General features: G+C 41.8%; 3 protein-coding genes across 4 annotated transcripts in view; 2 read left to right on the top strand and 1 right to left on the bottom strand.

Annotated features, from left to right (window-relative positions):
- The window catches only part of pdlim1 (PDZ and LIM domain 1 (elfin)), an 11,360-nt gene extending 6,788 nt beyond the window's left edge, over positions 1-4,572 (top strand). For both annotated transcript variants that reach the window (XM_055901912.1, XM_055901911.1), the window contains exon 7: positions 3,789-4,572. In XM_055901912.1, coding sequence (XP_055757887.1) covers positions 3,789-3,975 — 187 coding nt within the window. In that variant the 3' untranslated portion in view covers positions 3,976-4,572. The remainder of the gene's footprint in view (positions 1-3,788) is intronic.
- A 13,914-nt stretch (positions 4,573-18,486) lies between these two features.
- LOC129836109 (sphingosine-1-phosphate lyase 1-like) lies at positions 18,487-56,016 on the top strand. The gene is made up of 14 exons (XM_055901909.1): positions 18,487-18,716; positions 34,061-34,226; positions 35,263-35,330; positions 35,866-36,013; positions 36,417-36,496; positions 36,652-36,780; positions 36,917-37,005; positions 45,196-45,304; positions 46,019-46,117; positions 46,281-46,427; positions 46,579-46,817; positions 47,690-47,836; positions 52,896-53,016; positions 53,255-56,016. The coding sequence occupies exons 1-14, from the start codon at positions 18,705-18,707 to the stop codon at positions 53,411-53,413; spliced, it is 1,713 nt and encodes a 570-aa protein (XP_055757884.1). The 5' UTR covers positions 18,487-18,704; the 3' UTR covers positions 53,414-56,016.
- Positions 56,017-56,478: 462 nt separating this feature from the next.
- Positions 56,479-62,796, bottom strand: pcbd1 (pterin-4 alpha-carbinolamine dehydratase/dimerization cofactor of hepatocyte nuclear factor 1 alpha). Its single transcript, XM_055901910.1, has 3 exons — positions 62,700-62,796; positions 61,718-61,846; positions 56,479-57,925 (listed from the first exon to the last, which is right to left on the bottom strand). Exons 1-3 carry the CDS (start codon positions 62,700-62,702, stop codon positions 57,833-57,835), a joined length of 225 nt encoding a protein of 74 aa, XP_055757885.1. The 5' UTR covers positions 62,703-62,796; the 3' UTR covers positions 56,479-57,832.
- Between the last annotated feature and the right edge of the window lie 1,615 nt (positions 62,797-64,411).

The following is a 64,411-nucleotide window of genomic DNA, read 5'->3' as shown; positions in this document are numbered from 1 at the left end:
AGGAGATCCACGCCTACTCTGAGACGATTTATGAATACAGGCCCAGTCTCGTAGGCTACGTTAACACAGGCAGAACAATTCCGATGGCATATTTGATACCTATAGTATTTTTTTCCCCCAGAATGTATAAACAGCAAAAAACACATGGAATCTGATCTTTTGAGTTCTGATGTATTCCACATTTATGTGGTTCTCAATCCTGATACAGTTACGATATGCGACCTCAATCTGGATGAGCAGATCAGATTTTATTTTGCTCTGAAGTGTTGTTTTGCACATGACCTGCCATTAACATGACAAGCATCCAAAAATGTAGAAGGTGGCTGAATTTTCTGGATGCCTCTTCAATAGCTAAACAATCTTACCTTCTGCGCATGTATGGGATTCTCTACTTCACGCACACACTTATTTACCTCGCTGCTGCTCCCTGCACTGCCGCTTTCCCCTCCCTCGCCGATGATCAGATGTCTTTGTCTACTAACTTCGACGGGTTGTATGAACAGCGTGATCGACGGGTTGTAGGAACAGCGTGATCGACGGGTTGTAGGAACAGCGTGATCGACGGGTTGTAGGAGCAGCGTGATCGACGGGTTGTAGGAGCAGCGTGATCGACGGGTTGTACCAGCAGCGTGATCGACGGGTTGTACCAGCAGCGTGATTGACGGGTTGTTTGACAAACTTCTTTGTCCATTGTAACAGTAGGCCATTACAAACATAAGCAGGACACCGAAAGGCAGTCGAAGTAGCAATTACGTTTTTTCAGGTTGAGAGTTATATGCAGCTCTCTAGGCAGCAAATCAAACATATGCAGGACACAGATGGGATACCCTGGTGAATTGTAATATGCTGTCCATCAAAAGATACGGTATTGCATGGTCATTGAGAAGCGAAAAAAGCCCATTTTTACTTTGCCCCAATGTAATGTGTAGAGATAAAGTATTGGGCCTATAGCTTACTGCACAAACCTCATTGCTACAGTACTGTTTTTAATTGGTTAATGTTGCATAGGCTTACATTTTTTAAGTCATGTTAATAAAAAAACAGCGGTAGATATCGGCTTGCATTTTGACTGAAAAGGTCGGTGACCACTGATCTAATACATCCAGTGTGATTTCAGCAGATTTGTCAAATGAACAAATTGTCTTTTGTTGAATTTAAGGACATTCCAACCTTGTGATCTATTCCATGATTCCACTATTTTGTATTATTTGCGTGACTTTCATTGAGAGACCTTTTTATTTTGAATGCAAAGCGCAAATTCCACTATTGTGACTAATCTTTATTGTGGCTAGCTTCACATAGGTGGGTACGACCACCTTTAATCAAACAAGAACTGTCTTATAAATTAGGGGTGTTTTAGGTGAGACTTAGCTAGGTATCTATAGCTACTGAAACAGATTGTTCTTCCCCAAAAACATAGCAAAATGACATTGTTTGCATCCATCAGCTAGCTAGCATTTTTACGACCAGCACTGTCTCTAAAGCTTGGGGAAGTTTGTCTGCGTTCGTGCGGTACAGGCACTTTCCCCAGCATCATAGCATGCGTATCGTTGTGACATATGACCGACGAGTGATAGTGTAATCGATGTGTAATAACTGTCAAATTAATGAACTGTTAAATTATTGTGACGTGCAGTCATATTCGCGTCCTGATTGGTCAACGAGCTTATTTGTCTTTTTTGACACGCAAAGGCCCAAACGGCGTTCCATAGTAATTATCTCTGGCCCTCTGTGTGGCCTTATCACATGTAAAATTGAATGACAAAGCTGAAAAACATTAGCCTAAATATAAGCAAACTTAGTGAATACCATTTGTTTAATATGAGGGTTTCAGCATGAAATATCATTTTTTTATATATTTTTTTATACTATACTTAGTAAAATATATTTTTTTTTCTGTCTTGAATTTGCTTTTTTCATTATTTAGGCTATTTTCTTTTGAACCAAATGGTCTATCAACTCGGAAATAATTGGCTACATTGACACGGATATAAACAAAGAATACTATATATGAATAGATTTTTTCAAGTTTTTCAAGTACAAATGACCAATGTTACTATAGATTGTCATGTTTTACCTGTTAATTACTGAAGATTCCGATTTAACTTTTGTAAATTAGCGGTACCTTTGCAACCCTAGTCGCATGAGAAACAGTGTGGACAGTGTGGACAGGCAGAAAAAAAGATTGTACATAAAAATGATTCTGCATTGGGTTCCTAGGATGGCTGTGTAAATGCAGCCTCAGTTGCTACGCTAAGATGAAATACTGCATCTTAGTATTTTACTTATTTCCTTATTTGTCTCAAGTTTTTTGTGTCACATGTCAATTAAATTGGCTGATATACAGCCATGCTGTGAGCATGCCGCCAACAGCTGTGTACTTCAGGGGTCGTTAACACTTGGTAATAAAGTGTTTTGACTTAAAGGGCAATTCCGCCACGTTTCATCCTCCTATTCATTAGCTACAGCACCAAACCAGTGTCTGTATATGTGAAAACAGCGTTTTTCCCCCCCTATTATCTGTGGTTGAAAAGATAAGGTCATGAAAAAGGCTTCTGTGACATCACAGGGTAGGATTAAAAGTAAGAAAATCTGCAATGAGTTTCTAGCAAGAGGGAGGGTGTTTTCTGTCACCGCAAATCTGTGTTTGAAAATCACTGTTTTTAAAATGTTAACTTTTGATTTCATCGGGTATAACTTTTTAACAACAATTTTTTTATTTTTCTACAAAACGTACAAATACGCCGTATTCGCATATGTCAGGGGAGGGCGGCTCATAATAATGGCTGAAATGGAGCGAATGTAATTTGAAACGCATGGAAACGCATGTGTTTGAAGTATTTGATACCATTCCGCTCCAGCCATTACCACAAGCCTGTCCTCCCCAATTAAGGTGGCACCAACCTCCTGTGGCATATGTAGACACTGGTATTGTCCTGGAGATAATTACAATTAGGTTGAAAAGTAGTGGAGTTGCCCTTTTTTTAAGACACGCTCTTAAGTGTGCTTGGACATACCTACTGTGTGACCTCCACGGTGGATTGGGTGGCAAGATGAGGTGTTTTGTCTATCATAAGAGAAGATGGAACCGTGTTGTGGATTTTCCACACACGCCTCTATCTCAGTTTCTAATTGTCTTACTATTTTTTGCAAAAATAAATAATTATGCTTCTAGGGACACTTGCAGTTTGACTTATACTTTACTATCTTCCTACAAAAAGGCAGAAATGGTTCTCTGTTTTTAGAATGTATTTGAGACCACTTTTGTCCAACAATTTACATGTATGTTATAAAGAGGGTATGAAATGTTATCTCCTTATGCTCTATACATTATAAGGCACTACATAGGCTTTAATGACTGCTTATAAACACCTATGACATTCATAGAGCATTATGACAAAGCCTGTATAATGAGTTATTATGCCTCATGTGCAAAGCTCATTAGGAAATATTATGTTCTTGTCGAGGGGTATATTCAAATTCCCCTGCGCACCCTCTAATACATGTAAGTCTGTCTTGCACACCAATCATGATTGTAGAACCCCTCATGACACAAATTCCCAATGAGCTTTTTATATTGGGATTTATAAGACTTTGCTACATGGGGTATTATGCTGCCTGCTCATAATGCTTTATGAATGTTGTTAGGTGCTCATAAATATCTACGTAATGCATTATAACTGGGCAAATAATGCATTCTGAAGAGGGTTTTCATAGGAAGTTTCACAGATGTTTGATTTATTTGACCTAACCATTTGAGTTTGTGATTTCTTCTTTCCCAAACTCAGAGGGATGGTTGTCAAGTTGCGGGACAAGTTTCGTCACCCCGAGTGCTACACCTGCTCCAATTGTGACGTCAACCTGAAACAGAAGGGACACTTCTTCGTGGAGGACCAGATCTACTGCGAGAAGCACGCACGCGAGCGAGTGACTCCACCCGAAGGCTATGACGTGGTCACAGTCTTCCCCAAGTAGAGCTGTCTCGTTTGGAACACTGCACATGACCACATTAGTGTCTCCAAGAGTCCGTGAGAACCATCCCCAAGACGTTCCAGCCTTTTTAAAGATGTCACATTCTAGACTGTAAAAATGGTATGTTTTATGCCTGGATAATGTTACTACCAGGCACGACATGTTAAGCTTCATTCAAGGTTTGCTATTCGTCAAATGATAATAATTTGCACATTATGCGTATACGTTTAGGAACCGAAGAAGGCTATGAATTGGTTGCTTACATGGTGTAGTCTGGGTTCAACCAATCTCTAAGAGGAATCCAAAACATTTGTATTTTTAATCAGTAGACTAATGTTTTGGGGTTTCTGTTTTTACCATAAATCTTTCACAAACATGCTGTGACCACGGATAGTTAAGGGACAGGCAGTAGCTACTTTACTTGGGTTTGATTTTATCATGGTGGTTAGATCCAGGCTTCTGGTGGCTCTGCTTCTGGGTGGATGTTCATAAACAGAAATGATTGCCGAGTGCCATCTTTTCGTCTTGAAAATGCTGTATTGGTGTTCCAAATTACTCTTGTCAATATAATTATTATGACTTAATAAATGTTTTCTCAAACCCGTGTTTCTTTTGTTTAGTTAGTTCATCAAGTTATCTGCAGAAAGGTTGGGTTTTAAGGACGATTTAACGTTCTTCGCGCCTGTCTTTTTCAGTATTGGTAAAAGTGCGCTCGCCGTTGTTTCAACAAGCAACGGAGCAACATGTCTTGCTGTAGTCTCTTCAGGCACCCAAAGAGCAAAAAGAAGACCATTGAGGACGGAGACAAGATGATGAATTGGATGACATAAAAGGATGGCGTAAGAGTCTGATCGAGGAGAAGTTGAGGGCTCATGGAGACCAAGCGAGACTTCTTGTCTTGGGGCGCCAGGGGTTGGGCACTGAGAGCAGTGTGGAGAGGAGACACTCCGAGCCCCTCCAGGACCTCTAGGCCAGGGAGCTCATTAGAGGCGTTTAGAAGGAGATTGCACTTCTACTGGATGGATAGGTGGGAGGCTTTCCACCACTGGGGCTACCTGCCCTTTGGACCCAGCAGGAGATGGCACTGCCCTGGTAATGCTTCAAACGTCAGTTTTGTTTTAATGCCGGTAAAGTACTGTACTGTAATTGACCATTTCGTCCCTGTCACTCTGCTGGTCAGGCGCCGTGTCTACTTCATGTTATTCTGTTTTGGGGCACCACCTGCTGTTTTGCATGGTGACCAGCAGAGTGGAGAGCTGGATGCTAGTGGTGACCACTGGTCACTTAGTGAACCTGCTGCTCTACGTCTTTAATCTACGCTCTCGCCGAGTAGTCTTTCTAGTTTCAAGCATTACCACCTTTCATGAGACCAGCTATTTTGTTGAATGTTATACAGTATTACAAGTGACACCCTGCCCTACGGGCGATTTAAAACATTGGATCTGATTAATTAGATTCAATACAATTTTGTTTGAGGAATACAACCAGTCTTCAACTCAATAACCCCTCCCCTGCAAAGCACACATTCATGCTACTAATAAGCTGTTCTCAACATCCCATCTATTTGAATTATTTTGGTTATTGTACTCACTGTCAATTTGCCTAAAATGTCACCACATGAGTGAATGTTTAATGTGCACCGACAAATAATTTGGTTGCAAATAAAATTGGGGTCGTGTAAATAATTGTAAGGCTACTCAAGGGTCCACCTTGTGTGACCATTAGTATGTGTGTGACTGGGCACAGTAAAATAATTTGGTTGCAGTTACTGCCTCCCTTACATCTATAGAAGACCCACTTTCACCATAGAAGTATAGTTACTATTGTGATGCATAGCCTAATTGCCATGGTAATTTTGAATGTTTAGTCAATTAGCATTATGAGTAATGTAGAGGTTCTACAGTTTCCAAATTGTCCTACAAATGCATAGGCCTACATCATATGCATTGTGACAGAACGGTATCCCAGGGATACACAGCGGAATAGAAAGTGGCCAATGGCACGACGCGCTTATTTTGAGAAAATAAGAAAATAATAAATCTGAAAATTGTAGGAGATTCCCCCACAGTTAAGTGGTTTGCGGTAAACAGCACTTTACCGGCGGTAAATCTTTGGAAATTAGTCATTTGATTAAATGCCATTCCCACTTCCTGCAAATCAAAAATGTGTATCTGTTTTGGTTTGTTGTTTTTATTGGGTAATATCAGTTATACCCGACACAACATTTCATTTGTCTCATTCTACGTGTCATGCCACTAAGAACTCATTTGTCTTTCAGGTCTATATCTTCATGGATTTCACACCTGGATGTGTGCACCTCTGCAGATGGACTCTGCTACATGCGTGGAAGACACAAGCCATAATCAGTTTTGCCATTTTCTGTGGCTTATAGGTATTTAGTTGAGGGGGGAAAAATTGTGTGTATGTGCTAATGCCAAAAGTGCTATGTTTGCATGACAGACCTTGTTCAAGTGGTATTACTGTAATCTGTTCATCACACAAGTATGTCTTCCAATATGTTGTTTGCTAGTTATTCGCATTCAGCTCAATTGCAAAGCCTTCCATCAACTACTATTAAAATGATCGTTGTAAAAAAAAAATGCCAGGCATCTTATCCCGACTGGTTTTCAGACCTGTCAATCACCTCTCTGTTTCAACCAATCAGTGCGCTGGGACGTACTCCAGGGGTCCAACCCGCACTCTTTAGTTAGAGCATGTTCACCTGCCGTTTCAAGAAGATTCACGTTATGTTTGAGGGACGCACAACACTTCAATATAGAAAACAGCATGTGGGAGTCCGTCATTACACAACGTGCATCTACTTGAGACTGCAGGTGAACACGCTCTAACTTAAGGTGTGTGGGTCGGAGCCCTGGAGTGTATCGAAACTAAAAGTCTATATTTCACATTCCTTATAATAATCAAACCAGACAACACGATTTTCTTGTTAAAAAAAATATATTTACTGATAGCCAGGGGCACATTCCAATACTCAAGACGTAATTTACAAATGAAGCGTTTCTATTCAGTTAGTCCGCCAGATCAGAAGTAGTAGGGATGAAGAGGGATGTTCTCTTGACAAGTGCATGAATTTAACTATTTTCCTGTCCTGCTAAGCGTTCAACATGTAACGAGTACTTTTGGGTGTCAGGGGAAAATGTATGGAGTAAAAATAACAATATTTTCTTTCGGAATGTAGTGGAGTAAAAGTTGTCAAAAATAGAAATGGTAAAGTACAGATACCTCAAACTACTTTAGTAATACTTGTAAGTATTTTTACTTGAGTACTTTACACCACTGCGTGTGACGAAAGCATGCAGAGTCAAGGGTACTGTATGTAGCCGCCCTGTGAGGAAGGTACACAAAGGTCACAGTATTTAACTGCCCCATGCAGGGCCACAGGTGTGCCGAATGTCGAATGCCCAGTTCGACATTAATTTCATTCAATGCATTTTTGAGGACTGAGGACTGACAGTCAATCACCAGAGAAACTACAACTTAATATCCCCTACAGCCATTAAAACGTGGTGTTTTCTCTTTTTGGTCTCTGGAAATGCTGCTGCTATTCTCAACTTCAGAGCATTGTGATTGTTATATTAATTAGAAACCTTGCTTTGTTTGAAAGGATGTAAGGGTTGGTTTAGGAGTTGGGAGAAACAGGGCAGCTTGCCATGAGATATGCAGTTATTATGGGATGCACACCATTTATCTCCAACAACTGTTTTGTAGAGCAATAGAGGTTTGTACCAAAAGTATTATTAAATATTTTTTATAACTATCTGTGGCATTATGATGCATGTACATGACACCACAATGGAAGCAGATATTATTGTGATGGGTATTCTATCCCCATGGCAATGATGATATATATCATCACCATTATGACGTTAACGCAAGCTTGCATGCCCAAGTCATTCACCATTAGGATCCACTCACTATGCTTTTATGACGTATAACTATGATTTGATGTCATATAAAGTTAGGCTGAACGTCAACAATACATCAACAGCTATCAATACTTTAATACTACCAATACAACGTGTTTTAAATATAAATAGACAGTGCTACTTCTGACCTCATTCTTAATGATCTTACTAAGGTACTTACCAAAGTTAGGCGCTTACATGCACTACAAAAAGCATTCTGCCACGATTAATTTCTAGACTAGCCTACTCGTATCGATACAACTATTTTACCTTTCCAAAGTGCGTGTGACTAACATGAACAAGTACAATAAAATTGTACGTGCTGATCAACATATTCAAATGAAATCAACATTTAAATATTACAACGAAATATGAAATCAAGCTTTGGTTTGATTCGATGCCATTGTCTTTCATCGATCATTGTTGATTGTGAGATAAAATGCAAAAGGAGAAGCGTTTCATTCCTCCTTTGTAAAAACCGTTTGACTCATCCCAATATTGCTTCTTATCTTCTCCGTGGTTGAAATCTACCCACGTGTCTGCTGAGTTCCCGTGCCAAGAGGATGAGGTGGATGTCGAGTCCCACTCAGGGGAGATCACACTTGTTGGACTCCCAATGCAACCCTGTGATGCGGGTAAGTAGTGTTGTTGAAGGTAGTCAGGAATTTGACCGAAGGTGTCAGCCATGCGCAAAGTCTCAGTCAGTAACCAAATGTAATTGTGCGCAAAGCGCAGCGTTTCAATCTTGGTCAGTTGGGCATCGTCGGGCAGAGCAGGAAGGACGCTTCTCAGAACATCCAATGCTGAGTTGAGATTGTGCATGCGATGCCTTTCCCTGTCGTTTGCCTTCGTCCTACCATTTTCTCTCTGTCTGGGCAGTTTTAACCCCGTTTTTGGTTTCATTCGATTGGTGTATTTGTCCCCATGATGTGTCGTTTTTTTTCTGTAATTGCTGATGTTGATCATAGTGAATTCTTCTCCTGGCTTGACACTGACCTCTGAAGTACTTATGTCAGCCATCACTGCGTCTTTGGTTACGCTCCGCTCAACAGAGGTGCACAGCAACGTGGGTGACATTCTGCAAAATAAAAATGAGGAAATGGCATTGAGACGAAATCATGAAAATAGTGAGATTACATTAAATTATTACCAAAATAAATGGATGTCTTCATGAACAATATCCAAAATAGCCGTTACCAACATACACGGAGGAAAAATGACTCTGTGCTCTGATGCACAACATCACTTACCTATGCCCGATGCAGCTTGGGTTGAGTGGGAAGGAGTTGCGAGTCTTTTTGCTCCACTTTGTTGATGCACTGCCTGGCTGCATTAATTGGTGACAGGCGGCTAGTCTCACGTCTCTCAGGGCTCTGTAGCCTATATAAGTGCTGCGAACAATGGAGAGTTGATGCGCACCTCTGCCATTTTATGTGCCCTTTATCTTATCTGTCTGTATGGAGTGCGCGTGGATCAACAGCACCTGCCAAGTGGCCAATCAGTGTTTAGGCAGCTCTTTTTGCCCTCTCCGCGCTCTCTTCGGTCACTTATTGGACTTGTGTTTATTATCAATCTATACCTGCACATAATTCCGTTCTATTGATCGAGGTTCACGAGTTCCCTATACAGTAAAACATATTTTTCTCTGTCCTGAAATTATTTGTGATTTTATTTATTGTGGAACGATAAAATGCAAAATCCAAATATAAGTGAGGAAATTAGTTGGCAAAATATGAACGTATTTTGCTGTCATGATGCGAGTTCTATTGGTTGGTTAAAGTAACTAGAGTAGACCTACTAATCGAAGGCCTCATTTGTTTTGCTTGGAGATTTATAAGCAATCCCCTAATAATACGTCTAAAAATAGTTCATACAGCTATATAACAACGTTTTCGGGTGGTTCTTAATTAATCTAAGACCAGTGAGTGATGTACGTTTCGACCCATCTACACCCAGTGTACATTGGCAAATGGTGAAACACACAAGTCCTTTGACCATGATTCTTGACCTTTACATAAGTGGTAGCAAATAACAACAACACAGAAGCTCTAGTATATATTTAATTCCATCACTTGGATAAAACCTGACGATAGGCATTTTTCCTCCAAATACACACATAACCAAAGCAAAATAAGAGTATTCACTCTGAAATGCCATCGTTTTTTGGTGTTTTTGTATGTGAGTTCAGATCAGAATTGTTATTCAAATGTAACCACCATCCCGTATCATTTCATTCAGTTTTGATAAATTAGACACAGATGGGGAGCCTACATAGGGACATTATTAATTATGATTTGTTTCAAAGTTAATATGGAGCCTTTCTCTAATACACGAAATTACAGTGAACATAATTCCCCCAAAATCTCAAACATAATTAAAACTTCATTATTTGAACATTGGAGTGCTTGGAGACTCTGTAGGGGCCATGCGCCAAACTATTTGGCACTTTAGTTGAACCGTGACAAATAACAACTTTCCTCTAGCAGTTAGGATTTATTTTTTTTAACAATTTGTCGCTTACCATTAATGCAAAAATACACATCCACAAAAATCCATATGACATGGTATACAAACGATTAATGCATACATTTGCATTCTAATATTTACTTTTTGAAGGAGATTGCGCTTGAAACAGGTGTTGTGGTGCGCGACATTACGCAGGGGCCCACCTCACAAACAATTAATGAAGAAGTGAAACGTTTGGTCTGTGGTGAAAAGACAAAGGGTCTAGCTCTTTGTCTAGTCCATAAAAGCTCTGTGTATGGTCTGACGTGGGAGTGATTCTGTGCGCTATGACATCTCCAAAAAAAACAGTAACACCAGGAAGTCAAGAGCGCATTACATTTTTTAAAATAAAATATTTAATTAAAACATACTTCAATTGTATCTTCATTATCAACATATATTGTTCCAAATTTTGTGAATAATGTCGAGAGAGCTTGTGGTACGCCTGTAAAACAAACAGTAGGCCTATAGGCTAACATTTTAGATTTCCTATAAGTGAACACAAAAGCACCCCTTAACCTTCTATCTAAATATGTATTTTGGGAGCCCTCTGATAACCATATGCTTTCAATAAAAAGGACAAATATGCCAAGCAGATAGGAGATGTTGCCTTGCTGTTATAAAAGGCACGAAAAGTCCAAAGTAAACTAAATATTACCCCTTTACAAATAATGCAAAATCCATATCCATATTCCATATTCGGATACCATGGACAGATGAGTTTAAAGCTGTCAGTCTTGTCCCTTGATTTTTACCAGTGGCGTGTAGTGTCTTGCTTGTTATGCAAAGTATAGGCAAACATAGACAGCCCAGTTGCTGTGGAAATGGGAGATATCGGGAAAGAGTTGGTACGAAAGTGATTGAACAATATTTAACAATAAACTCCGCTAGCTCGAGAGCAGGTGATACCTGCCCCAGTCTCGTGATTAACACTTCCTCTACTACTTCGCTTTACAATCTGTTGTAATTATTTATTAAACGAAATCTATGTATTATTATTTTAGCAAACAGAAGTACCAGGTGGGGCTTTATTTTCGTCTTAAGCTGTTGTTTGAAGGACTTTTGGAGAGGGCAATCAAAGTCTAAAAACTCGCTGACCAGATTGTTGCCGTCCATTTGTTACAAACTAGCGGCGAACCTATTGAATTTGTCCCCTCTTGTTCAGACACGAAAAAGGGCTGCATACAAAGAAAAAAGGGAAACATCTCTAAGAAAGAAAAACAACTTAAAAAAACATTTAATTACAGCCCGGAGGCCATATGTACAGCTTTTGTGTATATTTTAACAATGTCTCTCCTTTAGAAAGTAGTAGGTGCGCCTTTGGAGACGCGTGCGCTTTTGGAGAGGTGTGCGTATCTTGACCAGAATGACCCCTGAGCACACTTATCGCAAGAAGTAATTCGGTTTTGATGTGCTTTAGAGTTTTCTTTTCACATGCTATGTATTGTGTTCCAATACCTTAGCTTTTGATGAGAATATACACCAATTATAAAGGAATAGCAAACAGACTCGTGCTTGAACAATGTTCCTTGGGGTCTCAGGGTCTAATGAATACAGTTATTTTGTCCTCTTGTACAGGTTTGAGGCCCTGCGGTTTGAAATACAAATTGAACAGTATGACGATTGCTGCTCGATCTCGCTCAGCACTCAAGAAAACTGCACAGGTTCGTCAATCATTATTATAATGAAATTTGTGATTTCATCAAGTGTTTTTGTCCATCGTCGATGGACAAAAACATACAATTTGAATAAAACAACAATTTTGTTAGTCTTTCTGTACAACGAAAGTGTTTCATTACAGTGTTTTGGATATTTTATCTGATAAACATTATTCTTACCTGTCAGTATTGGATTCCTATACTAGGTACAGTGGAATTAATCATACTCTTTTTAATAATGAGCTTTAATAAAAGTCTCTATTTGATGTATACCTGAAATTTAGGGATTATGCTTGACATGCTTGAAAAAGACTGAGCTGTATGTAGGTCTACCAGTCCTTAAAAATAATCCATAATCCAACCATGAGTAAGGGTCACTGTGAATAGGACTTAATAACGATGACTGTCAAATACCAACTTTTGTTGCTTTTGTAACCAAATCTGGCTAAATTAAATAACCAGAAAGAAAATGAAAATATATGTGATGTAATTAAATGTATTGTTATTGCTAAGGATTTGGGATGGAATCAATAGCCTGTACTTCTCTGCATCTCTAACATGAAGGCTGGGCTTGGTTTACAGTCATGGGAGACTATTTACTGTCAAGTTGCTGTAATGCTGTTGGTAAGGCCAGTAGGTGGCATTATTGTTCTCCCTCATTAATCATGAGTCAAATAGGATGTCAACGTCCCAATGCAGCATTGGGATGGTACACATTGAACGGTCATGTATTGTGTCTTTTAAATGCTTATATCAGTCCAATAGGCCTACTATTCTGGGAATAGTATAAATAGTATAAAAATAAAAGAGAGCGTGAGAGAAGGGTTAAATGCGTGTGTCTCATGGACATGAACAAGGCGACACTCCATCTCGACTCCTCCTTCACATTTATTGGGATTGATTGAACAGCGCAGAAGAGAACCTCCCCCAAATGTTTTGCTGTTGTGCTCTTCATGACCAGTATGTATGGGATGTAGTTTCAAGTGTTTCTTTTAAGCCTGCTACGTTAGGTTAGTAGTACATCCTGACGATTTCTAGAATGAAAAATATTCTAGCCACTCTGATTGGTCCCAGAAACCAATGGGTTGGGCCAAAGCCAGAACACATGTGGGTAAAGCAGCAGTTTGACAATTCTTCATTGGCTTTGATACTCTGATTGGTTAGATATGATACAATCACTGATTGCTTTGTTTTGCACAATACCCCACATTTTGATATCACCACAAACGACTTCAATGATGGCAGTCTCAGACTGAAGTATGAAGCGAATGATCGAGCAACAGAAGAATTCAGTTTGAGTTGTCAGCCAAGTGAACGGGGGCATTGTCATCCTATGGGGGCATAACCATGGTAGCCAAAATAATTGCCTGTCCAGCATTTTTATACATGACCCTAAGAATGCCAGCAGCATACCACCCTGCATACCACTGCTGGCTTGCTTCTGAAGTTAAGCAGGGTTGGTCCTGGTCAGTCCCTGGATGGGAGACCAGATGCTGCTGGAAGTGGTGTTGGAGGGCCAGTAGGAGGCACTCTTTCCTCTGGTCTAAAAAATATCCCAATGCCCCAGGGCAGTGATTGGGGACACTGCCCTGTGTAGGGTGCCGTCTTTCGGATGGGACGTTAAACGGGTGTCCTGACTCTCTGAGGTCATTAAAGATCCCATGGCACTTATCGTAAGAGTAGGGGTGTTAACCCCGGTGTCCTGGCTAAATTCCCAATCTGGCCCTCAAACCATCATGGTCACCTAATAATCCCCAGTTTACAATTGGCTCATTCATCCCCCTCCTCTCCCCTGTAACTATTCCCCAGGTCGTTGCTGCAAATGAGAACGTGTTCTCAGTCAACTTACCTGGTAAAATAACGGTAAAAAAAAAAAAAAAAGGATGGGATGTTAATTGCTTAATTAAGTCAGGAACCACACCTGTGTGGAAGTACTTAATTTCAATATACTTTCTATCCATCATTTACTCAAGTGTTTCCATTATTTGGGCAGTTACCTGTAATTGAAAGTAACACCAGCTGTAGTAATAGTTGATGTGCTGTGAGCATCCCCACAAAGTCAATTGGACAACTGAAAGATTCCATGCAGTTCATGATTCATGTTGGACTTTTCAGGATGTGAACGTTTGAAAGCCTTATTCAGAAAGAGGATATGGTGAATATTGAATAGAAAAATACTCATCCTTACTCTCAATTCCCTCAGGAAAAAAAGATTGCGACAGAGTCCAGTATAGCTGCAGTACAACGCAGTATAGCTGCAGTTCAACAATTCAGAAATTACTGCGTCCAAAATACCACAGTCGACTGCAGCAGTTACTGCACTTTTACTGTCGTTTAAAAACGACAGTCTTTTTTGTAAAATGTTTGTTTTACGCACAACATTTCCCTCTCCATTGTGTTCGCTATTTGCTGTCGATTTGGCTCTCATAGTTTATTATATAAATTATGATTTACATTATGGTCCATGGCCTTGTGTTATTATTGGCTACTGTAATGTATTGAAGGAGTCATGGGATGGCGCACGTGGTCTGTAGCGCTCGAGGGCACTGTTCGCTCTCTGCTCCATCTGGTCAATGAAAACATCTAACGTCAGTACAATGAGTCAAAAGTACAAGTGCGTTTCCGTTTGAGGATGTCGAAACCTGCTACATTATGCCATTATACACGACATTTGGGTGATTCTGCAACTACGGGAACTTCTATGTCCTCAGGGTCAATTTTTAGGATTGTATTAAAAATGTTTTTATTCATTATATGTTAAGTTTACACTACAATCACCTTCGATGTTTGGGGCGGCAGGTAGCCTAGTGTTTAGAGCGTTGTGCAAATAACTGAAAGGCTGCTGGATCGAATCCCGGAGCTGACAAGGTAACAATCTGTCTTTCTGCCACTGAACAAGGCAGTTAACCCACTGTTCCCCAGTAGGCATCATTGTAAATACGAATTTGTTCTTAACTGACCTTCCTAGGTAAATAAAAATGTTATACCACAATTTCACTGTATTGTCCCAGACTTTTGAGCTTCTACTATGTTTTTCTATGAAAAAAAAAACATTAATAATTACACATTATATAATGTTATCTACTAGAGAAGGAGTCAATTAAATAAAATCTACATCAATATTTGTTGTGCATATAGCCTTTATATTGTTATTTACAAAAAATATACCTGTTCTTTGGTAGTGATGTCATTTCCACCACTGAGGGAAAATTCCTCATTAATAAAGTTTTAATAAAGTTTTGTCAAAATAAAGTTTTGTCAAAAGAAAGTATATTTAGTTACCAAGGACTATGTATATTTAGTTACCAAGGACGTATTTTGACACAGAAGAAGATGGCTGCAGCAGGCAGTTATTCCAGATGTGATGTCCAGAATTTAAAGAAAAATCTTGGTAACTATTGGAAATGACAGGAAGTGGTGGAAATGGCAAAAATCCATTATGTTATTACTTTTGACTTTTTTTTCTTCTTTAGGCTTATTTAATCATGTTTTAAGTCTCTTTAATCTAGAAAATACTCCAAGGTGTGCACAATTGGAAAACTTAAGTAGTATTTTCTTTGTTTTTAGAAGATGCCACATAAAACAGCACAGATGTCACAGACATAGAAACAAAAACAAAAAAATTATCCTATATGATACCAGGAATATCTGCAAAAAGACAAGGAGAGATATTGGAAGAAAAAAAGAAGGAAGAAGGGAAATCTATCTCTGAGTTTACAATGTGAGAACAAAGCAAATGAAGGGAACTCTGAAGAACTTGAGAAGGATTGTAATTGTTTTTGAAATTCCATCATTGCAGAGTCAAAGCAACAGTATAACAAAATGTGCAGTGCCAAGGACAAACACGTGGCTTCAAAGATCCTCAGAGGCAACATCCTGAAGAAAGTATGGCCTGGTCAAAGCCACAAACAGAGAATTTGGATTTTCAACAAAACCAATTAGGGCAAATGAAAACAGGCCAACGAGTCTTCAATACTCCAGGAAAAAGCAGTGTATAATGATTAGCACAGGCACAGAAGAGAAAATCACTCGATTCTATGAACGTGAGAACCTGAAGAAAGAGTGCATGTATAGAGAGTGCTCCCTTTGCCAAGCAAAAGAGCTTAAAACATCTGACTTTGATGATGGTGAGCAGACATGGTGGTTTGAGTGGAAAAACAAAGCTGAAGAGAGCGAGAGAGAAGAAAAAAACAAAGAGGGAAACATGGAGAAGTTCACAGTACATTTGATAGTAAAAGAAAAGGTGTGTGGCACACTGCAGATTCTACTGGAGGACTTCTCCAGTAACATTGGTCTACTTCCTTGAGCTCTGTACATTGGGTACTTTTCGAATGTTACTTTGTCTTAAATGAATTAAATGTTTAACAATGGTTGTTGTTCAAAATGTTTGCATTAAAATATGTAGGAGGAAACACCGTGCATGTCGGAGGAAACCCAGCCCGCCACAGGAGTCGCTGGAGCGCAATGAGACAAGGATATCCCTACTGGCCAAACCCTCCCTAACCACGCTAGGCCAATTGTGCGTCGCCCCACAGACCTCCCGGTCGCGACAGAGCCTGGGCGCGAACCCAGAGACTCTGGTGGCGCAGCTAGCGATGCAATGCAGTGCCCTAGACCACTGCGTCACCCGGGAGGCCCTACCTCCTATTTTTTTTAGAGTTCCCAGTTGACTTGAAAGTACCATTTAAGATGGAAAGGTTGCTTGCTGGGAGTGTTTTCGGGTTTGAGAGCAATGGCGGAAGCAGAAGTAATGCTTGATTCTGTTGGTGCGAGGGAAGATAGAGGAAATTAGTGTAATAGGCTAGTGTAACATCTAAGAATGGAGCTAAAGTTGTAAATCAAGATAAGCCTCGGTATGATAATGCGTAATTCCTTGTTGGAGTGCGATTTATGAGCAAGGATGTTTTTGGGGGAAACCTGTTTGTGGTCACAAAGATAGTGAAGAGTGCATTGGACTTGTGGAGTCAGTTAGAGTGACCAAGAGTGGTATGATATTGATTTCATGTGTGTCAAAAGAACAAAAAGTCAAAGCACTGGGGATGTACAGCACTATCAACACATGAAGTGGAATGCTATGATTATCGGAGTAGGGCACTGATAAAAAGTGTCCTATCTGGCATCTCGATGGATATTGAGGCTTGGTGTAAGGCTGAGATATGAGATATGCAGTGCAAGCTTATGTACAAAAGCCACTTCAGTGTCATAAATGTAAAACGTTTGACCACGTGACAAGTATTTGCAGACAGAATATTATTTTTGAATAGTCCACGATGGGAATCAAGTTCCAGAGTGAAGGAGGTCAAAGTAGGAAGGATCAGGGCTGTCGAGAAGGCCTCCTATGCAGATGCACTGAACATTGATGAAGTAGCGAGTAGAGTTCATGTAGCGATGTCAGTCAGTTGAAAGATTCTGAAACACTAACACGGAACCCAAACCGGCTGTGCGCATGCGCCATCGTGCATAAATGTATTTTGTCCCCCTACACCAAACGCAATCACAACACGCAGGTTAAAATATCAAAACAAACTCTGAACCAATGACATTAATTTGGGGACAGGTCGAAAAGCATTAAACTTGCATGGCAATTTAGCTAGCTTGCACTTGCTAGCTAATTTGTCCTATTTAGCTAGCTTGATGTTGCTAGCTAATCTGTCCTGGGATATAAACATTGAGTTGTTATTTTACCTGAAATGCACAAGGTCCTCTACTCCAACAATTAATCCACACATAAAACGGTCAACCGAATCGTTTCTAGTCATCTCTCCTCCTTCCATCTACACTTTTACCACGACAAATGGCAAAACATTTCATCTTTCAATCACCCATGCGGGTATAACCAATGAGGAGATGGCACGTGGGTACCTGCTTCTATAAACCAATGAGGAGATGGGAGAGGCAGGACTTGCAGTGCGATTTGCTTCAGAAATAGAAAGGAGTTATATTTTAGCCCTTGGCATCACAGACGCTCGTTGGCGCGCGTGAGCAGTGTGGGTGCAGTAATTGAATAACATGATTTCTAAATTTATTTTGCAACACTCGGGCACGCAACGTGTCTGGTTTGGTCAGCATGTAATCCTTAAGAATGTTGATTTTGTTGCGTTTATTAATTGTACAGGACACACTAACGAAACATCACTGTGAAAGCGGCTAAAGGTTCTTGGATCTGCAGGATTTCACTGCTGAAACATTGCAGGGAATACTGTCTGAAGATGCTTCCCCCTCTCAGGCCCCAGAGGCTGTGTACGGAGCTGACGACATTTGAATAAGTGAAGTAGTACATTGAATTTCGTTTTGACATTAATATGACTGTGTTTCATAAATGTTTAGTTAAAAAACAAAATCGTTAAAGTATCTCAGTTTTTACCCCACCCAATAGGTGGCGGCAATGCACTTTTTTGGATGTAGTCTGCCAATAAAACCTTGACGAAGAAGAAGAAGACGAAGAAGGTTGCTGGCTTTTTAGTTGCTTGTCACTTCCTGAATTTAGGATACGATTTTCTGTAATATAGTGGTATGTTTATCAGATCCTCGACCACAAAGCAAGCTATACAAAGATATTGACTTGACTTTCCCTACTATTGACTTTCCCTACTAAGAAAAAGTGAAGACAATCATTTGCTGAAGGCTTGCCTTGACACTAAACATGGACTATTGGGTAAGTGAATAATGGGCTTTTTTTAAATAGGATTTTCTTTCTTTCTCTGAATAAATGTAAGTATTGCTTGAGCCATTGTAACGTTAGGTAACTTCGTGTGTCAGAAAGCATACAAGCAGCAGGTCTCACTGATAAATTATTTACATTATAACAGTTAAGTTTACTGTGTTGCTGCAAGCGATAGTAAAGCGTCCAGACCAGTGGACCGAAGTTTGCCTACACAATCATGTTTCTTGCCCTGGAGCACTAACGTTACAGTGTTGACATAGTTCGCGCATTGTTAAAGTGATTATAGCACATTCTTAGTATTTGAATAACACCCCTGGCATTTATAATTATTTTGACGTCGAACCTTTTTCAAGTGCGCGGATCATTTTTTTCAGGGTAGTTTATTTTGTATGTATTCGGAGGGAATAATGTGGCATAAATACAGATCAAGAATCTGATATGGAAAGGTTAAGATTCTTCTAAGATACATTTTGTCTCAACTGCCTCAACAACCATTCACACTTGCAGGCATAGCCTTCTAGTTGTAGGTTTGATTTTCTTTTAGTTTGCAGTATAATACGGGTTTTATGACAGTTATTAGAGTGAGTTACTGACCAGATGCGTTCTAGAAATGTGGCAAACCTGTCAGAAATGTCAGTGTTCTGAGTATGGAGTAGAGTCACCTGTAGCTTGACAGGTTCTTTCTTCACATTCAAATGATCCAGGTTCTTTCTCATATTTGAATGATATGACAACGTTATGATCAAAAACGGTTTCTCATTTGCAGTGATTTAAGACATCGAAAGGGAGCTTTTACTGAGAAGTAGGGGTGCTGAGGGTGCAGCACCGGCCCCCCCTAGAAAAATCGGAATAAAAACTAAATATTTATACAATTAAAAATATATGTTAATAAATAATAATCTTTACAAATGTAGTGCACTGGGCCTTTACTAGTCTTGTATTAGCGGACATATATGGCTATAGACTTACACAGTATATAATACGGTATATACAGACATCAGCAGCCATACGTACTGTACGTCTTTGGACATCAGTACCTTCAACACTTTGTGCCATGGAAATGTGCTTTTTAATCACTTGCACTACAGATGTCGGATCTTAATTTGACCCGTTTAAATCGCAGGAGGAAAATAATCCTGCAGCAGGAGCATTTGAACATCTGAAGAAATATTTACAATCGCAGCCAGGGGGGTGTTTGTATACTAGTGCTGAGTGATTAAAACAACGAATGGAACGATACCGGTTAAATTATTTGAATTCCATTTCGCTCAGGGTTTTTTCTGTGAGCTCAATAAGCACATTTCGCAGTTTCTATAGAGATAAATCAGATCATGCTTGAACTGTGTAATGTAGTAGGGAGTTGTAATTTCCAACAGGCCAATATTCTACACAGTTTAATGCAGAAAACATGGTAATTAACTACAATGGCCATAATCCATTGCGCGCCTCCTTGTCCGGTCTGTCTGTGTGTTTCTTTTATGCCTGCTATGAGAAGAGACCGAAGAATGCGCGATCGAGAGGGATTGAAAGCAGTTGCATCGCGAGGTATCTCTACCTGAAAATACATAATCTAAGTGATTGATCGTTAGTATTCAGCAGTCATAAAAGTATGCCTTATTTACTTTAAAGAACTACTAAAATAGTGATTTTTGTCAGACAGCATAGGCAGCAGCTCTATATTGATTAGATTACTTGGAATTAAATAATTGTCATCAAATTAAACAAAACAAAAATATTTTATTAAATTAATTTAAATAGGTGATTATTAATAAGTGAAAAGTAGTAATGGGTAGTCACAAACATCATGGGACTTTTATTAATTTGACTTTTAGTGTTTTCAACCCACATAATGTATAGTGCGTTTAATGTTTAAAAAAAACGATTGAAATCGAAAATGTGATGATTTTTTAATAATCGAACCAAAACCGAACCGACCTCAAGCTGGCTTTAGTGCATAAGTCTAAGCTTTAAGGGCCTAACTATACGCATGGCAAATAGCCTATATGCCAATCGTCAAATGTTTTTGGGAACAGGCAGAAAAAGTTAACAGAGGCAAAAAGGACAATGTTAGAGTTTAACTCCAAAAAGAGAAAAGCTGCAAAATGGAGAGTTGAAAATGAAGAGAGGGGAAGGCTAGAAAAGTAATGTTTTGGAAAGATTTGGTGAAGTGGTAAAATACGAAGATTGTAAGGCGCTATACATATTCGACAGTCACAAAACGGGGACTTCAAATAGGACTGGCACGTCAAGGGAACTGTGGCCTAATGTTCAGGTGGGTTAAATGGAAACTGAATTCTGGACACTAAATGTAGGTCTATAACCTCTCATGGAAGCCTTCATTTGAACTCCTGCAGAATTAAGCATTTCTTGCAGTAAAAGTAGACAGCAAATGTTGGGTACATTTTCACTCCGGAACAGGAGTGGAAAAATATGATTTTCTTTCAGCATCTTGCGAGAATTGCGAATGCGCAGTTAGATACCATCTGTAGAGGTGCTATTTTTATCAGTGTAATGAAAGCTGATAGTATTTCAACCACATAAAATATGCATCCAAGCTGAACTGAAATCTTATGAGAAACATGTTGGGTCGTTTTCACAGCTTTCTATTTTCTTACAACTTGTCAAAATGATGTCATTTTGAACATTTTGCACAGAAAATCTTTACCGTTTTTCTTCGTTGAGTTATAGCCTTTTCTCCCCAGACCCTAAATGTCTTTGCTCCGCGAAAGAAGCAGAGATGACAGAGAGAACTTTACCAATGTCAACTAGATTGAATTCTATCGATTTATGACATTCTGGTGAGCAAGAGTCTATTTAGTCTTCTAGGGTAACATAGGCTAATGACAGTCACAGAAGAAAAGCTGCATGTGTTTAATTATAGACAAGTTGACTAACAAATGGAGAGAGAAAAATGTGCAGTTGTATGTTTTAGAATTAGCTTAAAAATTTTCAAAATTCTCTCAACCTCAATGTGTAGAATAGCGTGAGATTAGCTATAAAACTGCAAATTTTACTCTCTGCCCCATGACAATATGTGTAGAATCGCTGGAAATTAGCTTTAAAACGGCAACATTTTTTCTCGGCCTCATGGCAAAATGTGTAGAATAGTATCAGATTACCAATAAAACTGCACATTTTTCTCTTTGCCCCAAGGCAAAGATACCGTAGAATAGTATAGAATACACCATATACATATGAGATGAGTAATGCCAGATATGTAAACATTTCTAGTCTATGCCTATAGGCAGCAGCCTCTAATATGCTAGTGATGTCTGTTTAACAGTCTGATGGCCTTCAGATAGAAGCTGTTTTCTGGATGATACCGGGGTGAACAGGCAGTGGCTCGGGTGGTTGATGTCCTTGATGATCTTTTTGGCCTTCCTGTGACATCGGGTGCTGTAGGTGTCCTGGAGGGCAGGTAGTTTGCCCCCTGTAATGTGTTGGGCAGACCGCACCACCCTCTTGGGAGCCTTGCAGTTGCGGGTGGTGCAGTTGCCGTACCAGGCGGTGATACAGCTCGACAGGATGCTCTCGATTGTGCATCTGTAAAAGTTTGAGGGTTTTAGGTGACAAGCCAAATTTCTTTAGCCTCCTGAGGTTGAAGAGGTTCTGTTGCGCCTTCTTTCCCACGTTGTCTGTGTGGGTGGTCCATTTCAGTTTGTCAGTGATGTGTATGCCAAGGAACTTGAAGCTTTCCACCTTCTCCACTGCGGTCCCATCGATGTAGATAGGGGGGTACCCTCTGCTGTTTCCTGGAGTCCACAATCATCTCCTTTTTGTTGACGTTGAGTGAGAGGTTGTTTTTCAGGCACCACACTGCCAGAGCCCTCACCTCCTCCCTGTAGGCTGTCGTGTCATCGTTGGTAATCAAGCCTGCTACTGTTGTGCCGTCTGCAAACTTGATGATTGAGTTGGAGGCGTGCTTGGCCACGCAGTCATGGGTGAATAGGGAGTACAGGAGGGGGCTGAGAACGCACCCTTTTGGGGCCCCAGTGTTGAGAATCAGCGGAGTGGAGGTGATGTTTTCTACCTTCACCACCTGGGGGCGGCCCGTCAGGAAGTCCAGGACCCAGTTGCACAGGGCGGGGTTCAGACCCAAGGCCTCGAGCTTAATGATGAGCTTGGAGGGTACTATGGTGTTGCATGCTGAGCTATAGTCAATAAACAGCATTCTTACATAGTTATTCCTCTTGTCCAGATGGGATAGGGCAGTGTGCGAAGTGATGCCGATTGCATCGTCTGTGGATCTATTGCGGCGGTAAGAAAAAATTAAGTGGGTCTAGGGTGGCAGGAAAGGTAGAGGTGATATGATCCTTGACTCGTCTCTCAAAGCACTTCATGATGACAGAGGTGAGTGCTGCAGGGCGATAGTCATTAAGTTCAGTTACCTTTGCCTTCTTGGGTACAGGAACAATGGTGGCCATCTTGAAGCATGTGGGGACAGCAGCCTGGGATAGGGAGAGATTGAATATGCCCGTAAACACACCAGCAAGCTGTCCTGTGCATTCCCTGAGGATGCGGCTAGGGATGCCGTCTGGACTGGCAGCCTTGCGAGGGTTAACACGTTTAAATGTTTTACTCACGTCGGCCACAGAGAAGGAGAGCCCACAGTCCTTGGTAGTGGGTCGGGTTGGTGGTACTGTGTTGTCCTCAAAGAGTGCAAAGAATGTGTTTAGCCTGTCCGGAAGCAAGACGTCGGGCTCGGCGACGTGGCTGGTTTTCATTTTGTAGTCCGTGATTGTCTGTAGTCCCTGCCACATATATCTCGTGTCAGCCGTTGAATTGCGACTCCACTTTATCTCTATACTGACGTTTAGCTTGTTTGATTGCCTTGCGGAGTGAATAACTACACTGTTTATATTCTGCCATATTACCAGTCACCTTGCCATGGTTAAATGCGGTGGTTCGCGCTTTCAGTTTCACGCGAATGCTACCATCTATCCACAGTTTCTGGTTACAGTAATCCCTCGTTTATCGCGGGGGTTACGTTCCGAAAATGACCCGCGATAAGTGAAATCCGCGAAATAGAAAACTTTTTTTTTTTTTTTTACAATTAGCAACTATTACATGTATACAAATACAGTGACTCACGTGTAGGCCGTTTCACTGCTCTTCAGACTGGGCCGCTGCATCCTGACTGCGCTCTGCAGTGTTCTCTTCTTCTGAAGCCCGCGGTGCAGGTGTGTTTGTTCGGGAGAAGAACATAGTGATAGGCAGCTGTTGTCGCTCTTTTTTCTTCTTTGCAAAAAGATCCTTGTACACCGACATGCCACCATCGATTACGTTGGAGAACTGTAATGAACGGCTCATCAAAGGGTCCCATTCCTCAGCTACTCGCTTAAGTTCAGTGGCCATTCGCACCATGGTTGCTAAGCGACCAAGCGTTAGTCCTTCCTCCTCATCTCTCGTGTCCTCTTCTCCCTCTTCTCTTTCATCGTCGCTTTGTGGCTTTGTCATTTCTGCCAGCTCTGCATCGGTCAGCGGCTGTGCGTCTCCATCAATCAGGGCGTTTATGTCATCCGGACACATGTCATTAAAGCCGTCTCCTCCACTCTGTTTAGCCAGATTCACAGCTGTTTCTACGGCAGAGTGGTGGACCTCGTCAAGCGAGCCTCCGGTTGCGTTTTGCACTGCCTCTGGCCATAGTTTTTTCCAGCAGGCCTTCAGAGTTTCCGTTTTCATTTCCTGAATGGCCCTCTGAATGTTTTGGAGACACGATGCGATGGTGTATCCACGCCAGTAGTCCTTCAGTGAGAAATCTTGATCCGAGTCCATAGCGTCAACAAGATGTTGCAGGGTGTTGCGCGTATAGAGAGCCTTGAAAGCACGGATGACTCCTTGGTCCATGGGCTGAATCAGGGATGTAGTGTTTGGCGGCAGAAATTCGATTTGCACACCATCATATGCCAAATCATTACCGTGACCTCCGGCGTTGTCAAGGAGCAGAAGCACTTTAAAGTTCAGTCCCTTTCCTCTCAAATAACACTTGACCTCCGGGATGAAACAGTTTTTGAACCAATCCAGATTGAGCGCTTTTGTCATCCAAGCCTTTGCATTGTACATCCAGTAAACAGGCAAATCATCCTTATTTTTGTTTTTCAGCGCCCTGGGATTTTTAGACCTGTAAATCAGCCCCGGTTTAATCATGAAACCTGCGGCATTTCCGCACATAGCCAGGGTCAAACGGTCTTTGTGAACTTTAAATCCTGGGGCTTTGGCTTCTTCCTGCATGATGAAGGTGCGGGAGGGCATTCGTTTCCAAAATAAGGCAGTCTCATCCATGTTAAAAACTTGTTCGGGCTTATATCCCCCCTCCTCAATGATCGCCTTGAATTTATTGTTCACGAAGGCTTCTGCCTCAGCGGTATCCGCAGACGCCATCTCACCGTGCAGACAAACATTTTTAAGTCCAAAGCGTTTCTTAAACTTTTCAAACCAGCCCTTGCTTGCATTAAATGCGCTTGGCACTTTGTCAGCAGCACTTGCTGGGGGCCTGGCATCCTCTCCCACTGTGTCAGCAGCACTTGCTGAGGGCCCGGCATCCTCTCCCTCTTCCCCGTCACTGACAGCAAAGTTTTCATACAGCATTCTCGCTTTTGTGCAGATAACGTTTGTATCCAGGGTTATGTTTTTTTTCCTGCAGTCATTAAACCACAGAGCTAATGCCGTCTCCATCCGTACCATGGTCTTGTTGCGGACAGTTACAACCCTTTTTGCATTCGTATTAAAATTGACTGCTGCTGTCGTCCTTATGTTTTTTTCCTCCTTCTTTATGTAACGAACGGAAGATTCATTGATTCCGTAATGGCGAGCAACGGCTGCATAGCTTTTACCTTCCCTTAGCATGTCCAGAAGTTTAACTTTATCTGAGATAGGTAGCATCTTCCGCCGTTTGGGCCCATCCGCAGGTGCTTTTGTTGGTCCAGGCCGTTTCGTCGACATTATGGGTTTAGGAGATGTTCGAAATTACAAGATAATTTGGCCAACTTAATGTAAATTTGCCAAGCTGTTTTATGTACGTACACATAACTGCACGAGACGACAAAATGATAGCACAATTCGTAGCATGTTTTGATACAAGAAGCGGGAGTGAGTTTTTAGCGAATCAGAATGCAGAGCACAATGCACCAAAAAAAAAAAAAAAAATGCATTATGAAAATCCGCGAAATAGCGAATCCGCGATAAGTGAACCGCGAAGTGGCGAGGGATCACTGTATAGGTTTTAATAGTCGCAGTGGGTACTCCTATACACTTCCTTATAAACTCAGTCACCGTATCCGTGTATGTGTCTAGATTCTTTTTGCAAGCTACAAGGAATATATCCCAGTCCATGTGATCAAAACAATCCCGAAGCGAAGATAATTGCATTTATTTCAATGTTTTCAAAAAGTAAAATGAATAGTCTGATGATTTATAAATCACAGAAAAGTGTCTCAGCTCAACTAAATTGAATTTGGATAGGGTGGAATGCATACACATCTTGACAGTTTTTCAAAATGAAATAGTAGGGCCACACAATACAGGCTTTCAATCCACAACAAGGACGATTTAAAAATGCCAGCATCAAACTGAAAGTACAGTCGGTCTATGCTACTGTTGCTAGCGCATAACGGCTTAGCAATGGAAATCACACCTACTGTAAGAGCCATCCACTCAAAAGACCATAAGCATATTGATAAATGATACACAGCCTAACTATAAAACGTGGGCTAGCATCCACACTGGAGGAATCTTCATCGTTCTACAGTAGGCCTACACCTGTCAATCAACTTATGGCACAAATCAGCTCAACTCAGCCAGGGAAACACAAACAGTAGGCTATTATCGGTTTTCACACCTTTCGTTATGTGGCAATGGATAGGCTAACAAGTAGCCTACAGAATGTAGCATATTGGAATATAATCCAATAACAAGTGGCCTATTGCAACCATTGATGGCACTGTATTATTGTGAAGTAATGCCTCGTTAAACCATCAATAGGCTCAAAATTCACCCGCCCAGCTGATCTCAATTGCAACCATTATTGATTACCGCATTGCCGGTCCCTAAAATAGGATGTCAGGGTTACCTTAGTCCTGCTTGCAACCAAAGTCTTTCAAGATACTTATGTAAATATAGTGTGTGGACACCCCTTCAAATTAGTGGATTCGGCTATTTCAGCCACACCCGTTGTTGAGTGGTGTATAAAATCGAGCACACAGCCATGCAAACGCCATAGACAAACATTGGCAGTTGAATGGCCTTACTGAAGAGCACAGTGACTTTCAACCTGGCACTGTCATAGGATACCACCTTTCCAACAAGTCAGTCCGTCAGATTTCGGGCTTGCCAGAGCTGCCCCGGTCAACGGTAAGTGCTGTTATTGTGAAGTGGAAACGTCTAGGAGCAACAACGGCAATGCCGCAAAGTGGTAGGCCTTCAAGCTCAGAACTGGACCGCCGAATCGTCTGTGCTCGGTTGCAACACTCACTACCGAGTTGCTTCCAGAGACAGTTTGGAACATCAGCACAAGAACTGTTTATCAGGAGCTTCATGAAATTGGTTTCCATGACCGAGCAGCCGCACACAAGCCTAAGATCGCCATGTGTTTGCCAAGCATCGGCTGGAGTGGTGTAAAGTTCTCCGCCATTGGACTCTGGAGCAGTGGAAATGCGTTCTCTGGAGTGATGAACCACTCTTCATCATCTGGCAGTCTGACGGACGAATCTGGGTTTGGCGGATGCCAGGAGAACGCTACCTGCCCCAATGCATATTCCCAATGTAAAGTTTGGTGTAGGAGGAATAATGGTCTAGGTCTGTTTTTCATGGTTCGGGCTAAACCCCTTAGTTCCAGTGAAGGGAAATCGTAACACTACAGTATACAATGACACTAGACGATTATTTTCTTCCAACTTTGTGTCAACAGTTTGGGGAAGGCCCTTTCCTGTTTCAGCCTCACAATGCCCCGGGGTACAAAGCGAGGTCCATACAGAAATAGTTTGTTGAGATCATTGTGGAAGAACTTGACTGGCCTGCAGAGAGCCCTGACCTTAACCCCGTCGAAGACCTTTGGAATTAATTGAAAAGCCGACTGCGAACCAGGCCTAATCGCCCAACATCAGTGCCCGACCTCACTAATGCTCTTGTGACTGAATGGAAGCAAGTCCCCGCAGATGTTCCAACATCTAGTGGAAGGACTTCCTAGAAGAGTGGAGGCTGTTATAGAAGCAAAGGGGGGACCAACTCTATATTAATGCCCATGATTTTGGAATGAGATTTTCGACGACCAGGTGTCCACGTACTTTTAGCCATGTAGTGTATGTGCTCCTTCTGGTTGGTATTATCATCATCGAAACAACTCTGACCTTTTTTTAACAGACTAAGGGCGATTTATCTATTTGACAAGTATTCCGTACAATTGAAATAAAGTATTTATAATCAAATCAAACTTTATTTGTCACATGCGTCAAATGCAACAAGTGTAGACCTTACTGTGAAATGCTTATTTACAAGCCCTTAACCAACAGTGCAGTTCAAGAAGAGTTACTTTAGTTATTTGGTAAATAGAAATAACAAAAGAAAATAACAATAACGAGGCTATATACAGGGGGTACCGGTACCGAGTCAGTGTGCGTGGGTACAGGTTAGTTGAGGTAATTTGTACTTGTAGGTAGGGGTGAAGTGATTATGCATACATAATATACAGCGAGTTTCAGCAGTGTACAAAAAAAATAGAGGGGAGGCGGGGGGGTCAATGTAAATAGTCCGGTGGCCATTTGATTAATTGTTCAGCAGTCTTGGGCTTGGGAGTAGAAGCTGTTAAGGAGCCTTTTGTTCCTAGACTTGGCACTCCGCTACTGCTTGCTGTGCGGAAGCAGAGAAAACAGTCTATGACTTGGGTGACTGGAGTCTGACAATTTTATGGGCTTTCCTCTGACACCGCCTATTATATAGGTCCTGGATGGCAGGAAGCTTGGCCCCAGTGATGTACTGGGCCGTACACACTACCCTCTGTAGCGCCTTAAGGTCAGATGCCGAGCAGTTGCCATACCAGGCGGTGACGCAACCGGTCAGGATGTTCTCAATGGTGCAGATGTATGACTTTTTTTTTTAAATCTGAGGACCCATGCCTAATCTTTTCAGTCTCCTGAGATCTTTTCAGTCTCCTGGGGGGGAAAGGTTTTGTTGTGCCTTTCCTCATATACCACGGAAAATCTACTGTGGAAGTTTACCCGGACATTTTGTATGAATGGAAACTAATGTTGGTGTAGCTTACTGTTATTATTTCATTTGTTTCCTATTTATTTTATGCATCAAATACAATTGTCTTTTAAAATGAAGTGTCTGGTATAGTAATTTCCTATCCAGATCTGGGTCAATTATCCCTCGACTGTCCATATTTTAAATGTGTAACTAAATTATGTCAATCCCCCGATTTTAGTTATTTATGTCAGAAGGGCGTGTGCCGGAATCGAACCCACGGTAGGTCTATGTGCGCAATGAAGGCAGCGGGTCTAACAGCTAGACCACAAATTAAGTCAGTGTTGACAGTAGACGCTCAGATCATGGTATTTGACTTCATTATTTGAAGTATTTAAATTTTATTTTCCATGAGATACAGACCTTAGAACTCTAAGAATTCATGACATGTGTTTGCCAAGCCAGTGTTGATGCTAATGTGTATTATCACACTGTTTCCCCCTTGATGTCTCTCATAGCAGTGGCCTCCTCACACCCAGTACATTTCCATGAGAAATACGACCTCCCCTTAGAGACAACAAAGGTCTCCTTACAGAATACTGTTGGCCTGGGAAAACGGATGCATGGGCGTTTACACAACAATAGGGAGAACAAAATAAGCGTGAGCTTCAGGACTGCACTATTTCTCCTAATACAAAGACGGCCACGAAAAAAATGTTTTGTGACTGACAAAGTATGTTATTTGGAAAAAGGTCAGAAAGAAATGTGTCGGATAACAAAGAGTACGTACGTGGCAAAGGGTTTATATCTGTTGCACCAGGACGTTCCTTTTGCCCTGACGCAAGATAACACAATTTAATCTCTCCAGTTTATGGCATATGAACATGTAAATGTGGCACTGGATGCTCAGAGCTGCTGTCTGTGCTACAGAAGCACTGAACTCAAAGGGAACTACAGCTTTTGCATACATATGTAAAAAGTCCTGACAAAACATTCGTTTTTGTCACCTTTTTAGATGGAGAATGAAGCCTAATCCTATGATAATGCATTAAGATTAGCTGCCCATTTGATACATTGCCGCTGCTGGTCACATAGTATGTTTCTCCGGTTGAGCCCAACTCTGCGCTATTTAGCTAACCTTGGCAGACTCGTCGGAGATTAAACCTAACAACTGTCGTCAGGGGGTGTATTCTTGTGATTGAAAGGCAAAGCTTTCATTCAGGTTCATCCATTGTAGAATTTGGGTTTGTCATTACCACAGGCTACACTACTGTCAGTACTCTTTATTACGTAAACATTTTTTTTTAATGTCGTACTGTTTCTTTTTTTTTGCTGTGACTTTTACTAGACCTGGATTGACGTGATTCCATTGAAGCAAGTCGTCAATTTAAAGCCTACGTTTCTAACGAAGTAACTCAAAGTGGTTGCTTTGCAACCAAATACTCTGCGTTGAGCATGGTTGGTTTCATTGATGTCATTGTACTGCATCACCAGTACCTATTGTATTTTCCCCCCAAAGCTTTATGCGATGTTAGATTCAGTGGTTAGGAATAGTGGGTATTCAAGTTACTGTCTTGTGGACCTTAAGCTTTTCCCTATCTTATTGTTATCAAGCAGAAATGCATAGTGTTGTAAAAAAGTAGTGATCTAGAGATAAACACGTTTTACTGCACTCATGAAATTAATGAATTATTTACTATAACCGCTGCTTTGGAAATGGGCTCAATTTGTCAAATGCAGATACGGTATGAGCAGTTTTTCCATATTCCACACCTAAAATAGTGTGTTCCTTGTGTTATGTATTTGGAATACGTTAGTGATCCGTCTATCAGATAGTCATTTGTTTTTGAGTTGATTGATAATGAACACCTACCTGCACAACGTGATTTAATGAGCCATTCGCATGTTCACTGTACCGGCTGTGTGTACTTAGACTTGCATGGCTTAATCTTTGAGACAAGCATATGCTACTGGCAGGATCAACCAGGTAGCCACTCGCAACATAGCATGTTATTGCACTTCCTCTGCACTCAAATTAACACATCAGTTAATTTGACTACAGCTCAGCATTTAACACCATAGTACCCTCCAAACTCGTCATCAAGCTTGAGACCCTGGGTCTCGACCCCGCCCTGTGCAACTGGGTACTGGACTTCCTGATGGGCCGCCCCCAGGTGGTGACGGTAGGTAACAACATTTCCACCCCGCTGATCCTCAACACTGGGGCCCCACAAGGGTGCGTTCTGAGCACTCTCCTGTACTCCCTGTTCATCCACGACTGCGTGGCCATGCATGCCTCCAACTCAATCATCAAGTTTGCAGACGACACTACAGTGGTAGGCTTGATTACCAACAACGACGAGACGGCCTACAGGGAGGAGGTGAGGGCCCTCGGAGTGTGGTGTCAGGAAAATAACCTTACACTCAACGTCAACAAAACTTGTGGACTTCAGGAAACAGCAGCAGAGGGTAGTAAGTTTTAAGTTCCTCAGCGTACACATCACGAACAAACTGAATTGGTCCACCCGCACAGACAGCGTTGTGAAGAAGACGCAGCAGTGCCTCTTCAACCTCAGGAGGCTGGAGAAATTCGGCTTGTCACCAAAAGCACTCACACACTTCTACAGATGCACAATCGAGAGCATCCTGTCGGGCTGTATCACCGCCTGGTACGGTCACTGCTCCGCCCACAACCGTAAGGCTCTCCAAATAAAATTTGATTTGATTTGAGGGTAGTGAGGTCTGCACAACGCATCACCGGGGGCAAACTACCTGCCCTCCAGGACACCTACACCACCCGATGGCCATAAAGATCATCAAGGACAACAACCACCCGAGCCACTGCCTGTTCACCCCGCTATCATCCAGAAGGCGAGGTCAGTACAGGTGCATCAAAGCGGGGACCGGGAGACTGAAAAACAGCTTCTATCTCAAGGCCATCAGACTGTTAAACAGCCACCACTAACATTTAGTGGCTGCTGCCAACATACTGACTCAACTCCAGCCACTTTAATAATGGAAAAATTGATGTAAAAAATGTATCACTAGCCACTTTAAACAATGCCACTTAATATAATATTTACATACCCTACATTACTCATCTCATATATATATATATATAATATATATATATATATATATATATATACTGTACTCTATACCATCTACTGTATCTTGCCATCTTTATGTAATACATGTATCACTAGCCACTTTAAACAATGCCACTTTTATATGTTTACATACCCTACATTACTCATCTCATATGTATATACTGTACTCGATACCATCTACTGCATCTTGCCTATGCCATTCTGTACCATCACTCATTCATATATTTGTATGTACATATTCTTCATCCCTTTACACTTGTGTGTATAAGGTAGTTGTTGTGAAATTGTTAGGTTAGATTACTCGTTGGTTATTACTGCATTGTCGGAACTAGAAGCACAAGCATTTCGCTACACTTGCATTAACATCTGCTAATCATATGTATGTGACAAATAAAATTTGATTTGAAAATATCTTTTTTGTGGAGGAGAAGTGTCTATGATGTTTCTCTCCTCCATTGGCTACAAATGTTATGTCTAATGGATGACAGGGGCAGAGTGTAGTCAGCTGACTCCTAGTCTTCCACCTCACCTGGTCCTGGTTGTGGATTTTTTATTTTTTATTTCACCTTTATTTAACCAGGTAGGCCAGTTGAGAACAAGTTCTCATTAACAACTGCGACCAGGGCTACCTGTCAGTCTAAAGACTAGTTGAATTTTGAAGTAGCAGATTACCCTAGTCACTTTCTCTCTCTCTAATGTAATTTCCACAAATGCGTTTCTACAGAGCGAACGAAATTGAACCATTGCGTGACTCTTCTGGTGTAAGTACTTGTCATTAGTAGACTTATTAGTACTTGTTGGGTATTGTATTTTTACTTCCGCAAAGATTAAAGTTGACTGATGGTGTGTTGAACTGTATATGATGGAAAGTGTGACGTCAATTGATTACGAGGGAATTGCATTGTGACTTGTGTGTTTTAAGGATTTTTCATTTCGATTTTGTGCACGGGATGTAAATCTGCTATTGGGGACATGATTACTCGTGATTAAATGACGGTGATATGCGGTGACAGTCGGTGTCTGTAGCTAGATTTCCATCCAACTGGCAACAGATTTTTATGTGAATATTCTAAAGTCCATATTAAAACATTATGCACATTTTCCCACCAGAGATGTTTTCATCAAATGTACTTGTTGCGGATAAAAGGCTGTGCGTGATGACAGTGCACATAAAAATAACTAGTTTTTTTGACCAAATTGTGTACTGAACAAAAATGTTTCAAAGATTTTACTGAGTTCATTTTAGGAAATCAGTCAATTGAAATACATTAATTAGGCCCTAATCTAAGGATTTCATATGACTGGGCAGGGGTACAGCCTTTGGTGGGCCTTGGAGGGCAAAACTCACCCACTGGGGAGTTTTTCCCCACAAAAGGGCTTTATTACAGACAGAAATACTCCTCAGCTCCCCCCACCCTCCTCAGATGATCCTGCAGGTGACGAAGCTGGATGGCCTACACAGAGCCCTGACCTCCAAATTACATTGCAGGCGCCTTATGGTAGAGAAATTAACATTTTAATTATCTGGCAACGGATCTGGTGGACCTTCCTGCAGTCAACATGCCAATTGCACACTCCCTCAACTTGAGACATCTGGGGCATTGTGTTGTGTGACACAACTGCACATTTTACAGTGGCCTTTTATTGTTCCCAGCACAAGGTGCACCTGTGTAATGATCATGCTGTTTAATCAGCTTCTTGATATGCCAAACCTGTCAGGTGGATGGATTGTGGATTGCTCACTAACAGGGATATAATTTATTTGACCTTTTATTTAACTAGGCAAGCCAGTTAAGAACACATTCTTAATTACATGTCTGTGGAACTTGTTTGTCTTTGTTGAATCTTGTTTATGTTCATACAAATATTTACACGTGTTAAGTTTGCTGGAAATAAACATAGTTGACAGTGAGAGGATGTTTCTTTTTTTGCTGAGTTTATGTGCGTGTAGTCCCCAGGATCCTCCAGAAAATCCTCACACGTTGCATAGCAGTACAGACGGATCTACAATTGGAAATTAACAATGTCATCTCTCTATGTTCCTAGAGTGCCTTGGAGGTGTACAAGGAGATGCTATTGCTCTACCTGGAGGAAGGCAGGCGACTTGTGAACACCAACTGCGAGGAGCTGGAACCATGGCAGATCATTGGAGCTACTCTCATATCTACCCTAGGAGCAGTCTGGGTCAAAGGCTTCTTGTTTCAGCAAGAAAGTATGTTTTCCGATTTATGGAATAAAGCATGTGTGTATCGTATGCATGGAAAACGTGATGAATGGGTGTTCTACATTATGGAAAGTGGTTTTTTTTGTTTAATCAGACATGCTGCCTCATGATTCTTTACCCGTCTGAATGAGTATGCAATTATTCACTTCCCCTCATGGATTTAAAAGGAAAGGACTGATGTAATACTCTCTGTAGCTCATGCTTACGTCAATCCAATGTGCAGACTGGTAGAACGGTAAAGAATTGAGATGCAGGGTAGGTGTCAGCATTAAAGCACCTAGAGTTGGAACCGAAGTATGGCAGGGATTGACATTAAGGTCTGTAAGGCACTCACCCATTGGGCAAGTCAGGAGTATTTTGGGGTTGTCCGAGCCCCAAAATGTTTAGTAGATATTTTCACCTACACACAGTGGAGGAACCAGAGAGTCCAGACTACTGTAATTCTTTGTATTTTGGTTGTTGGCAGTTAAAATAAATTACCTGCCCAATGGTGCAACTGCTCAGGTCACTTGCCCCGGGCAAAATGGCAACCCTTAATCTCAATCCCCGTATGGACTTGAATACTTTTTCCTGACATAATTGATATATTGAAATATGTTTGAACTTGCAGTTTTTGTTCTTGTTCCACACTTCAGTTGATCTCTTTGTACATTTTCCAGCTGTTTTCTAGTTGTTACAAGTGACAACCATGTTCAGACATGTTAGTGTTCTCACTGATGTTTGTGCATTTTCTAGAATACTACAGATCAATAATATTTCTATTCCAAATCAGGGGAAATTACGATTCGTTTTTTTGTTGTTGATGGCAGTAACTTGCTGTACACAAAATCTCATTTGGCAGGAAACTTTGTTCCAGTATTAGCTTGTACGCCAGCTGTTGGTCTTTTTTGAATTGTCTGCCCTTTCCAAGCAGCTGTATTATTCATATAAAAATTCCCAATTGAATTCAGCTTGTGGTTTTGTACTGTGCTGCTCATCTACCATTTATTTCAACACAATCACCTCTTTCTTTGTCGCTTAACAGCCCTGACATCCCGACTCAAGAAGCAGTGCTTTCGACTCATCAGAAAAATACCTTTTGTTGGCGCGACAGTAAGTTTCAAGCGGTTATTGTGTTCCTCTATTCCACAGATGTGCTCTGACTCTTCCTTGTCTGGCGTGGTATGAGTCACTCACTGATGACTTGAGTGTCGGCATGCGGGAGGGGGGGGTGGTGGTGGTGGTGGTGGTGGTGAGACCTTTGACACAGTTTACATCATTGACTTGTGATAATGTTGGGTTACTGTTGGTCATTGGATTCAACTGAAGAGTGTGAATAGGCTGTACTTTAATCCGATGGTTACATCTAAATGTACATTATATAAGTTATGCAAAATAAGTTGACTGCCGTCTAGCCACAAACATAATTGGATAGCATGCCAGGAAGATCTGGGCTATCACCTATACTTTCACAACTAGCTAGTTTTGATTGCTTTCATATATTTTCTATATTTCCCCGAGAACACTTTTAGATAAGCTGCGAACGCCAGAGTGCTGTAGCCTAAACACTCTCCTCAATACCACTGCTCCTTGGAAATGGTTTGTGTTGTCTGAGCGGTGATGTGTGATCTGTGTCTCTTCGCAACAGATCCAGAACCAGCTGAAAAAGGCCCTGGCTGACATGTCTCTCAGTCTTTGCACACTGAAGGAGGGCATGAGCTACACCAAACAGCTGCCTGAACAAGGGCTTAGCCAAGTTCAAGTTCTAGACAGGATCAGAGAGTATCAAACACTGAGTAAGTGGCTGAGAGTTTCCGGTTTCTGGAGCTTATTTTTCTACATTCTGTCTTTGTAGCCCTATGGGGCTGTTGACTTACTGCCCTATATATATTGTATTGACTATATCCTAGAAAACAAAATGCTGTGTAAGATGCTTTGGTATGTTCCTGACTGCGTTTTTTTGTGGAGAAATAATATAATGCAATGTAACGGCATAATATAATGGCTTATTACGGAGCAAATTACCTACGTGCCTTTTTGTATTGGCTAAATGTGGCAAAATAAATGTGACATGTTTTGACAAGTGTGCCTGCTGCACAGGGTGTTTTTAGCATTGGTTTTATTTGTAGGGCAAGTTGTGAAATTCTAATATATACGGTAGTCATTTCCTGAGGTATGGCTGTTGTCTGCTCTTCACAGGTGAAGTGGATTGGGAGAAAGGCCGAGTTTCAGGCGCAGTGTACTGGGGAGATCAGACACTTACCAAACTTTTGGTGAAGGTATGTCTAGTCCACGAAACAACAGCCTTTGTCTTGAATTCTTTGAATGAACAATCAATACATTTTTTAATTTAAAGCTCATACTACAGTCTTGTTTATATTACAAATCTCATCGCCTAGTGATTCCCTTTTTATATTCTTCCTTTTGTGGCTAGGTGTATGGAGACTTTGCATGGAGCAACCCACTTCACCCAGACATCTTTCCTGGTGTGAGGAAGATGGAGGCAGAGATTGTGAGAATGGCGTGTACCCTCTTCAACGGTGGGCCCAACTCTTGTGGCACAGTGAGTTTACCTTCAGTACTCCCACAAGACTCACTGACCTAGGGTTTGGAAAATGTTCTTCTCAAGAGAATAATCAAAACGTATGCACCAGCATATTTTGAACACCGATTGCTGCTGCTGTTTCTGCTTTGTCCAGGTCACCTCCGGAGGAACTGAAAGCATATTGATGGCATGCAAGGCGTACAGAGACATGGCCTATGAGCGGGGTGTGAAACATCCTGAAATGTAAGTTCACTGTCAAAATCTAGTCCCAGATTATTTTTATTCTTGGCACACCAGATGGGTAAAATGGCGCCGGAGAGGATGGCAGATGTTTTACGTGCCCCCAGCCAATAGTTTTTTTTCTTCATTTATTTGCATTGTTTGTAACTTATTTTTTTACTTATTTTGTACATAATGTTGCCACTACCGTCCATCTCTTATGACCGAAAATAACTCCTCAGGACGCCGCTTACTCACCACGGACTAGCAGAAACCTCTTTTTCCTTTCACGACTGTGAAGAATACACTGCTTCTTCGGGAACAGGTCCCGATCCCCGTAATCTGCGTGAAGATGAGGCGGAGAAAGAGGGGGCGAAGGTCGGGCTGCCTTCTGAAAATTTGTAGGCGATCGAATAAACTCCCACTTCCCTCCATTCTGCTAGGAAACGTGCAATCTTTGGACAATAAAATCGACGAGTTACGCGGAAGACTAAACTACCAACGGGACATTAAAAACTGTACCATCTTATGCTTCACGGAGTCGTGGCTGAACAACGACACTATCAACATACAGCTGGCTGGTTATACGCTGTACCGGCAGGATAGAACAGCAGCGTCTGGTAAGACAAGGGGCGGCGGTCTATGTATTTTTGTAAACAACAGCTGGTGCACGATATCTAAGGAAGTCTCGCGCTATTGCTCGCCTGAGGTGGAGTATCTCATGATAAGCTGTAGACCACACTACCTACCGGGAGAGTTTGTAGCTGTTTACATACCACCACAGTCACCACAGTCACTGAGGCTGGCACTAAGACAGCTTTGAATGAGCTGTATTCCGCCATAAGCAAACAAGAACATGCTCACCGAAATGCGGCACTCTTAGTAGCCAGGGAATTTAATACAGGGAAACTTAAATCCGTTTTACCAAATTTCTATCAGCTTGTTAAATGTGCAGCCAGAGGAAAAATAACTCTGGATCACCTATACTCCACACACAGAAACGCATACAATGCTCTCCCTCGCCCTCCATTTGGCAAATCTGACCACAATTCTATTCTCCTGATTCCTGCTTACAAGCAAAAATTAAAGCAGGAAGCACCAGTGACTAGATCAATAAAAAAGTGGTCAGAGGAAGCAGATGCTAAGCTACAGGACTGTTTTGCTAGCACAGACTGGAATATGTTCCGCGATTCCTCCGATGGCATTGAGGAGTACACCATCAGTCATTGGCATAAGTATTATGTCATAAGTATAATGTATTATTTGTTACATTGTTACCCCAGGAAATCTTAAGTATTATTACATACAGCCGGGAATAACTATTGTGTATATAAGAGCAACGTCAACTTACCAACATTACGACCAGGAATACGACTTTCCCGAAGCGGATCCTCTGTTCGGACCACCACCCAGGCCAATGGACCTGATCCCAGTAGGCGACCCAAAACAACGGCGCCACAGAAGGGGCAGATGGAGCGGTCTTCTGGTCAGGCTCTGTAGACGGGCTCACCGCTCCCGAGTATACTACTCGACAATGTACAGTCTCTTGACAACAAGGTAGATGAAATTCGAGCAAGGGTTGCCTTCCAGAGAGACATCAGAGATTGTAACATTCTCCGTTTCACAGAAACATTGCTCACTCAGGATATGTTATCAGAGTCGGTACAGCCACCCGGTTTCTTCACGCATCGCGCCGACAGAAAGAAACATCTCTCTGGTAAGAAGGGCGGGGGTGTATGCCTTATGATTCAACTCATGGTGTGATCATTACAACAAACATACAGGAACTCAAGTCCTTTTTTTCACCTGACCTAGAATTCCTTACAATCAAATGCCGACCGCATTATCAACCAAGAGAATTGTCTTCGATAATAATCACAGCCAAGTATACCCCCCCCCCCTAAGCAGACACCTCGACGGCTCTGAAAGAACTTCGCGGGACTCTATGTAAACTGGAAACCATATAACCGGAGACTGCATTTATTGTAGCTGGGGTTTTTAACAAAGCTAATTTGAAATCAAGGCACCCTAAATTTTATCAGCATATCGAATGCGCGACTCGAGCTAGCAGCAATCTGGATCATTGCTACTCTAATTTCCGCGACGCATACAAAGCCCTCCCCCGCCCTCCTTTCGACAAATCTGACCACGACATTTTGTTGCTCCCAGCCTATAGACAGAAACTAAAACGGGAAACGCCCGTGCTCAGGTCTGTTCAACGATGGTCCGACCAATCGGATTCCACGCTTTAAGATTGCTTCGATCACGTGGACTGGGATATGTTCCGGATAGCCTCAGACAACAACATTGATGTATACGCTGACTCGGTGAGCAAGTTTATTAGCAAGTGCATCGGTGATGTTATACCCACGGTGACTATTAAAACCTTCCCTAACCAGAAACCGTGAATTCATGGCAGCATTCGTGCAAAACTGAAAGCGCGAACCACTGCTTTTAATCATTGAAAGGCGACCGGAAACATGTCAGAGTACAAACAGTGTAGCTATTCCCTCCGCAAGACAATCAAACAAGCTAAGCTTCAGTATCAAACATGAGACGTATGTGGCAGGGTCTACAGTGAATCACGGATTACTAAAAGAAAACCAGCCCCGTCGCAGACACCGACGTCTTGCTCCCAGACAAATTAAACAACTCCTTTGCTCGCTTTGAGAACAATACAGTGCCACTGACACGGCCCGCTACCAAAACCTGTGGGCTCTCCTTCACCGTGGTCAACGTGAGTAAAACATTTCAACGCGTTAACCCTCGCAAGGCTGCTGGCGCAGATGGCATCCCTAGCCCCGTCCTCAGAGCATGCGCTGGCTGGTGTGTTTACGGACATATTCAATCAATCCCTATCCCAGTCTGCTTGGCCCACATGCTTCAAGAGGGCCACCATTGTTCCTGTACCCAAGAAGGCAAAGGTAACTGAGCTAAACAACTTTCGCCCCATAGCACTCACTTCTGTCATCATGAAGTGCGTTGAGACTAGTCAAGCATCATATCACCTCCACCCTACCTGATACTCTAGACCCACTCCAATTTGCCTACCGCCCAGATAAGTCCACAGACGACGCAATCACACTGCCCTAACCCATCTGGACAAGAGGAATACCTATGTAAGAATGCTGTTCATTGACTACAGCTCCGCATTTAACACCATAGTACCCTCCAAACTCGTCGTTAAGCTCGAGACCCAGGGTCTCGACACCGCTCTGTGCAACCGGGTCCTGGACTTTCTGATGAGCCGCCCCCAGGGGTCTAGGGTAGGAAACAAAATCTCCACCCCGTTGATCCTCAACACTGGGGCCTGACAAGGGTCCGCTCTCAGCCCTCTCCTGTACTCCCTGTTCACCCTTGACTGCGTGGCCATGCACGCCTCCAAATCAATCATCATGTTTGCAGACGACACTACAGTGGTAGGCTTGATTACCAACAAGGACGAGACGGCCTACAGGGAGGAGGTGAGGGCCCTCGGAGTGTGGTGTCAGGAAAATAACCTCTCACTCAACATCATTAAAACAAAGGAGATGATCGGGGACTTCAGGAAACAGCAGAGGGAGCACCCCCCTATCCACATCGACGGGACAGTAGTGGAGAAGGTGGAAAGTTTTAAGTTCCCTGGTGTACACATCACGGACAAATTTAAATGGTCCACCCACACAGTGTGGGGAAGAAGGCTCAACAGAACCTCTTCAACCTCAGGAGGCTGGAAAAATTTGGCTTGTCACCAAAAAGCCTAAAATAATTTTACAGATGCACAGTTGAGAGCATCCTGTCGGGCTGTATCACCGCCTGGCACGGCAACTGCATCCGCCCCCAACCGTAAGGCTCTCCAGAGGGTAGTGCCGTCTGCACAATGCATCACCGGGGGCAAACTACCTGCCCTCCAGGACACCTACATCACCCGATGGCCATAAAGATCATCAAGGACAACAACCACCTGAGCCACTGCCTGTTCACCCCACTATCATCCAGAAGGCGAGGTCAGTACAGGTGCATCAAAGCTGGGACCGAGAGACTGAATAACAGCTTCTATCTCAAGGCCATCAGACTGTTAAACAGCCATCACTAACATTGAGTGGCTGCTGCCAACATACTTACTCAAATCTCTAGCCACTTTAATAATTTGATGTAATAAATGTATCACTAGTCACTTTAAACAATAGCACTTTATATAATGATTCATACCCAACATTACTCATCTCATATGTATATACTGTACTCCATACCATCTACTGCATCTTGCCTATGCCGCAGGCCATCGCTCATCCGTATATTTATATGTACATATTCTTATTCATCCTTTTACACTTGTGTGTATAAGGTAGTTGTTGTGAATTTGTTAGATTACTTGTTAGATATTACTGCACTGTCGGAACTAGAAGCACAAGCATTTCACTTCACTCGCATTAACATTTGCTAACCATTTGTATGTGACCAATAAAATCTGATTTGATTTAAGTGCAATGATTGATGTCGTCCCCACAGTTACTGTACGTACATACCCCAACCAGAAGCCATGGTTTACGGGCAGCATCCGCACTGAGCTAAAAGCTTGAGCTGCCACTTTCAAGGAGCTGGACTCTATCCAGGAAGCTCATAAGAAATCCCACTATGCCCTCCGATGAACCATCAAACAGGCAAAGCGTCAATACAGGACTAAGATCGAATCGTACTACACCGGCTCTGACTCTCGTCGGATGTGGCGGGGCTTGCAAACCATTACAGAATACAAAGGGAAGCACAGCCGAGAGCTGCCCAGTGACACGAGCCTACCAGAAAAGCTAAACTACTTCTATGTTCGCTTTGAGGAAAATAACACTATAACGCATGTAATGCATGAGAGCACCAGCTGTTCCGGAAGACTGTGTGATTACGCTCTACACAGCCAATATGAGGAAGACCTTTAAACAGGGCAACATTCACAAGGACCGCAGGGCCAGACGGATTACCAGGACGTGTACTGTGAGCGTGCGCTGACCAACTGGCAAGTGTCTTCACTGACTGATTTTCAACGTCTCCCTGTCCGAGCCGGTAATACCAACATGTTTTAAGCAGATCCCCATAGTCCCTGCCTAAATGACTACCGACCCATAGCACTCACGTCTGTAGCCGTGAAGTGCTTTGAAAGGCTGGTCATGGCTCATATCAACACCATCATCCCAGAAACCCTAGACCCACTCCAATTTGCATACCGCCCCAACAGATCCACAGATGATGCAATCTCCATTGCACTCCACATCTTCCTTTCCCACCTGGACAAAAGGAACACCTATGTGAGAATGCTATTCATTGACTACAGCTCAGCGTTCACCACGATAGTGCCCTCAAAGCTCATCACTAAGCTAAGGTCCCTGGGACTAAACACCTCCCTCTGCAACTGGATCCTGGACTTCCTGATGGGCCGCTCCCCAGGTGGTGAGGGTAGGTAGCAACACATCTGCTACGCTGGTCCTCAACACAGGGGCCCCTCAGGGGTGCGAGCTCAGTCCACTCATGCACTCCCTGTTCGCTTATGACTGCATGGCCAGGCACAACTCCAACACCATCATTAAGTTTGCTGATGACACAACAGTGTTAGGCCTGATCACCGACAACGATGAGACAGCCTATAGGGAGGAGGTCAGAAACCTGGCCGTGTGGTGCCAGGACAACAACCTCTCCCTCAACGTGAACAAGACAAAGGAGATGATTATGGACTACAGGAAAAAGAGGACCATGCACGCCCCCATTCTCATCAACGGGGCTGCAGTGGATCAGGGTGAGAGGTTCACGTTCCTTGGTGTCCACATCACCAACAAACTAACATGGTCCAAGCACACGGAAGACAGGCACACCAAGACAAAACCTATTCCCCCTCAGGAGACTGAAAAGATTTTGCATGGGTCCTCAGATCCTGAAAAGGTTCTACAGCTGCACCATCAAGAGCATCCTGACAGGTTGCATCACCGGGCCAGTACATCACTGGGGACAAGCTTTCTGCCATCCAGGACCTCTACACCAGGTGGTGTCAGAGGAAGGCCCTAAAAATTGTCAGACTCCAGGCACCGTAGTCATAGACTGTTCTCTCTGCTACTGCATGGCAAGTGGGACCGGAGCGCCAAGTCTAGGTTCAAGAGGCTGTTAAACAGCTTCTACCCCCAAACCATAAGACTCCTGAACATCTAGTCAAATGGCTACCCAGACTATTTGCAGTGCCCCCTCCCCCCCTCTTGACACTACTGCTTCTCTGTTGTTATCTATGCATAGTCACTTTAACTCTACCTACATGTACATACTACCTCAAATAACCGGTGCCCCCGCACATTGACTCTGTATCAGTACCCCCCTGTATACAGTTGAAGTCGGAAGTTTACGTACACCTTAAACTGAGTTTATATGTATTTGGTTATCACAAATCCTGACATTTAATCTTAGTATAAATTCCCTGTCTTAGGTCAGTTAGGATCACCACTTTATTTTAAGAATGTGAAATGTCAGAATAATTGTAGAGATAATGATTTATTTCAGCTTTTATTTCTTTCATCACAGTCCGTGGGTCAAAGTTTACATACACTCAATTAGTATTTGGTAGCATTGCCTTTAAATTGTTTAACTTGGGTCAAACGTTTTGGGTAGCCTTCCACAAGCTCCCCACAATAAGTTGGGTAAATTTTTTGCCCATTCCTCCTGACAGAGCTGGTGTAACGGAGTCAGGTTTGTAGGCCTCCTTGCTTGCACACAATTTTTCAGTTCTTCCCACAAATTTTCTATGGGATTGAGGTCAGGGCTTTGTGATGGCCACTCCAATACCTTGACTTTGTTGTCCTTAAGCCATTTTGCCACAACTTTGGAAGTATGCTTGGGGTCATTGTCCATTTGGAAGACCCATTTGCAACCAAGCTTGAACTTCCTGACTGATGTCTTGAGATGTTGCTTCAAGATATCCACATCATTTTCCTGCCTCATGATGCCATCTATTTTGTGAAGTGCACCAGTCCCTCCTGCAGCAAAGCACCCCCACATCCCCATTTTTCCTCCAAACAAAACGATGGTCATTATGGCCAAACAGTTCTATTTTTGTTTCATCAGACCAGAGGGCATTTCTCCCAAAAAGTACGATCTTTGTCCCCATGTGCAGTTGCAAACCGTAGTCTGGCTTTTTTATGGGCGGTTTTGGACGTTGGCTTCTTCCTTGCGTAGCGGCCTTTCAGGTTAATTATAAGACTTGTTTTACTGTGGATATAGATACTTTATACCCGTTTCCTCCAGCATCTTCACAAGGTCCTTTGCTGTTGTTCTGGGATTGATTTGCACTTTTCGCACCAAAATACGTTTATCTCTAGGAGACAGAACGCGTCTCCTTCCTGAGCTGTTTGATGGCTGCGTGGTCCCGTGATGTTTATACTTGCGTACTATTGTTTGTACCGATGAACGTGTTACCTTCAGACGTTTGAAAATTGCTCCCAAGGATGAACCAGACTTGTGGAGGTCTATAATTTATTTTCGGAGGTCTTGGCTGATTTCTTTGGATTTTCCCATGATGTCAAGCAAAGAGGCACAGAGGCCATGAATTACATCCACATGTACACCTCCAATTGACTGAAATGATGTGAATTAGCCTATCAGAAGCTTCAAAAGCCATGGTATCATCTTCTGGAATTTTCCAAGCTGTTTAAAGGCACAGTCAACTTAGCGTTTGTAAACTTCTGACCCACTGGAATTGTGATACAATGAAATAATCTGTCAAGAATTGTTGGAAAAATGACTTGTGTCATGCACAAAGTAGATGTGCTAACCGTCTTGCCAAAACGATAGTTTGTTAACAAGAATTGTGTGGAGTTGTTGAAAAACAAGTTTTAATGACTCCAACCTAAGAATATGTAAACTTCCGACTTCAACTGTATAGTCTCGCTATTGTTATTTCACTGCTGCTCTTTAATTACTTGTTACTTTCATCTCTTATTCTTATCTTACATTTTTTGAAACTGCATTGTTGATTAGGGGCTCGTTAGTAAGCTTTTCACTGTAAGGTCTACACCTGTTGTATTCATCTCATGTGACTAATAACATTTGATTTGGTCTCAGAACAAGCTTGATTTGCATGCTTGAAATGTTTGCTGTCTCATAAATGGTAATTATGGCTGTATATAATGGTTCTATCACCTGTGAAATGCATTTTATACAGTACAGGGAATAATTTGTGCTCATTTTCCTCCCCTAATTTTGCAGTATTGCACCAGTCAGTGTCCATGCAGCCTTTGACAAAGCAGCAAACTACTTTGGAATGAAGCTTGTTCATATCCCTCTGGACAAGAAGACCATGAAAGTGGATGTTAAGGTGCAAATATTTATTTGTTCCTATTCTAATGGTTAGTCCAAATAATAACTTGACTGGAAAGCCAGTCCATGTTCAATATAAACAAAATGTCTGCATACACAAAAGGTCAGACTAAATGTAGGTTTGTTGGTTTACAAATTCCCAATTGTAACTGTAGCCTTGACCCCAGCCTACTTTAGGTAACAAGAATACGGTGTGATGTCTTGCAACGTGACACTACTTTAACTAATGACTGTCACTGCCGTGACTGACTGGGGAACTCTTCCTCTGTTTGGACTGTTTAAGATTACAATTTCAGACGTGAAAATAGTTACAGGTATCGTCACAGCCCTAGTTTTTTTGCATCTCAATATTTTTTCCATGGCAAAAATGAAAACACGAAGCAGACTGAACTCTTTTAGTCCTTTTAAAAACCTGGAAAGTTAAAATATTGTGTGATTTATAACTTGGAAAAATAAATACATGTGACTCTGGATAACGACATAGTGATGTTTGTTTCCAACATTAGGGCTGTTTTCCTAAAGAAGTTGCGTGTTTTGTTTCCTTGCCAGTATCGCAATACTGGTGTCGTCGCGGGGCCTACAAAAAAACATGGCGGCAACAATGACATTAGAATGACTGGTTCTTAGTGAGGGTGGATGAGACTAATCATTTGTCTTAAAGCAATATCACGACACCTTTTACCTCCTGATAACTCCTAGTTGTTTTGTATAGGCTATGAGGAGAGCCATCAACAAGAACACAGCCATGCTTGTATGCTCCGCACCCCAGTTCCCCCATGGAATCATTGATCCTATTGAGGAAGTAGGAAAGGTAAATTGTCTCGTTGTAATCTACTTCTCATTCTAAGTCATGGGGAAATGTATTTTCAAAACGGGTCATTCTTACATTAAGTTGCTTGTGTGCCTGTGTAGTAACACTGTTGCATAGTACTTTACCTGAAATGACCTAATCCATCATACATGGTGTTTTTCAGCTGGCTGAAAAGTACAACCTCCCTCTGCATGTGGATGCGTGTTTGGGAGGGTTTCTAATAGTTTTCATGGCCAAAGCCAATTACCCACTGGCTCCCTTTGACTTCAGGGTAAAGGGTGTGACCAGCATCTCTGCAGACACACACAAGGTAAGAACAGGGTGTGGATCCCAGACAGTCTTACCTAACATTTTCTCCATCTTGCTTTTCAATCATAAGATGCTCATTGTTCCATAAACATCTCGTTGTTTTGGTTGTTGTGTTGACTAATTTATAGTTTTTTGATCCACCTCTACTCCAGTACGGCTTCGCCCCCAAAGGTTCATCAGTGATCCTGTATAGTGACAAAAAGTACAGGCATTACCAGTACTTTGTGGCTCCAGACTGGCAGGGGGGAATCTATGCGTCCCCATCAGTGGCAGGTTCTCGGCCAGGCGGTATCATCGCAGCGTGCTGGGCCACCATGATGTACATGGGAGAGGATGGCTACATAAAGACTACTAAGAAGATAATTGACACTGCACGTACTATCAAGACAGAGTAAGAGACCCATCTATTACTGTAGTCATTATCGGCCTTGCTTTTCGGCTTTCTCTGTTAGAAACCTCTTAAGGATCGCCTAAAATGACATACCCTAATCTAACTGCCCTTAGCTTAGGACCTGAAGCAAGGATATGCATATTCTTGATACCATTTGAATCGAAACACTTAGAATTTTGGGGGAATGTGAAATGAATGTAAGAGAATATAACACATTAGATCTGGTAGAAGATAATACAAAGAAAAAAACATGTTTTTTTGTACTATCATCTTTGAAATGCAAGAGAAAGGACATAACGTATTATTCCATCCAAGGCGCAATTTAGATTTTGGTCATTAGATAGCAGAACTGTAAGTGCAACGTTTTATACTGATCCAAGGAACCATTGCCTTTCTGTTCATCATTTTGTATCAAAACTGCCCAAATGTGCCTAATTGGTTTATTAATACATTTTCAAGTTCAAAGCTGCGCACTCTCCTCAAACAATAGCATGGTATTATTTCATTGTAATAGCCACTGTAAATTGGACAGTGCAGTTAGTTTAACCAGAATTTAAGCTTTTTGCCAATTTCAAGTACAGTGGGGCAAAAAAGTATTTAGTCAGCCACCAATTGTGCAAGTTCTCCCACTTAAAAAGATGAGAGAGGCCTGTAATTTTCATCATAGGTACACTTCAACTATGACAGACAAAATGAGGGGAGAAAATCCAGAAAATCACATTGTAGGATTTTTTATTAATTGATTTGCAAATTATGGTGGATATTGTTAGATTTCACTGTTTCTAAGGGCTCGTTGTAAGCAAATTGAGATATCAATGTTTTTGGATAGGATAAATATTTGAGGTGTGTTGGTTTTGTTTATTTCTGGATAGAATCCGTAAGATAAACGGAGTGTTTGTGTTTGGAGACCCTGAAGTGTCCGTGGTGGCGATAGGCTCTGACGTCTTCGACATTTTCCGTTTATCCAATGCACTGACGTCGAAGGGTTGGAATCTCAACACGCTACAGTATCCATCCAGGTATGTTTTCCTAAACCTTTTCCCATCTTTGAAGTTCAGTCATGCTTATCAAATATAATGTATACCTTTCATAGAATATTGACTATGCACTGTATGCTGAGGTAATACCAGAACACAAAGTCACGCCGTGGACAAAATATCTAATTGCGATTTCTTTGGGTCAGATATTGCGAACACTTGGGTGAAAACTTGGTAATTCCATCGGATATAGTTAAAACAATTGTCAAGGTAGAGAACATCACTTCTAACATGAGATCGTATGAATGAAACCAATGTTTTCCAACGTTGTTATAGGCTAGATAGGATTATTCCACCTACATATTAACAAACGTAAATGTTTAACATGGTCATCAAAATGTAGTACGCTGTAAGCGCAGCACTTATTAATGAATGAATTATGAGTTCCTATTTTACCATTGCATTCTTAAATAACCTAAATTAACCATAGGCTGTCGATGGAATAGGAAGCTTATGATTGTGTAATTATGTATAAGTAGGCTTAATCATTATTAAATGTCAAAAGTGCCTTAAACATCTAACACGTAGCCTACTGATTGCAAGGTGAATCCTGTCCAAAACATTGGCGTCTGGTCCAGTAAATCAATGTGACATGTTTCAACTTCTCCCTTATTTTTGCTATTCAGTGTAGGATTCTTGTATCTCCTGTCCAGCTTGTTTAGCATCTTCTTGGAGCTGTCTTTGTGGAATGTGTCAATAGGAACCATGTCTTTGGCTAGGGGATAGCCTCAGTGATTTCTATGTATCTGCGGGATGTTTCTTTTGTAGGACGTTACACTTGAAAGCGCATAGGCTATCAATGCCAGTTTAAGGTAGGTGGCTGAGGGGTTTTGTAGCTGTCGGGCACTTTTTTTCCAGTGGTGTAAACTACTTAAGTAAAAATACTTCAAAGTACTACTTAAGTAGTTTTTTGGGGTATCTATACTTTACTATTTATATATTTTTTTACAACCTTTACTCCACTACATTCCTAAAGAAAATGTATGTACTTTTTACTCCATTAGGGCTGTCCCCGACAAAGAAAAATATTGGTCGACCAAGTCAGTCATCTGTTTTTTTTTTTTTAAATGTGTATTTTTTCCGTATATAGACACATCCTATGTGTTTTAATCAAATCAACTATATGCACTGTGCTTAAGGCTGTTACGTATTACCCCCAACACCAGCAGTTATGAGTCATGACTCAGTTAAATTCCACGTGACCGTTGAGTCACGGTAATCTCCTCTTACGCAATCAGGATATGCGTTGAGAGTACCCAACTCATTAATGGCCTGGTACTCAGGGCCTCCTATTGTCCTTCTAACCACTCGGACATCAATGCAATTCAAACCCTTATCAAAACACTTATCAAAACAGTATTGTGCTTTTTAAAACTCGCCTCACTGTCATTGATCAATGTGAAGAAAGAAGGTCAACAACAGGTTGAAACGGAGTCAAACATGGTCATTGTGGATGTTGTTTCAAAGCCTAACAACGAATTGAAATGGACAGCGCTTTCTACGGTGATGATTCATTCAAACACCCATACACATATTCAAGCTTATACATATACATAGGCTACATATGAGTCTCGAATTAAAATAATGATTGTGAAGCTCGTTGTACAATACAAATCCTACCGCATATTACGCACTGCAGAAAAACAATTAGGACAGTGTAAACAACACTAAATTAATTAGGTAAAAGCGCATAGGCTATCAATGCCAGTTTAAGGTAGGTGGCTGAGGGGCACTTTTTTTCCAGTGGTGTAAACTACTTAAGTAAAAATACTTCAAAGTACTACTTAACTAGTTTTTGGGGAGGCTGTTTGAATGGGGGGGAAAGTGTAAAGCCTTTATTACAGCATAGCAAAGATTTTAAAAAGCTGGGTGGCCAGCTCTAGGAAGAGAAATGTGTTGGTACCCTTCCCCAGATCTGTGCCTCAACACAATCCTGTCTCTGAGCTCTACAGACAATTCCTTGGACCTCATGTCTTGGTTTTTGCTCTGGCATGCACTGTCAACTGTGGGACCTTATATAGACAGGTGTGTGCCTTTCCAAATCATGTCCAATCAATTGAATTTACCACAAGTGGACTCCAATCAAGTTGTATAAACATCTCAAGGATGATCAATGGAAACAGGATGCACCTGTGCTCAATTTCGAGTCTCATAGCAAAGGGTCTGAATACTTATGTAAAGCTATTTCTGTTTTTGTTTTTACTAAATTTGCTAAAATTTCAAAACTTTTTTTGCGTTGTCATGATGGATTATTGTGTGTAGATATCTGAGAAAAAAAATTATTTTTAATCTATTTTAGAATTAGGCTGTAAGATGTGGAAAAAGTCGAAGGCATAGTGCCTTCGGAATGTATTCAGACCCCTTGACTTCTTTTGCTGAGAGACCGAATCACTAGATCATTTATTCTGGTTTTGCCCCTATGTAGTGTGTTTCTGGTCACAGGTTCAGGAATGGTTAAAAAAAATCCCCAAATTAACCATACAAGTAGCGGTGTTGGGCAATTTTGGGAAACCATAGTCAATCAATAATATAATAATACTCATACTAAACACTTTCATCTTCAGCTCACAATCTGTGGATGCAATGCGATTTAGAAAGGTTTAGAATTCATGTTAAACATCACAATTTCAAAAATGTCACATGGAAACCAAACGAGGATGGTCTACTGTGATAGGTGGGATGGCCTGAGAGAGGTTGATGGGTGGGATTTAAAGAGCTCATGTTTGGTAATGTATTATTGTCATGTGATTGCTATATATAAAAGTACCATGCATGTCAAATGTATATGTAAAAAGTGATATGTAAAATGTATGCATATGTAGCACAAAAGCTGTAAAAAACAAAAAATACATGTGTGTCCTCCGAAGAGGTTAATAAAGAGTTTTAAAAAACACTACTATTATAGTTTGATAGTCAGTAATGGAGTTAATCGCCTCATTCTCGTCTGACTTCCAACTTCCTGACTAATGTTAGCTAGCTAGCTAGCTTGCTACACACAGGGCTCGAGAATAACTTTTTTTTTCATCACCTTCCCAGAATTGTCCCAAAGTGCATTTCAAACCGTCCCAACATGGTTTTACTCATTGGACCTAGGTCATTCACGGTGATTTTTGAAAAGGCTAATAAGGGAAGCATACTACTGAAATAGATACATGGGGCTGTCAACTGAGGCAGGAATTCACCACCGTGCCTCTATATAAAGACCAACATTGGAATAATATTTAGCATAAATGTACATAAATAATTAGCCTACATGTTAAAGTGTAGCTTGGGTTATATGCATATTGGCTACAGCCTCTCATGTCCACACCGATGCTGACGTGAGGGAGGCACCACAAAATGTAGCCCTTTTTTTTTCTCCTGAGACTTTTAATTACATCAATATAAGCTAAACGGCAGTCATGTTTGACGATTAGAATATTGGTTAACATTAACGTCTAAAGGCTTGATTCAGTTGACATACTCGGCATGGTTCGTTTAGATCAAATGGTCACGAGCGGAGAGAAAGGCCAGTGCCTGTAGCACACCGCACATCACCCACCTTGCAGTCTGAGTAGAGGCAACCATAAACCTGGAGGTTTTATGTCATTTTGAGGCATGTCTTGTTTCAAAGTAGCCTCGCCAAAATCAGACCTTAAGCATGCATTTTCTATTCCATTGGTTTTCAAATCAACTTTCTTTCATTGTTCAGCAGGCGAAGACACAATCCTAGTCATATCAGCAGCCCATGCTAGTTGTTGCATCTTTAGATCTCCCCTCTTTCTAAATTTCTAATGGATATTTTCATCTGTCTCGTGAAACCGCTCGCGTGTGCAGTTAGCTTTTTAGAACGGTGTGTTCCCAATTTAATTTTGGAACATTTGCGCATAGCCTACTGCCATGTGTGCATTGCTGCCCTTCTAATGTGAAGAAATAATATATATATTTTTTGATGTACAGTAGTTCTATGATTTTTGGATCTATCGTCCCAGAACTGTCCCAGAGTCTGTCTGAACCGTCCTAGACATATTTTTTTGTTTTATTTTGTGCGTCCCCGGGCCGACCTTAATTTTGAGCCCTGTCTACATACCCAGAAAGAAAGCACATTGTTCGATCCTCTCTGTCTCTCTCTGAAACTGTTAGACAATTATTTGCTGTGTTGGCTCTAGTAATGATTGGTAAGGCTGGGGGCGGTCAGGCCACAACAAACGAGGCAAACAGGAATTATGAGGGGAAAGTATGTAGCTAGCTAGTGCTAGTTTAATTAGTTTGTTGTTCTCACATCACTTGTCATGACTGCCTACTGCAGCGCTCTCTCAAGACCAATGACTGTGCTCAACACACACCCCACCGGTCCTTCCCTCCCTCCCTCCCCACCACATACTGACTCATTCACTCACTCAGCAACAGCCTGTCTCACTTGCCTGATAGTCGTCAGTAGCAGGTCACAGTGAAATGTATATATTTTTAAGAGAAATGCAATTTAGAAGTAAAATTTTCACCTGCGACATCGTTTTCAAAGTAGCCCAATTCTGCATGCAAAGCAGAGAGTGAGCTGTCTCTTGTGATTAGTCAGCATCCTCTGTGCATGTGTAACGGATGTGAAATGGCTAGCTAGTTAGCGGGTACGCGCTAGTAGCATTTCAATCAGTTACGTCACTTGCTCTGAGACTTTAAGTAGGGTTGCCCCTTGCTCTGCAAGGGCCGCGGCCTTTGTGGAGCGATGGGTAACGATGCTTCGTGGGTGTCAGTTGTTGATGTGTGCAGAGGTTCCCTGGTTCGCGCCCGTGTCGGGGCGAGGGGACGACGTAAAGTTATACTGTTACATATGTAGAGACTGAATGAACAGAGTCTAGCGAATCTCATCGGAGTAGGTACGGTAGTCTAGTGTCAACGAAAGGAGAAAAATCACAGCCTCTTGAGATATGCACATTTCAATATCGCAATTTGGATCGGAAATTTGATTAATCATGCCGTCTACCCCAGGCACCATAGCACCATTTTGAATAATATTTTAAGTACTTTTGTGTTTTTAACCAACATTCTCTCTGTCCCACCGCAGCATCCATATCTGTTGTACAGTACTGCACACACAGGAAGGTGTGGCCAAACAGTTCATCAGTGAGGTCAAAGAGCAGGTGGCTCTCATTTTGAAGAACCCCAATGAGAAGACCACTGGAATGGTGAGTGTTAATGCCGACTCCGTTACCTGGAATAAACTTCACAGCATTGCACCAATAGTCTAATACAAAATATCAATTGTATGAGATTTATTATTCACACTTAAAAAATAAAAATAAAAGTTTATTCTCTCATTTTATGTTCTCTAAAGTGGCTTCGCTTGCAAACATATTTGTTTATATTTTAATTTGCAAACTTATTGGATACATGGCTCTACATTCATAAATGTTCATGTTCTAGGGAGCGATCTATGGCATGGCCCAGTCCATCCCTGACAGATCCATGGTGACAGAGATCTCCTGCGGTTTCCTGGACTGCCTCTACAGCACAGAGGAGCCCAGGTCATCTCATCCCCAGAAGACTCATATAAATGGCAACAGCAACGGCAAGGCCCACTGAGTAGGTTGGCTTTGGCTTGGACACACACCTGGGTCATGTTCATTAGGGCACGCAATGGAAGGCGTTGTAAAACGTTTTGCATCGGGAAAAGAAAATAAGTGTTTCTTGTTAGACAAGTTCAAGTAGTCCCTCCCTGTTTTAGTGTGTTTCTTTCCGTTTGGTGCCTAATGAACACAGCCCTTACCAGCCTGCTTCACCTCTGGTCCACCCATTGCATTACTCAACAGTTGCCTTATCTTGCCCACCTTTTATCTATCTACACACCCTTTTTCAGATATCTTCAGAAGCACAAGCCATTGTTTTTAGCTACCATGACATTTTTCAAATATGTGGAAAGTGAAAGCACATATGTAAAATATGTAGAATAGCAGCTCAAAACATTCAGATAAAATTATGTATGGTTTTGTGATAACATTTTTTTTATGTAATATAATTTTGTTTTTTAAATTCTATAGAGCACTTGACGACGGTTTTATTCAAGTGGTAATTTCAATGTCTGTTCTGTCTCGAGATTTTCTGTTTCAGTTAGATGCTATGAACTCTTTAATTTACAATATTCTGATTTCTCTCTCGCATAATTGTCTCGATCTAAAGTGGTGATTAACATTTTTTATCTGGAATATTTTCAATAGAAAAACATTTTAGCCTCCAAGTAATGTTTGGCGAGAGCAAGACCACAATCATAAGTCGGGGAGAACCCCTCTACTGCCCCCTACCAGAAAACACGACTTCTCAATACTCATGTTCCAGGTACTTATGTCTCTGTTCGATTAATCTACAACAAGTAACAGTTTTCACAGAAAATCATTCATTTCCTAGTGAAATAAATAATGACCCAATGAACAGTAATGAATGATAGAGGAGCAATCATATCTGCATGGATTTCTAAGGACGACAAACTTGAGTCATTTTTAAGACTTGAGCTCCTTTTGAATTGAACACATTACCTTCCTAGCCACTTATTGTACTATAGTGCGTATATACATGTATTCCAAATTGTGGTCCGTCTGTGGCTAATTGCAACTTTCAGTAATAATTCAGGCAGCAGGAAACCCTGGCTGCTGTAGTACACTACCTAGTATACTGTGCACCGCCAATATGTTAAGAATCTGAGACTTACAATCCTTTTGATTTGACAACATATTCATTACCCCTTTCTATTTGAGTCAATGGTTTAGCCTTGGATCGAATGGTTTGACCTAGAATTGATCTCAAGGAACAGAAAACAACTTATTTCGGCATCTTTATAGGCTGTTTTAAGTCTCCATGAACTCAGATTTAATCATTGTTGATGTGCTCTTGTAGTAAATTAATCAACTTATCTTCTAATTATATCTACCTCAGTTTCTGTTCAATGCAATTGTGTTGCTTGTTCACCCAGTAACATCGTTATAGGGTGAAGGAAGACAGGAAAAGCCTCTCTCAGTTTTTCATATGTAAGGGTTAAACATTTCAGACTAAACTGTTATGGCATCTGATAAACTGTTCTTTAAAGCAATGCTACTGGGATAAAACTGTTTGCAAAAAAAAACACCCCTACTGTACACTTGGTAGGCCACCCCCAAAAAAACTTTGATCTTTCCCCTCAATATTTTCCATGTGCTTTCACGTTAGTGTTTGTAGTCAAACTTAAGTACGTATCAGTTGTTTTCTTTCCATGTCTGTGTCGTAGATGTTTTCCCGTTCTGGAGTCATAAGAAGGGAAATAGTCTGACAAGGATGATGTGATGACTTTTAGCCTAGTCCTGGTGTATCATTCTTAAGCATTGACCATGTGACCACTGTTTTTTTCTTTTTATTAATCACACATTGTCTCATGTCACTTTTCAAATTTTTGTTTTCTTATCTTCAACCATTTGTGTTTTATTTTCGACTGCAGGGCAAGCACAAGTTTGGGGGTCAATTCTGGTCTCCGAGGCCTGCAGTTTCTAGTTTGTTCTTTGATTGATTTTCTAGCACCAATGCTTGATTTATATAGCAAGAATGAAAACCAATAGACAGGGTGGCCCTCAAAAAGGCACACAGTTGTCAAAGACCTGACAATGGATTCCTCCTGTGGTTTCTATTTTTCGGTGGAGCCGTCAATGGGGAAACATCCACTAATATTTTGTGACATTTTAATAGCCAGGAGATTATATTCAATTGCAATAGAAACATGTACATGTCCTTATGCAAATGATTGTGGTAGTATTAGTACATGAGAAATTGCTGCTTAGTGATTACCCCACCATATAATCTGTAAATTGTACAGTGAGAATCTGTAAACTTTACAAATGTGCCGTGAAAATCTGAACGAAGCACCTTGCCCTCTCGGAGTTATGGTAGATCATGCCTTCTGTTATATGAGCATAATTTTAACAGCAATAGGCATTTACCTGTATGCCTTTATAGGTTAGATTGACGAGTACTATTGGATAACGCCAATGAATAGATCCATAAAAAAACTTTATGTATCTCTAAAGAATGTAGATTATATTTCTATGTATCGATCAGCCTCAGGGATTTGGCTTCATAACATCAAGTTCAGTAAGGTCCAGTTCTCTTTTATACTGTACATGGAATTGTTGTTCATTGAAATAATATCATTAAATGTTTTAAAAATATATATATAGTGGCATGAGTTTGTAGCTATCTCGTGAGCTGGGCATAATTAAAATAATACTAGTCATCTTTTTATATACTGTATAAAACCCATTTTAAAAAGTTGCATACCCCAGGCCTCTGCCTGGGGCCGCTAAATCACTACATCCACCCCTGACTATTGTGTAATTGTTTGCTATCCTTCATTATTCCAGAGGAAACACCTTTTGAAAGCATTTGTTGGCCTTGACTACACTCCTTTTAAGCATAACAATTGATTCAAAAATACTTTCAGCACACGGGAAGCTAAGCAACATTCAAATTTCAGTAGTCCTACAGCTGTTCCATTTGTCGTTGAATATATTTATCTAAAAAATCTGATAACCTTGTTTATAATCTTGTGATTTTCTAGGAGGGGTGAAATATTCGGAGGCTGACCCCATTTGTCTGTAGGCCACTCTTTTGACAAATGAATAAAGACACACTTGTTATTCAAACAACTTTATTTGCCACTTACAAAACATTTGACAGAGGGAAACAGTTTGAGACAAATGGTAGGCACAAGTAGACTAGACAGACTGACAAGAAAACGCAGTGTTTATGTTGCCACTATAATTTTAGAAAATGACGAATGAACAAGTGAAGGAATTTTCCCCAGTTCGTAGTCAGAGCTAGAGTCATATTACGTGCCTTTTTTGATGCTTAAAAAAAAAAAAAATTGAGTACTTGATCTGCTCAGCTGGGGATAGAGGAATGTTTCATTTACTGTGGGGTCCCGAAATTGACACTTGATTAAAGATGAGCAATAATGACTGAATAAAATAAATAATTGAAATACTGAGCATATATTGTATGCTCAAACAAATGTGGGAAATTATATTCATTTATACTACTACAATTGCTCAGAGAGATTTTGTTTAACAAGTAATATTCTTTCTTCAAAAAGGTAAGGGTCAAAATGATTGACACCCCTACAGATTCTTATAAATTAAAGTAGTCAAGTTTAGTATTTTGTCTCATATTCCTAGCACACATGACTACATGAAGCTTGTGACTGCAAGCTTGTTGGATGCATTTGCAGTTTGTTTTGGTTGTGTTTCAGATTATTTGAATGGTAAACAATGTATTGTGTCATTTGAGTTACATCGTAAGTAATAATTAAATGTTTCTAAACACTTCTGCATTAATGTGGATGCTACCATGGTTACAGGTAATGCTGAATGAATCTTGAATAATGATGAGTGAGACAGAGGGTCAAAGATCATACCCTCCAAGACATGCTAACCTCTCACCTTTACCAATAACGGGAGGTTAGCATGTCTTGGGCATATGATCTTTGACCCTCTGCAACTTTCTCACTCATTTACAATTCAGTCAGGATTATCGATAATCATGGTAGCATCCACATTTAATGTAGAAGAGTCTTATTTCTTAATCAAAATCTATTTTTCTGAGCAATTGTATGAGTATACAATAATATAATTTCCCAATTTTTGGAGCATACAATATAGCTCAGTATTTGAATTATTTATTTTTTAGTCATTATTGCTCATCTCTATCAAGAGTGTCAATTTCAGACCCCACTGTATATAGTTGAATGGTCTTTTGCTCCACTTCCCATATCAGTCTAGTAACAAACACCACACCTGCTAAATGTTACATTATGAATTGAACGTGACCGTTTAAACAAACATTCATTGGGATTCTGAGATGACATTTCCTGTTCCTGTCCCAGGTTAGTCATCTGAATTAACGTATGGGGCGGGATGAATAGGTGTCCTCTGCTCTTGGTTCTGCCATTGAGATGATAGACTGAAATGGCTGCAGGCCATGAGTTGCTCAGAGGACAGATGCTTGGTCGATGAAGGTAGCCAGAGTGATGTCTCTCTTGGAGAGGCCCCCGCAGTCATGTGTGCTGAGTGTGATCTGGACCTGGTGGAGAGGATAAGAGATTGCAGGAAAGACAGGGTAAATCAAATCAAAGGTTATTTGTCACGTGCGCTGAATACAACAGGAGTACCCCTGGGGGGCTCCAGTGTTGAAGATCAGCGTGGCAGATGTGTTGCAACCTACCCTCACCACCTGTGGGCGGCCCGTCAGGAAGACCTTAGTGAAATGCTTTCTTACAGGCTCTAACCAACAGTGCAAAAAAGGTATTAGGTGAACAATAGGTAAGTAAAGAAATAAAAACAACAGTAAAAAGACAGTGAAAAATAACAGTAGCGAGGCTACATGCAGACACCGGTTTGTCGGGCTGATTGAGATAGTATGTACATGTAGATATGGGTAAAGTGACTATGCATATATGATAAACAGAGTAGCAGTAGCGTAAAAGAAGGTTTGGCGGGTGGTGGGTGGCGAGATACAATGCAGATTGCCCGGTTAGCCAATGTGCGGGGGCACTGGTTGGTCGGGCCAATTGAGGTAGTATGTACATGAATGTATAGCTAAAGTGACTATGCATATATGATAAACAGAGAGTAGCAGCAGCATAAGAGGGGTTGGGGGGGCACACAATGCAAATAGTCTGGGTAGCCATTTGATTACCTGTTCAGGAATCTTATGGCTTGGGAGTAAAAACTGTTGAGATGCCGCTTGGCATGCGGTAGCAGAGAGAACAGTCTTTGACTGGGGTGGCTGGGGTCTTTGACAATTCTTAGGGCCTTCCTCTGACACAGCCTGGTGTAGAGGTCCTGGATGGCAGGCAGCTTAGCCCCAGTGATGTACTGGGCCATACACACTACCCTCTGTAGTGCCTTGCGGTCGGAGGCTGAGCAATTGCTGTACCAGGCAGTGATGCAACCTGTCATGATGCTCTCGATGTTGCAGCTGTAGAACCTTTTGAGAATCTGAGGACCCATGTCAAATCTTTTTAGTTTCCTGAGGGGGAATAGGAACTTGAAGCTCTCAACCTGCTCCACTACAGCCCAGTCGATGAGAATGGGGGCATGCTCGGTCCTCCTTTTCCTGTAGTCCACAATCATCTCCTTAGTCTTGGTTACGTTGAGGGATAGGTTGTTATTCTGGCACCACCCGGCCAGGTCTCAGCCTATAGGGGGGAGGTCAATCTCGTCGTTGTCGGTGATCAGGCACACGGTTGTGTAGTCTGCAAACTTAATGATGGTGTTGGAGTCATGCCTGGCCATGCAGTTGTGGGTGAACAGGGAGTACAGGAGGAGACTGAGCTGGCCCTGGGGGGCTCCAGTGTTGAGGATCAGAGTGGCAAATGTGTTGCTGCCTACCCTTACCACCTGGGAGCGGCCCGTCAGGAAGTCCAGGATCCAGTTACAGAGGGAGGTTTTCAGTCCCAGTATCCTTAGCTTAGTGATGAGCTTTGAGGGTACTATGGTGTTGAACGCTGAGCTGTAGTCAATGAATAGCATTCTCACATAGGTGTTCCTTTTGTCCAGGTGGGAAAGGCAGTGTGGAGTGCAATAGAGATTGCATCATCTGTGGATCTGTTTGGGCGGAATGCAAATTGAAGTGGGTCTAGGGTTTCTGGGATGATGGTGTTGATGTGAGCCATTACCAGCCTTTCAAAGCACTTCATGGCTACGGATGTGAGTGCACGGGTCTGTAGTCATTTAGGCAGGTTGCCTTCGTGTTCTTTGGCACAGGGACTATGGTGGTCTGCTTGGAACATGTTGGTATTACAGACTCAATCAGGAACATGTTAAAAATGTCAGTGAAGACACCTGCCAGTTGGTCAGCACATGCCCGGAGCACACGTCCTGGTAATCCGTCTGGCCCCGCAGCCTTGTGAATGTTGACCTGTTTAAAGGTCTTACTCACGTCGGCTACGGAGAGCGTGATAACACAGTCGTCCGGAACAGCTGATGCTCTCATGCATGCCTCGAAGCGAGCATAGACGTGATTTAGCTCGTCTGGTACGCTCGTGTCACTGGGCAACTCGCGGCTGTGTTTCCCTTTGTAGTCTGTAATAGTTTGCAAGCCCTGGCACATCCGACAAGTGTCGGAGCCGTGCGATTCAATCTTTGCCCTGTATTGACGCTTTGCCTGTTTAATGGTTCGTCGGAGGGCATAGCAGGATTTCTTATAAGCTTCCGGGTTAGAGTCCTGTACATTGAAAGCGGCAGCTCTACCCTTTGTCTCAGTGTGAATGTTGCCTGTAATCCATGGCTTCTGGTTGGGGTATGTACGTACAATCACTGTGGGGACGACATCCTCAATGCACTTATTGATAAAGCCAGTGACTGATGTGGTGTACTCCTCAATGCCATCGGAAGAATCACGGAACATGTTCCAATCTGTGATAGCAAAACAGTCCTGTAGTTTAGCATCTGCTTCATCTGACCACTTTGTTATAGACCAAGTCACTGGTGCTTCCTGCTTTAATTTTTGCTTGTAAGCAGGAATCAGGAGGATATAATTGTGGTCGGACTTACCAAATGGAGGGTGAGGGAGAGCTTTGTATGCGTCTCTGTGTGTGGAGTACAGGTGATCTATAATTGTTTTCCCTCTGGTTGCACATTTAACATGTTGATAGAAATTAGGTAGAACTGATTTAAGTTTCCCTGCATTAAAGTCTCCGGCCACTAGAAGCGCCGCCACTGGGTGAGTGGTTTCCTGTTTGCTTATTTCCCTATACAGCTGACTGAGTGTGGTCTTAGTGCCAGCATCCATCTGTGGTGGTAAATAAACAGCCATGAAAAGTATAACTGAAAACTCTCTAGGCAAGTAGTGTGGCCTGCAATTTATCACAAGATACTCTACTTCAGGCGAGCAAAATCTAGAGACTTCCTTATATTTCGTGCACCAGCTGTTGTTTACAAATATGCACAGACTGCCCGCCTCGTCTTTACGGAGTGTGCTGTTCTATCTTGCCGGTGCAGCGTATATCCCGCTAGCTGAATATCCATGTCATCATTGAGCCACGATTCCGTGAAACATAAGATATTACAGTTTTTGATGTCACGTTGGTAGGATATTCGTGATCGTACCTCGTCTAATTTATTGTCCAATGATTGCACGTTGGCGAGTAATATTGACGGTAACGGCAGCTTTCCCACTCGCCTTCTGCGGGACCTCACGAGGCACACCGCTCTGTGTCCTCTGTACCTGCGTCTCTTCCTCTTGCAAATAACTGGGATGTTGGCCTTGTCGGGTGTTCGCAGAATGTCCTGTGCTTCCTGCTTGTTGAAGAAAAAATATTTGTCTAATTCGAGGTGAGTGATCGCTGTCCTGATATCCAGAAGCTATTTTTTTGCCGTAAGATACGGTTGCAGAAACATTATGTACAAAATAAGATACAAATCATGCGAAAGAACACATAATAGCACAATTGGTTGGGCGCCTGTAAAACTGCTGCCATTTCTTCCGGCGCCATCTTACTGATAAATGGACATACGCCTGTTATTCAACTGGACATACACCTGTTAAAGCTATAGTGACATATGGAGAGACAGCATCACTAGTTGTGAAAGGGATAACCGGTTTGTCTATATATATTTTACCCCAGGCAATCCTAGTGGGCTTAAAAACCTTGTTGTACACATTAAACCAGTCAGGGTGATGGTCCATCTTCTCTGCTTGTAGAGCCACCCTGGACATGAAGCCAAAGGCTTGTGAGATAAAGTAGCACACTGTACGTGCAAGTCTTCATTGTCACAATCAAGTAATATGCGTTTTATACCCTACGGCCATTAAATTGATCCTAGATCAGCACTCTCAGACGCTTTATGAATATATTCAAGCTTTTCTGACCTGGATGAAGTCTTTGAAGATGAACACTTTGTAGATGGCGTCCCTTCCCACCACCACCACCCACTGGGCGTTCCGGAGCAGGGGGAGTAGATGCTCCCTCTCCTCACTCAAACCCTGGATTTTACTAGCCTGGAAGAGCAAAGCAAATAGTCCCTGTGCCTATTGGTTGCGTAGATGCCCGTCTGGAATCAGTGTTGCATTGCATTCCCGGGGCCTGTTCGTAACGTTCAGATAGAAATGTGTTGTGTAGAAGAGGTACAATTATCTGTTTATGTAGAATTGGAGATTTTTTTTATTTTTTTTATTTTTATACAATTTGTTTCCACAACATTCTGAACGTGTCACCCGAATTGAAAACATCCCTGGTTTTCAAAATGGTGGGAGGCCCCGTTGCTTTCCCCTCATCACGTCAATGGAATTCCACAGCTCTTATCACATGTGGTCTCACATCAGCTTTAAACTCAGTTAATACTGAAAGGTACTTAAAAAAGGAGGGTATTTGTAGGAGGATTTGTCAAATGATCTGTCTTGGTGTTGAGCCAGCATGGAGACGAAGCAAAGAGATGTCATCATGAAGCAGCCGATTTAAAGGAGAATGCCATCAACCGGTATCTTAGCAATATGCTAATCTTCTTTATCACTATCGGTGACAGATTTGGGGAACAGCACATTGACCACAGGCAGACAATAACCTGAGGCTTCACCTCATTCAATGACTGTCTGTATAGACTCTGTTCCAGTCAGGACAATATGTTTTATTGCAAAACAACATATATACACTTTAGGTGCCATCTCATGTTGTAAGACTCACTCGGTATTCTGTTCTTCAAATACTCATATATGGCACAATCAATAACTCAAATTGCTTAATTATCTATTGAAAACAACACAGTACGCCAACAGGTGTGTCAGGCAGAATGCATGTGACTCAAAGCAGCGCCCTCTGATATAGAGAAGCTACTTTACAAAGCAATTCACTCACCATGGTTTTTTGGCTGTTCTCAGAGAGACAGAGGGCTCTGCTTCACTTGCACTGAGGCAATCTGCTATCCACAGTAAAAGCAGCTGGAATGCAAGCAGGGGTCCTGTTCTAGCTGTCCATGCAGAAGCCTGAACAGAAATGCACACTGCTGGTCTTCGGCATGACCATAATCTTAAATCCTCTCCACTGTTGCCCATAACAACACCATTTCACTAGCCAGTCATTATGTGATAAATGTGAAAAGGGCATCCATGTTAACTTTGTGAAAGGATGTTGACAGATTATGGTCTCAAACAGCACCTTTCACTCTGAAAAAAAAATGACTGATTGATGTAATTCACGAGTGTAGGTCAGTATGAAACATTCAATGTTTTAGTCTACGCTAAGCTTATGAAGACCCATATGTCAGAGAGATTCCATGGTTCTCTGTCCCTGTGTCAGGGTACGATGAAGGTCAAAGGTTAATGAGTTGCCCTACTGTGAGATGACCCTGTGAACTCGGCTGTAACGGGGCGCTCAGGGAAATTAACTAGTTAAGGAAATGAACAGAGGGAGATGACAAATGATCAAGATTAAAGGCCTGAATGAGTGTAGGAAATAGATATGGTGCTTCAGTGGTTTGCACTGCAAAGGGTTTGTTGATGTGCATACATTGAGTGGCTAGACGTTGAGGTAGATGGGTTTGGGCTGGGGGTGGTAGGGTCAAATCAAATCAAATTTTACTCGTCAAATGCGCTGAAAACAACCTTACAGTTTTAAGAAACCCCTCCCCCCCCAAAAAAAGTAAGAGATAAGAAAAACAAATAATTAAAGAGCAGCAGTAAATAACAATAGCGGGGCTTTATACAGGGGGTACCGGTGTCAAGGTAATTGAGGTAATGATGTACATGCAGGTAGGGTTATTAAAGTGGCTATGCATAGATAATAACAAAGAGTAGCAGCAGCGTAGGGGGGGGGGGGGGTGCAAATAGTCTGGGTAGCCATTTGATTACCTGTTCAGGAGTTTTATGACTTGTTGGTAGAAGCTGTTTATAAGCCTCTTGGACCTAGACTTGGCGCTCCGGGACCGCTTGCCGTGCGGTAGCAGAGAGAACAGTCTATGACTAGGGTGGCTGGAGTCTTTGACAATTTTTAGGGCCTTCCTCTGACACCGCCTGGTATAGAGGTCCTGAATGGCAGGAAGCTTGACCCCGGTGAGGTACTGAGCCATACGCACTACCCTCTGTAGTGACTTACAGTCGGAGGCCGAGCAATTGCAATATCAGGCAGTGATGCAACCTGTCAGGATGCTCTCGATGGTGCAGCTGTAGAACCTTTTGAAGATCTGAGGACCCATTTTTTTCAGTCTCCTGAGGGGGAAAAGGTTTTATCGTGCCCTCTTCACGACTGTCTCGGTGTGCTTGGTCCATGTTAGTTTGTTGGTGATGTGGACGCCAAGGACCTTGAAGCTCTCAACCTGCTCCACTACAGCCCAGTCGATGAGAATGGGGACGTGCTCAGTCCTCCTTTTCCTGTAGTCCACAATCATCTCCTTTGTCTTGATCACGTTGCACTACACGGTCAGGTCTCTGACCTCCTCCCTATAGGCTGTCTCATCGTTGTCAGTGACGACTGTTGTGTCATCAGCAAACTTAATGATGGTGTTGGAGTTGTGCCTGGCCATGCAGTCATGAGTGAACAGGGAGTACATGAGTGGACTGAGCACGCACCCC

This window comes from Salvelinus fontinalis, chromosome 37 (genome assembly GCF_029448725.1).
Source record: "Salvelinus fontinalis isolate EN_2023a chromosome 37, ASM2944872v1, whole genome shotgun sequence".
Taxonomy (NCBI): Eukaryota; Metazoa; Chordata; class Actinopteri; order Salmoniformes; family Salmonidae; genus Salvelinus; species Salvelinus fontinalis.
The sequence above is the reverse complement of the archived record's forward strand: the minus strand, read 5'-3'. Positions and strand labels throughout refer to the sequence as shown.

What these genes read in the sequence shown, in the direction of transcription:
- LOC129836109 (XM_055901909.1), top strand. An exon ending in CAGAGAGTATCAAACACTGA is followed by an intron (nt 36,014 to 36,416) that starts GTAAGTGGCTGA and finishes TGCTCTTCACAG; the next exon opens with GTGAAGTGGATTGGGAGAAA. An exon ending in CTATTGAGGAAGTAGGAAAG is followed by an intron (nt 46,118 to 46,280) that starts GTAAATTGTCTC and finishes GGTGTTTTTCAG; the next exon opens with CTGGCTGAAAAGTACAACCT.
- pcbd1 (XM_055901910.1), bottom strand. An exon ending in TCTTCAAAGACTTCATCCAG is followed by an intron (nt 57,926 to 61,717) that starts GTCAGAAAAGCT and finishes CCTCTCCACCAG; the next exon opens with GTCCAGATCACACTCAGCAC.